Genomic DNA, 72,089 nt, shown 5'->3' on the forward strand with positions numbered 1-72,089 from the left:
AGTTTGCAAAATGGTGATGCTTATAACTACTACTCTTTTATGTTTATCACTTGACATTTTATTATAAAGAGCTTTATTTTTACCCTCTTTGTGGATACATGGATCCATCTATCTACCTACCTACCTACCTACTTAATTGCTTATCTATTCATCTAACCATGTATGGTCTCAGTGTGAATTCATGGATTCTTTTTTTTTAATTCAGTTGTTATAAACCATTAATGTTGCCATTTTGATGACCAAATTGTCCCGATTTTGTCAGTAGGAGCTCATTAAATCTGTTTCCAGTGTATTTTTCATTTTTTGAATGTTGCATGATTTTATTGCCTCCCAGAATATTTCAGGTTCATCTTGTACTTGACCTTCCCTAGCCTTGGATCAGCAATTTCTCCCAGTGTTCCTGGTTACTTTTAGTGGGACCTATAAGTGCCAATTTTGTAAATTTATGAAAAGGGATGTCAGTAAAACAATATTTGCAGAGTTGTTTTGAGGATTAAGCAAGAAAGATTGAGAAAAAAGTTTACACAGTATCTGGCACATAGTACAAGCTCAATAAATTAATTTTTTGCCATCTATTTCCAAGTCAATGTAAATAATAACAGCATGGCTGGATATTTCAGGGCAAAAATAGGAAGGACAGTAGATGAATTCAGAAAATGTGAATTATAATGTCCTCTGAAGGAAAGCAAAAGGTTAACAGATTTTCATACTAGGCCCATAAATATATACTTTGCCTCTTGACGCATAGATGAGAAACAGTTTGCCATTACATGTGGCATCTTAGCATACGCAGTTACCAATCTTGTGCTTAAGTCCTTATGCAAATAACGTAGAAGATAAGTCATACTCTCAAGTAAATGAATTCTTAGTTTTGATGATGTGGAAAGAGATTTTACATAAGACTTTAAATCCTAAAACATTTCATTTGAAATTACTTGCAAAAATGTCTTTAAGAAGGGGGCTTCATGTGGAGAGGGATTGGTTGCATTTAGACTCCAATAGAGAACGAAGTGGTATGATAACATAAGAGTAGAGTCTTAGAGTGAAGAGGAGTTTGTGTTGCTTTGCCATTTCTAATTTGCCTCACCATGAACAATCTTACTTTGTTGGGAAGCTTGGTCTTCATGTGTGGTAACATTTTTTAACAAATTACCTTTAATTTTTCTTTAATGTAGTACATGATCCTTGTAGACACATGAGAAAATACAAATAAACAGAAAAAAAATACTATCATCTCACAACCAAAAGATAATTAACATGCTAGCCAATATGTTATGTTTTTCTATAATATACATTTACACGCGTACATATTATTAACATAAAATAGGAATGTGTTGATGCCATATTGCATATAAGTGCCTTTTAATAAAATACCAAAAACATCATTTTATGTCAATATATATTCAGTAACTTCATTTTCATGGATCCAAAGTAGTTAAATATTGGTATAAAAAAGTACTTAAGCAACACGATGTTGCTGAGCATTGTTGTAATATTTCCCTACAAGACACAATATCTCTTGGCAATTGAAGGAGTTACAATTCCCTTTTGTGTCTTCCATTACATACAGGGCTACTTGAAGACCTGAGATGTAACTTGTTTAAGTATCCCTAGCACCTAGTAATATGCCTGGATCTATTTGGCATTCAATAATTATTTCTTAAAAGCATGCATGGCATACAGATATCTCGAATTCATTCTTGTCTTTAGGGTTTGGTGTTTGTGGTGGGATACTAGGTAAGAGAGAATCTAAAAATAATTCTAGCAAAAGAAACTACAAATTGCTTGTCCAAGGTAAATAAAAGACTCTGGGAATTGAGATTCTTTGAATCTCTCTTGAACCCCTAAGTGACATTATAGGTATACACATAGAAGTTAGATAGGCACTTGAGATTTTTATGAACTAATAAATGTTGCCTCTTAGGATACTCCTAGGTATACATAGTTGTTCACTTTTGGGGGTCAGGGGAGAACATATTTACATAAACACAAGGAGCTCCATGGGAGTAAAGGCATCGGAATGCTTTCCACTTGGTCAGTGAGGCTGAAAGTTATTAGAACCTCTTTGATCAGATGGTGATACCTTGATTCTACTGGAAGAAAAAGTTTTGAAGAGAAGCTCATGTAGAGAAAACAGGGAAGAGCCTTTCTTTTACTTCTAGTCTGGAAAGTATTAGGAGAGGCCTGGTTCTCACCCAGCTTGTGCTTGAGGCTTTGATGCCCTCTCAACCTAGCTGCTTTGACCCAACAGTTGTGCTTTGAAGATGGGGAGACATAAGTAGACATTTTGAAAAGGCAGTAATGTCGAGAGTGCCAGGGATGTGATACTTTTGAGTCCTGCACAAACAATTGAGCTAGTGTGGCTATCACTGTGGTAGTGGAGAAGGAAAGCCATCTCTGTGGGATGAATTTTCACAGCAGTGTCATGTAAATAGTGATGAGGGCAAAGGAAGCTGGAAACTGGGGGCTTTCTGCAGGGCTGGGAAAATTTTCGTTCTTTATTGGTCTACTTTGGGTTGAGTTAGTGACTACAGTTACTGTACAAATGAGGAGGGTGGTGCTTTTTCGGAGGAAACACCAGAATTTCTACTAATAAAGATGAATGGAGTAGTGGATAATTAAATAAAAAATATGAAATATTCAAAGCTGGCAAAGCATGTTCTATTAAAAACAAGGACCATCTTACTGTTTTACCTTTTACCTGTTCAACCTGTAACCCATCTCCAAGTGGATCGATCAGCTATTGTTAGGTAATAAAACTCAGTGGCTAAAAAAAAAAAAAATTTGTCATGTGTCTGCAATTAGCTTAATCTAGGCTGAGCTCAGCTGGATAGCTGTACTTGAAACTGCAAGACCAGATGAATTTAGCTCTTTGCAGAAAGTTGGGCTTAGCTCTGCTCCATCTGTGTTCCTTCTGGGGCCCAGGATGAGGAAGCATCATTTACCTGGGTGATGCTCTTCTCACAGGGAGGACAGAGTGTAAAGGGGAGCGCCCAGCACAGGAGCACATTGCAGACTTTTGCTTGCTAATATTTTATTGGTCGAAGCAAGTCACAAGATGATTCCCAAAATCAAGGTGCAGGGGAAATACTGTCTTTGATGGAGGAATGGCTAAGTCCTATCTCAAAGCTTGTGGATAGAGGTTGGGGTGAAGAATAGAGCCAATAAGTAATCGATCATGTCTAAGGTTTATATTAACCTCTTCTCTTTGGGTTTTTCATTGTGTGTTTCTGTTTTCACTTAATTTTCCATCTTCAGAACTCCTCCAGAAGTACCATTATCTTAGGATTTAGTTGAATTTGGTCTTGGGTTGTTTGTGTTTCTTACTCTTTTTTCTTCAGTTACATTATAGGCAACTTAACATGGAGATCCTAGATTATTTTTCCAAGTATTTTTTGCACGTCCTACAACAGTGGTGAGCATATACTAGGTACCAGCAAAAACCTAAGCAATGTATTTGTAGAAGTCACATGAGAAAGATTTCTGTGGAGAAAAACAGATCTTCTAATGGCTAAGGTCTTCATAGAAGATTCTCATAAAAGGTAGGCTATAAGCATACAACACTTTCTTACAGAACTTGACATAGGGGCACCTGGGTGGCTCAGTCGGTTGAGCGTCCGACTTCAGCTCAGGTCATGATCTGAAGGTTCGTGTGTTCGAGCCCCGTGTCAGGCTCTGTGCTGGCAGCTCAGACCCTGGAGCCTGCTTCAGATTTTGTGTCTCCCTCTCTCTTTTGGCCCTTCCCCTGCTCAGGCTCGTGCGCTCGCTCGCGCTCTCTCTCTCTCTCTCTCTCTCTCTCTCTCTCTCTCAAATATATATAAAAAAAAATTGGCGTAAACTAGACTTCCTAAATCTTTAAAAAAAAATACAAATTGGAAAGCAGAAGGAGTTGTATGTTTCTGGGCTGCCTACTGCTGTAATATTAACTATTTCTGGTATAATGGCAGGCTGTCTCTTCTATAATCAAAGGAAAATGTGTAGATTGACATTTCTGCCAACTATTGAAATGTCTCTTAAAAATGAAATTGGTGATAAGTAACAGGCATTTTGTATGTGCTGGTTATTTTGACCTGATGGATTTGCAAATTTCTCGGGAGCATGGAAAATAAAAACTGCAGCTTATTTTTAAGTACAAATGTTATGTGTAGCAAATGAAGTCACATTTTTATTTATTCATTTATTTGTTGGTGCTGTTAGAAAACCACTTTGCAGCGAGTGTGAGGGAGAATACTTATTAGGCTAATAACAGCAGAATCCTAGAAATGCAGCATGTAGACAAATCTTCCTCTAGAAAATAACGTGGAGTTATAGAAGGTTAAGAATTGGTAAAGATTGGTGGAAGCCAAGAGCTAAAAATAGATGAGCAGAATGGAGGAAAAAAGTGAGAAGAAAAGGAAAACACGAAGAAACCACGAATAGTGTTTAGGATGGCTATTTTGTCTTTGTTCCCTGTTGAAAGTTCCTAAAAATGCATTAAGAGACCTTTAGAAATTCTTGGAAAAGGATAATTTTTATTATGCACAATGTCTAAACTCGTGTGGGTATGTTGCTTTTTCATTTTAACGGGCATGCTCACACACCCTCTAGCACACACAGTCTTGTATGTGTGCACATACATACACATACATGCTTTTGACTTACGTAATGAAACATACTGTCCCATTATGAATATAATTCAGTAAAATGTTTAAAACATTTTAAACAAAAGATGGAGATGTAATAAAGATGTGCTAAAAGATGCAGATGTTTGTAATGAGTAAAGCTGATTCTTAAATACAATGCTCTCTATATCCAACTGGAAAATTTATAACTATTAATACTGAAACGTCTTCATACAACTTGCAAGATAATGCCTCATGCTTTCTTTGACAGAAAGATGTTTCTATGAGCGTTCTGTTTCTGATTTCCTCTCAGTTTTCAATGGAATATCAGGAAAAGTTTGCCCTTTCTGAAGGCATCTGTTTGATGTGGAATAGGAACACTGTGGTGCATAAGACCAGGCGGTTTGATTTGCCTACAGACCTTTCCATGTTTTATCCCTCCAGTCCCTGAAATCCCAAAGGACTCTGAGAATTCATGCTCAGTGTTGTAGAAAAATAGATGAAAGTTCCAAGAAAGCTGTCCTTTTTGTCTTTCTAGGCCTCTGGTGTTGATAATATTTTTGGCTTCAACCTGTTACTTACACCCCATTTTGAAAGTTGATAAGAACTATTAAAACCTGGTATTTTCCTGTTAGTTTAGCTTTTCCTGCCATTTACCTATTGTTATTTTGGAGTTCCTTTCTTATCCTTGCCATATCCAAGGTTAAATAATTCCAGTCTCTGACTTGTGATCTTTGGGAACTTGGATGCAGACTGGGATCTGTAGGGCACACAGGGGTAGTCAGTTGGGGCTGCTATATCAAAGTGCCACACACTGGGTTGCTTAAAGAACAGAAATGGAATTTCGCACAGTTATAGAGGCTAGAAATTGGAGATCCAGGTGCTGACATGATGGATTGCTTCTGAGGCCTCTCACCTTGGTTTGTAGATGGCCATCTTCTCCCTGGGTCTTTACTTGGTCTTCCCACTCTGTGTAGCTGTGTCCTGTCCTCTTAGAAGTACACTTTAATATTTGATCTCGTTTTACCTTAATTGCCTCTTTAAATGCTCTGTCACCAGATAGAATCACATTCCTAGGTATTGAAGGGTCAGGACTTGAGAGTTTGGGGGGAGCATACTTCAGCCCGTAACACCTGTCTTTCACCAACATGGTGTAAGAATCTTAAGGCTGCTGTATCTGTACAGAATAATCTGTTTCAAGTCATTTTTCTTGACCACATCTATGCAAATACTTGTGGTTCAGCATATGATGGGCAAGCCAGAAGTGCCTCATGGGTTTAAATAACTGTTTTTGATATTCCAACACATTTGATAGGTAATCCAATCCTATTAGATAGACTGCCAGGATTTCACATCTACACCCATGTTGAATAAAAGGTAGATATGGAATAGTTTTCTCCCTGCCGCCCCCTCCCCAAGTTGCACCCTGTTCTGACCAAGTGATAGGGAATTGCTTGGAAAAAAGACAATGAGTGGGAGAATTAGGGAGAAATTATAGATTCTCTCCTAAAACCCTTCCAGGCTTTCATCTAAAACATGATACATTTCCAGAGATGTATTTTTATTTTTTATTTTTGGGACAGAGAGAGACAGAGCATGAATGGGGGAAGGGCAGAGAGAGAGGGAGACACAGAATCGGAAACAGGCTCCAGGCTCTGAGCCATCAGCCCAGAGCCCGACGCGGGGCTCGAACTCACGGACCGCGAGATCGTGACCTGGCTGAAGTCGGATGCTTAACCGACTGCGCCACCCAGGCGCCCCTCCAGAGATGTATTATCACAGTGACAATGGCATAACATCTATCATGTAACATCTCTTCTAGGTGCATTGCTATAAATGTCTGAAATGTGACATTTCCTCCTCCCTTCCTCTCCTCCTTTATACCTCCTTCTTTCCCCCTCCCGTCTCTAGTTCCCTTGACTCTCTAATTCTCTAATTCACACGTACAAGGAAGAGGGGTCAAGTAAACTGATTGCTAATGTGATTCATTTACCTACCAATCATCACTCTGTGATGGCTCAGAGTCATCTGATGAGGACAATGAAGTTAATGAGGATGTGGAAATGAAGGGAAGCAGGGAGGAATGATAAGAAGTAAACAGTTGCAGGGCTGAGAAGCCTGGGGAAAGGGGGCAGGCTGTGACCTCAGTCAGGGGCGTGCTGGAACCCAGAAGGGAAGAGAAGTGGTGGAGGCTTCTCCCTGTGACCCTCAGTGCATTCGGATACAGCTGATCGTGCTGTCCAATTGGATTTTCTGACAAAGTCTCAGTTGAAGCAAAAATGTTATTCTGCAGATATGTGTATAGGAATGGTTATATGGCTTTGGTATATTATTTCCTTGCTGTAGAGCAGAATATATTATTTATTTATAGAAGTAGCACAAGCCTCACACAGTTTGCCCCGGTATGAGGGATAATTTACACACAAAATATTAGAATCTACCAATGTAGAAAGCATCAAGGTTGTAATGGGGAAGATGTGTTTTGGTTTTGAGCAGGAGGAGTGCCAGCTGTCACTGGGGAGAACTGAGTAGCTGCTCGCAGGCCATGCTGCTCCGTAAACTGGTCCAAGGCTATTAGGAAGGAATTACAGAAAGCACATTTGTTGTTCTGCTTCATGGCCAGAAGTAATTTTAATAGATTCCTGAATTTTCTCTTTAGGTAAGCCAGGAACATACAGAAATCAGTTTGAGTTAATAATTTTGTTGCCGATGGGAATTGTAAAGAGGATTTGTTTTAATCATTTTAGGGCTTAATAAAGGAACTGCTGATGAGTGGGAGCCCAGGGGTTTGGTTAGTTTAGGTGAGTTCAGGGCAGGCCCATGTGAAGCTGGGCTTCTCTCTGTAGGAAATAACATCCCCACTCCGATTGTTCCAATGGCTTAGGTATTAAATGAAAGTGGGACCCCAGGAAAGTGAGGAGGCAAAGCCCGGCTTTCAATAAATAAAACCTCTTTCATGGCTTAAGATGTTTTCTCAGCCAAGTAAAACATGCTAAAACAGTGAAGGTCTTGGGTTTGGCATAGGCAGTTTTGAATTCCATGGTCCTGGGCAAGTGACTTCATTTTTCTCTGCCTCGGTGTTTTTATCGCCGAGAATGGTGATAACAGCGGCAACTGCCCGTCTACCTTAGCCCTTGGAAGACCAAATAGGGTGGTGTATGTGAGTCTTAAAGCATCGAGCCTGACAGAGTGAGTGCTCAGTAAATTGTAGTTAGTCTTACTAATACTGTTGTTGTCATGCTTAAAATTTGTGTCGGCTTCATTATACATGTTAGACAAACTCAAACTTGAAGAATATCGAGAGGAGCCTAGGCCTAGAATGTTGACAGTTTATATGTCCCCAAATCATTGGACTATAATTTGGAAAACAGAACTCACAACATTTATCTGCATAGAAAAATGCCTGGTGTTATTATTGTCTCCAGCTCCTTTAACTATCTAGATATCAAGTCACGAACTACTGTCATGCTCGGTTTTATTTTGTTTGTACCTTTGCTACTTGAAACTATTGTTCCTATCTAATTAAGGGCTTGTGGTATTTTCTACAGTTATTTTTAAAATGTAAAGTTTATAGGATCAGATTGAGTCTTTTTTTTACTTTTATCCAGTCTAACCGTTTCCTAAAATTAAATCTCCGTAACCTTTCCTGTGAATAAGCAGGGTTCATGGGGTGTAATTATAAAGCAACTTTATTTTTGTCTCCCAGTGTCTGTTCATTTATTCTGAAGGCCTGGTTCTTTGGGAGGCTTTTGATGACCTTTAAGGGAGGTCCCATGATTTGGATGGTCACTTTTTGGTAATAAAACAACCTTTACTCAGTAATGTGTCCTGTCAAAATAGTAAATTTCATTTGAAGGTAAAGCTTCTCCCCTCTAGTCCGCCTACTGCAGGCTGGCTGCCAGCGGGTGGGTAGAGATGGTGTTCTTTTGGTTCTTGTTTTCCCTTCAGCCCGGTAATGGTAATCCCTCTTCCCCCAAAGCAATTTCAGGCCACTCTAGGTTCAGAGCTGAGGAAGGCAAAGGGTAGAGAGAACAAGAATATTCTTGCTTGCCTGCCAGTGTTTGGTGATGCTCTCTTGATACAGAAGTGTCAAGCTGAGCTTTGGTAGGGCATTTTTAGGGAATGCTTTGCCTTTCCATCTCATTGCTGGGATTTGGGTTCTTGGTGTCCCTTTTAGTTCCTTCCATAAAGACCCCTGTGTTTCTGAATGCCCTCGGCTGCCTGGTTACTAATGTCTTCCTTAGCATCTAGTTATCTGGCACTTTCAGCCTCTGGGTGTTTCTTCAGCAGAACAGACATGGGATGAAGCTGCACTAACTCTCATGTGTTTGTCCCATGGCCCCCCAGTGAAGTGATCTTTATTTCAACTTTGTTTCAAAGCACACTAGCTGGATTCTAGACCCTTCCGTTACTTAGGGATGAATCTGACTCTTATTCAGTGTATTTGTCAGCCTCTGAGAAATCTATGAAATTTTTCAGGTGGTGTCATTATACTCCTTAGGTTTAGAAACTGCAGTCACCACAAGTCCATTTATTTTTCCAAAATTGCTGTTCTAATATCCACGTACCTTTAATCCTTTTATATGCTCAATTTGGGTATTAGGTAGAGAGTAGAATAACAGGGTTTTTTTTTCCTAAATAAGGGGTAACATTCTATACTGGAAAATACCATTATTATATGGGTATACCATAAGACAAGATGATTTGTTCTCGACCTCTCTATAAGCACCAAGTCCCCTTCTTTATTTCCTGTACGTTGTCTCATAGAGGGAAATAAGGATATATTTGTGGTAAAAAACTGATAACATAAATGTACTCTCCTAACCATTTTTAAAGGTAAAGTTGAGTAGCATCAACTATATTCATATTGTTGTGAAATGTGAACCACATTAAAAAAAATCTCATTGTATACTGAAAAAATCCAGCTTTCTCTGAGATTAAGGTTTTTAAAAGCACGATGATTATGATAGTGGTTGGTAGATGCTTACTCAAGTTTGTTCATCTAAGGGGAACTGGTTTCAAACTATAGGTGGCCAACAAGGAGACTCTCTGGAAAACTGAGTACTATGGCTATAAGGAAAGGTAGCAACAGAAAGTGTTCTTGAAACCTTAGCTTAATGAGTCTCCATCCCGTAGCTATCCTCTTAATAAAATTTGAGTTTTCCTAGGCAGCCTGCTTCCTTTTGAACCAATAACTGTCCACTTAGGTTACCTCTGCCTTATGTATCATTTCTTGGTACATCATAATTTTGGTTTTTTCATAGTTTCTGAATCATCATAATTTCTCTTGACTGCCTGTGTCTCTGACAAACTGGTAATAACTTCAGCTCATCTTCACACAGTGACATCCCCCCCTTTTTTTGGTATTGGTATTTCCTAACTTAAATTTTCAAAAATGGCAAGTGGACTGTCTTCTCTTTTCATCTTATGTGGGCACTGCCAGCCAAGGATTGGCTACCCTCGAGTCAAAATGTGGCTACTCACAGCTGCCTTTGAAGCAGAGGCTGGGGGGAGGTGGTTCCTGAGAAAAGAACCCAAAGCATAGCAGGTGACATGATAGATTTTGTGCACTTAGTAAAAAGATCTTGTGTGTACAGGTAAGCAGTAAGTCTTTTTATGTTCGGTTTTTGTGGACTTTGGCAAAGAACAGAAACCCTTTGAGGAGAAGGATGCGAGTAAAGTCCCCTTGAGAACAATGAATTGAAAAGGGACTTCTGAATTTCCAATCATAGTGGATTTTTTTGAGTGAGGGGCTGTTTTCTTGCTTTTGGTTTTCCCTAGCACCTGATCCTGGAACAAAGATGCTATTGCACATAGTTAATTAGGAAGGCCTAACAGGAAACACTGTTGAAGGAAGTGAAGAAATGAGACGGCGCAAGGAATGCAGCCAACAAAAAGTACATTAGGTGGCTACTACTGTGGCTTATTCCACTGGTTAATTGTGGAATATGTGCAATGCATCTCAAAGTTCTCTCAAACGAGTACTCAGGAACCTGGATATTTATCTACCAACTTCCAATGTATCATGGGCTGAGGGCTGCTTTTCTGGGCCATTAATTCTGGCACTTTTGGCTTGTCCCATGCACAGCTTACAGCTTCATGCTCAGTAAAAAGCCCTCAAGCCAGGAGTCACAGGGTTTGCAGTCAGCAAGCCTTGAATGTGTAGGGTCGTAAGTAGAGTAACTGTGAGCAGGACACTGACAGCATCTCCTCCTTATCCCCCCTTTGCACTGTCTGCTTTCATGAAAGAAGCCTGATTTTATGCAGGTATTCATCTCTTAGGGAAGGTGACCTTACCTGAAGCTCAAGGGTGCATCTGGGTTAACGTTAACCACTCATGGAGATTCCATTCCTTGTGCTTGCCTTTTGGCATGTGTATGGATACATGGTGCCAGGGGGCCTCTGGGAAAGCTGTCTTCATTTTTATAAAACAGAACCTTCTTCTAGAAAAAGGCAGTACTGTATTTTGCACTAGAAATGTTACATACTCATGTACTACTTGGAAACGTGAGACTCTCCATGGTACCATGAGCCCTAAAATAACCAACCTTAAAGATGCTCTACCTTGGGATTTCTCATTTTGAGAGTTGACAACTTTTCCTGATAACCTAAATCATTTTGAGTAAGGTTTATTATTAACTACAAAGGCATCTTAATGGGGAAGAAGTTTACCAGATGACAAAGCTCATTTTTTGAAGTTTACAGAAAGTTTTACTAAGAGATTATAGGGTGATGCCCATATGTTGTAACAATTCCAACCCCATTTGTACAACACTTAGACCCCTCCTGTAGTACAAACAATATGGAGTGACTTTTGCTGATGATTGATGGTGCGTTCTAGAGCAGCAGTTTATTTGATCTCCATGCTTGGTTGCATGTCTCTTGAATATACTGTGATTCAGTAGGATATATTCACAGAATAGGTTTTCTACTTACCAAGGTAACATGGTTGGCTTAGGAACAGCACAGGTGCAACTCGTTGAGCTGCCTGCTGAACTAACAAATTTTCCCCCTGAAAATTGTTCTTACTTGTAATAGTAACATGAAAAACAAAACCAGAAACAAAAACAAAAAAACAATAGATACCAAGACTTGGGTATGTGGCAGTTCCCCATGAGTGAATGATGTGAACTTAAAGGAAAATGATTGACAATATATGTTGCCAGTGATAAAATTTGAGCTTTTAGGTGTAGTTTTGACTTTTCAAAAACTTTTATGCACCATAGACACTCTTGATACGATTAGTGGTGATAGTAAGAGATGTAATTTTTAAAAACTGTACAGTGAGATGTGTCAATGTTTGGGACATCTGGGTAACTGAAGCAATGGCTTTCAAACAAGTGATGCATCGTGTTACAAAATCATGCATAGGTAAACTGTCCACTCCAAGTGCAAGACAGTTGAATGGATTTTAATGTGACAAAGTTAAACTAAGTTTATTAACATGGTTTTAGGTTCCATATTGTAACTCACTTTTAAGAACCTACCATTTGTTGAGTTTTGATACAGTGTTAAAGAATATCCACAGTGATCTGAAAAGATGCTTAAAATATGCCTCCCTTTTCTAGCCATATATCTGGGTGAGGCCGGATTTTCTTCATATACTTCAACTAAAATAGCATATCACAACAGATTGAATGCAGAAGCAGATATAAGACTCCAGCTGTCTTCTATTAAGCCAAGCCCTAAAGAGGCTTGCAAAGATGTAAAATAATGCCACTCTTCTATTTTTTTTGTTTCAGAAACATTAAATTTTTTTTGTAAAAGAAATTTATGTTAACATGTAATGGGTCTATTATTTTTTGGTGAATTAATAAATACTTTACAATTTCCTTTAAAGTTTGAACACAGTAAAGATGAGTAAACATAACTCATGTAAACAAAAGCTCCTTGGAGATCCTCAATTATTTTTAGTAGTTTACAGGGTCCTGTGACAAAAAACTTTGACCCTTGTAAAAGAGCGCACGGAGGAGAGGGTTCAGAGCTTTGAAGCTAAATGTGGGTTGGTAGTTGGCAAAAACAGAAGTAGAAGGTATTGTGGAATTACAGTTAATGATCTTGAAATAGTGATGGAGAAGCAGTGGAAATTTCTAGGGGCATGGAAGTCCTGAGCTCCCTTTGGACCCGTTTGGATGGAGGACTGGAGGTCCATGGAAGGGGAGGATAGATCTGGGGTGATATATTAACGCATCTTACATTGTCATGGTTCTTTTTGTTAAACCAGCAATAAACAAAAATTAAACATTTAGCTTTAAAATGGCTTTCTTCAGAAATGAGTACATTCAGTACTTAAATTTTTTTCACATTTGTTTATTTTTGAGAGAGAGAAACAGACTGTGTGGGGGAGGGGCAGAGAGAGAGAGGGAGACATAGAATCCAAAGCAGACTCCAGGTTCTGAGCTGTCAGCACAGAACCTGACATGGGACTTGAACTCCTGAACTGTGAGATCATGACCTGAGATGAAGTCAGAAACTCAACCGAGTGAGCCACCCAGGTACCCCAGTTCATGCAATATTTCTAAATTCAGAAGGTGCAGACTTGATGAAGTTTTTGCTCTGCAGCAAGTAAGTGAGCTTTACTGGAAAACCAGGGAACATACTGGCAGGTTAGGATGACTGAATATCAGATTGTTGGGGGGAGGGGAATCCTGTCCAGTGTGCTAAATATCAGTGAATGTTCCAGACATGTTTCAGCTGTCCAGACTGCACATAAAAATTGAATGATGGGGATCTTCAGAATGAGTAACAGCATTTACTGAAACTGAAAATTTTAAGACTTCTGGATTCAGAATCCACAATGTCCAGCCTCAGCCTTGATATTGAACCTATTTTACTGTACGATACATCACCCTTACTCCTTAGATGACAAGTCTTGTGTATTTGACATTTAAGCTTCAAAGTGTAGGCCACTCGTTGAAGAAATCTTGTTAATTATTTGCTGGTAGAAAAAGAATGATGGTTTTAAGTAAATACATGCTACCCAGCCACCAATAATTATTAATGCCACTATGTACAAGGAATTGTCCATGTTTACCTGCTTTGAATGAACTAGACAAACTACAGAAAAACTTGGAAAAGTTTTGTAATAGTCACATTCCATAATTACATAACATCTATCTGAGACACAGAGGTGGGTAAAAACCACTACCGAAACCAGATCCAAAACCAAACCAAAAGTGATGCTTGAATGAACTCTGAGCAGTAATTTTTATTCTAAAACTAGTTGGGAAAAGGAGGAAAGGCTATTACTTTGCTCTTGAGGGAGGGAGGGAGGTTGACATAGGACCTAACACCTGTGGATGCCTCCTCTGTCCCAGACCCTCCATATCCTTTAACAACTTCAGAAGTGTTGTTGGCCTTGCGTTTCACAGATCAAGACACTAAGGCTCAAGTTGAAGGAAAATTCTACCAGATGAAAGATCTAGAAGATTGCCCAACTGAGGTTCAAGCCCCAGATACCTCTTTGAAGGCCTTTCTTCTTAAGGCTCCCTGGAAATTCCCACCTCCCATTCAATAGAGAGCATGCCTATTAAGGGTAGAGGAACATGAGAGGAGAGCATGTTACTACAAATCTTGTTTCCATTTTCTATCACCTCGTTTATTTAAAAAAAAAAAAAACCTTAATCTCCATGACTTTTATTCATTGAAATGGCTCAGGAGTAAGTAAGGAAGTATTCTTTAGGAAAAGACACCCAGCTTTGGGAGATTGTAGAGGAAGACTCAATCAGCAGACCTGCCGCTACTTGCTCCTTTGTCCATTGAGCCAGATCTTTGACCCAGGGTCAGAAAACCTAATTTTTCCTGCCTAAAAGTAGATGAATTCTCTACTTTACGTTTCTCACTGTTAAGTGCACCACCATGCTCAAAGCATCATACACAAGATACATGGTTCTGTAGTGTGGGCTTCAGAGAAGAGCTACCTTTCATGGACTTTGAGCTCTGTGGAATAAGAGCCCAAACCTAATTTTTCATTGTTAGTTTAATATTTGCCATGCTATCATCCCAAGCGTACAGTAGTCACCGGCACCCATCTCTGTGGCCCTTGATCGATAGGAGGATCTCTGTCTAGCCTGTCTAGATCCCTTTGTAGCCTCAAAGAACAGTCAAAAAGGGGGCAAATGGTATACCTTAAAATGATTTTGCCATGTTAGGGCCATGACTATCATACCTTAAAGTGCTGTGGGGGTAGGTCTGAATTTTTAAATGCTGTGCTAATTTGTTGTCAACATTTTAGCAGCCTCCTCTTGTGTTCTCAGAAGTACCTGTTGAGGTTTGAACTTACTCTTCTTTTTTCGTCCTTGTGAAGTTGCCAACAGTGTCCTTAATTAGTGCCGTTGTGTTGGACATGACTTGACATAAATTAGATAACTTCGTTAATTTCAGTTTCTGAAAACTAGGAATAAAAAAAATAACTCCTACCCTTGTCAGAAGTAAATAAGGTAATACTTGTGAAGTTGTCAGTCCAATGCCTGACTTAGTAAATGCCAGCCATTATCACTGTTAGTAATATTCGATGAATGTTATAAAACAAATCCAAATTTAACCAATCTAAAGTTTATTTTGTCAAAGTATTGACTTTTCAAAGAAAAATTTATACTGAACTTGGAAAAATTTGAAAAGATTGACCATTGAAGGCATACTAAAAATAAAACTTCATAGGGGGCACCTGGGTGGCTCTTTTGGTTGAGTGTCCAGCTCTTGATCTTGGCTCTGGTCATGTTCTCACAGTTGGTGGGATCAAGCCCCATGTTGGGCATTATAGGGACAGCATGGAGCTTGCCTGGGATTCTCTCTCCCTCTGTCTCTAACCCCTCCCCTGCTAGCTAACTCTGTCTCAAAATTAAAAAATAAAAATAAAAAAAATAGTTTGCAAAAGTTGAAAAAAATAAGGCTTAATGATGGTAGTAAAAATCAAAAGTCTGACAAAGTGAATTGCCTCAGAAGCGTAAGGCCACAGTGGTTTCTCCCTATAGATACTTGAATCCCTTTTTTTGTCACAGGAATTCTGGGAATGGTTGATGAAGTCAACATTGTTCCAAGTATAGTACCGTCTGCTCAGCTGCATCCTTTTTTTTTTTTTTTTTCCTAATTTCCACTTGGCTGTCTTCTTCCTTGGGTCTCATTTCTCCTGTTCAGTCCAAACCTTTGCTCTTGGGCCTCCAAACACCATTTTATGTTATCCTTGATCTCTCAGATAGTTCCTTATTGTTGGGATGGGCAGTCTTCAGCATGCAGTCTTTTGACACTAACTGGGCTGCCTAAGAATGGGCCATGGGCGTGGAACATTGGCTTATCGAGGATGGAGTCCTCACACATTGTGATGGGCTTATCACTTTGTATGGGAAAATACTTCTCTTTTGCAGACTACTTTGTTCTGCTCAAGTGGGTGTAGCAGGTGGCACTTGGCCAAGCTCAGTATTCTCTCACCTGTGGGGAGGGGATGGAGCCCTTCATACCATGGTACAAGAACATGCTTGCAGGCTGGGAGGGATCTGCTGGCCTTGAGAGACAGATGACTGCTACTGAAACTGATCTTGCTGACTCTTTATGTGAGAGAGGCATTGTTCCATCCAGTGCTGGACCATATTATTTTCCTTGCTGACAGGGATACCAAAATACAGTGGGCAGACGCGTTGACATTTCTACTCCTGGTAAAAGGCAACAAATGGCATTTGCTGGACACTTGCACCTTGCCCTAGCTAAATCCTTTAAAGGCACTGCTTTCCTTGCAGCTCTACCCGTGGGGTGCATCCTTGCTAACCAGCCACGCGGTTAATTGTTGGGATTGACTTGCTCAGTGGATTGTCCTTTTCATTGCTATACTTCTGCATCATTTTGTGCCTATTTCTCTGGATCTTTTGTCATCTTGCTGCCTTACCCAATGCCTTTCTTCTTGGTGTCCTTGGACTTACTGTCCATGTCATCAGTGAATACTTGATACCTGGCCAGCAGCATTATTTTCTACCCTCCCATCATTGTGGGTAAAGTTAATAAGACCTGTGCAACAAATCTCTTCTTACCTTGAGCTCCAATACTTCAGTGAACTTCATTTTTGTCTCATTCAGCCACCTACTCCCACTTAGAATTGTTTTTCCCTCTGAAATCTTAATGTGCACAACTCTTCACCACACCCTATAGTTAAGTTCTCTGTTTTCATTTGCCCATTGTCCCTTTTCTTGGAAGTCCTGGGACCAAAGGTCCCAGGAGCCCCCTCTAGTTTATTTTTCTTAGACCGCTTACGATCTAGCTCCTTATCCATAGACCGTCAGTTTGTCTAGTCTCTTGCTAATGTCTTTAATCCTGTTGAGCCATTGTCATTGTATTGCCTTCACCAGGAAGAAGCAAATGCAGTAGGTAAAAGCTCAACAATCATCTCTGTATGCCATTGGTACTTTAGATATGGGCCTCTGTGTACCCCTAGAGATTGTTTCATTCTCTTTGCTTGCTGCTGCTACAAATTCGTGGTTTCCATCCTCAGCTGTCTGTCAGCATTGATACTTTTTCATTCACTGCATCATTTCTGTACATCCCCATTTGGCTCCAACTTAATCTATCATTTTGTTTGAAAACTTCTGGCCTGTTGGAGTGGAAGGTAGACTCTCTTGAAGTGAAAACTAATGTTTTCGTGCATACTCTGGATGTCCGTGACTCCTGACTTAGGAATTAGATTTTCTAATTTTGGTCTGCTCTCCTGTGCTCCATTCTATAAACCAAACCCCCAAACCCTTTCTTGGCAGCTTATTCCTTTTGAGTCACTGGACTCTGTCCTTCCTTTCATAGCCCAACTTCATGATGGTATTACTTACATCTAGTTCCTTCACTTCCTTAGATCCTGTTCTCTCCTCCACCTACCAAGACATTTAAAGTGGTTCCTAGGGTTCATTCTGAGCTTCTAGATAATGGAAGAAGGACAGTGGAAGGTAAGGACACTGTTTTCAATGACTTGAAATACCTGTTGAGGGGCCCTTGGTGGCTCAGTCAGTTGAGTGTCCAGCTTTGACTCAGGTCATGATCTCACAGTTTGTGGGTTTGAGCCCCACATCGGGTTCCGTGCTGACAGCTTAGAGCCTGGAGCCTGCTTCGGATTCTGTCTCTCCCTCTCTCTCTGCTCCTCCCCCGCTCATGTTCTCTCTCTCTCTCTCTCCTTCAAAAATAAAAAAAAACATTAAAAAAAATTTTTTTTAAACAAGAAAAAGAAATACCTGTTCAACAAGAAAGAAAAAGGTCATGTCTATAAATTTCTAAAGGAAGTGATTGACTTGAAACTTGATAATAGAGACATTGATCCATATTACAGGTGTAATTTTATGGTTCTGCATTTATATCCATTGCTTCAACTAGCAACTGAACAACATTGAGTGTAAAATTGAGCTCTCTGGTGAGTACCCTCCTAACAACCACTTTGTACTTGGAGAGGAAAGCTGTACATAACTTCTATGATCAGATCTGCAAGCAGGAAATTTTAATTTTGAAAACTGAAATGTCATTATACATTATATATATATATATATATATATATATATATACACACACACACATATGTATATACTGTATGTGTGTGTATATATATGCACAAATACGTATATATTACAAATATGTATACATGTATATGTGTATATATATGGAATCCTGTCCCCCCTCCCTTAATTGGGTAAAGGGTCACAGTACCAACAGAAGATGAACTTCTTCAATAAAACAAGAAACTTTAAATTTGTAAAAGTTCATTATTATATGGGAAAGATACTGGAGAAAAATTAACATCAGGAGTTAACAGTTGCCTGCAGCTTAATTTCTAATAATAGTTAGTGATTCTGTGTGTGTGTGATAGAGGATAAAAGTACGAATTTAAGAATCTTCAATATTTATCTTTTTTCAACAATAATAGTACATGGTTTGTGATATTTCAAATCTTAAAGTTATAAAGATTGAAATTTGTAGGTGCAAGTGGCAAAATGTCTAGGAGGAAAGCTTGGCTGGGGCTAGCCATGACCTTGCTCGGGAATATTTCTTGGGGAAATGCACACAGGATGCAGACAGGCATCAGGACGCCAGGATCAAGGTCCCATGAGACGTAATGGTCCGGAGCACTAGAACCCTCAGTGTCTGCAGCACTGCATCCTCATCTGTTGTCAGTCCATTCAACAATCCAGTTTGCTTTGCTAGGTAAGAGACAAAGCTCAAGATGATGTCATGCAAGGTCCCTTAGCTAAAATAGACGAGCAAACCTTCCTATACAGTAGCTGATTGCTGCTTTACTACTGGGAATCAGGATATTTGTGGCTTCTTGGCAGTTTCTTGGACAGAGCTGTGTACCCATTGTTGATATCTGCTGTCTATTCATCATTTCTACATATGCTTCATTGTATTTGTTTGCACAGGTACCAGAGAATGTTGGAGGGTTGGCAAACTGACATATTCCTCCTTTGCCTGGGGTGGTCGTTCTCAATGCTGGCTGCACATCAGAATTACCTGGGAGGCTTTTAAATATATCAATTTAATCAATTAAATCAAAACCCTTGGGCCTGGGGCTTAGACATTGGCAAGTTTAAAAAATTCCCCAGGTAATTCTAATGTGTAGCCAGAGCTGGAAACCCTGGGTCAGACTACTGGGAAAGCCTGCTTATTTAACTTTTTAAATCTCTTTTTTTCCTCCTGGGTTAACTAAGTTACACCTCTATGTAGTAACCTTCTGTGTTTATTTTCACATGGCAATATGTTTACATATTTCCAAGTTGTCAGGGATTTCTCTTTGTAGCCTCAAAGAACAGTCAATAAATGGGCAAATGGTATACTTTAAAATGATTTTGCCATGTTAGGGCTTTTTATTGCTCTTTCTCAATATTTGAATGTGCATGTGTTTCCTAACCTTGACTGCATTTGTCTGCAATTGATTGCAGCTGGGAAACTTTTAAACTACTGATGCCCTAGTAGGGTCCCATCCCCAGACATTGTAATGATATTGGTCTGGGGTGCAGCCTGGACATTGGGATTTGCATTAAAAAAAACTCCCAGGCAATATTATAATACACGATTAGCAGAAAATTCTTGTAAATATTTTCAAGATTGGTAAATTGCCTGTTAGGTAAATGATGTGCCTAATCCATCGTCAAACTGAGGCTGAAAACCCAGCAATTCCACTGGCAGCCAGTCACCCCTGACAGCAGAAGGGAATGGCTTAGAATCACAGAGCTTTAAGAGATAATGATGCCTGTGCCCAGCCCTAGCAATTATGATGTAATTCGAAGTGTAGCCTGGATTTCAGGACTCTGAAAAGGTTCCTTGGTGATTCTGATACCCAGCAAAGTTTGAGAAACACAATTTAGCCTTACCTACCAAACACATACCTGTTCAGTCCCTTTCAATAGTTGGTCATATTAAGGATGTTTTTTAAGTGTACCTGCATGTGAATTTGATCTAATGGAGCCCTCAGTGACTTAACAGATAGTATATTCTTGGTTCCTCTCACCCAAGCCCGACACATGTATTAGAGAATGAGAGGACTCAACTGTGAAAACTGAATATGGTACAGTACCTCACTTCATTATTTTGAGTTTGTCTTCAGACTTGTGTTACCAAATGTTTGCTTCCTTTGATCTGATTTCTTTTGTTGGGTTGAATGGCAAGTTTCTAGAGGGCATGCCTAGTCTTGTCAACTTGTTTTGACTATTTAACACACATCTATATCTTTTCAGGTTTCATTCAGGTTGTTACCTTTCCACATTTTACTTAGACTTCACTTAGACTTCAAGACGTAGCTGCGGATTAATTTCCCCCAAGACTGACACTCAGAACCCAGTGAGCCCACAAAGGTGGATGCAAACCCAGCTTGGTATAAAGCCTCTTCTTGCCTCCCTCTCAGGGTAAAGTGCTGTTAGACGAGTACTGGTCAGGCCTTCCAGAAACAGCTTTTTCACTTTGCAGAGTCTCTTTGGAAAGGAAAACTCGTGTGTTTAACAAGTGACAATAAAGTAGAGGAGAGGGTCATGACTTTTTGGAACCAGCATACCATTAGTTTTATTACAGTTCAACAAGATTGCCAATACCCTTCTTAAGGAAAGCATTTTAATAAAATTGACATCCTTGGCAGAGAAACCCAGCCAGTTATTCATTTGCAAACATGTGCCACTAGGGGTCACCATTACAATTGCTAAGCTTTGCCTGTGGCTGTCGAGCTGTGGTTGCAGCTTGCCTGAGGTGAGGAGGAACGTGGGGAGATGCAGATCTTTTAACCAAGTTTTTTTCCTCAGTTTTGCAGAAATAACCGTGCTCAAATACAAAGATAAATATTTTGTGTGTTGTGGGTAGGATACTTACCTGTGGTTAGAAGGGATCCAATAAATTGTCTTGTCTAATACATGAAACAATTCTTCGTGGTTACAGCTAGTCTCTGAGGGCTGTGCCATCCCTCAGACAGGGGGACCAACATGCACTTCTCTGCCCTTTGGCAGTTTTCAAAAAATGAATGAGGATTTTCTGAAGGCATGTTTTTAAATCATTCAGCCTTGTTTTTGTTTTTTTCTTTTATTGGACCAGCCCTTACTATTTTACCTTATTAGTCAATACATCATTTCTGCCTAGAAAATTCCTTCAGCTTTTGGCTTCTTTAACATATTAATTCGCTGCCATTGTCATTGCATGAGGGAAATCTAATAACCAAACTGAAGTCAGAGTCCCCTGGAATGGGAGTCAACATAGGACAAACAGGCCCTTTGGACTCTGTGAGGATTTGTATGAGCAAATTGTGCAGTCCCAACACTGGAGGTAGGCAGCCTGGGCAGCAGAGGGAGTATGACAGCAGATGGCACTCCTGACTGTGTCTTAGGCCATGTTAACTATAGGGTGGACTCCACTCCTGTTAAACTTTGGCCAAGTAAATCTCCACTTTCCATATAAACCTCCTGACCTCTATTGTTTACTCAGTACATCTAATAAACACTTACCAAATGTTTCCATGATGGAAGCCATGGTGAAAACAGTGCAGGGGACAGAATTAGTGCCCTCAAGGCCATCTTCCTGGGTTGTGACCTGTGCACATAAGGCCCTCAGCTCAGACGTCCCTCCACACCCCCGGTCCCTGTGTTGAAATCCAGATACTTAGGAAAAGGGGGCCCTGCATTTTGATTTTGCTTTGGGCCTGGCAAGTTGTATAGCTGGTCCTGACCACCATGGAGGGGCTCACGCTGTGGGGGTAAGACAGAAGAAATAAAATACAGTTGGTAATAAAATGCTGAGATTGGACAAACACTGTTAGCTATATGAACAAAATATTATGCAAAGCGTATTATTTCTGCAGGGAAGTAGAGCAAATTTAGGTGGGTTTTATTCATGATTCACATATTACCAAGTACTTACTATGTGCAAGGCGCTGTGCTAAATGGTTCAGAGGATTCAAAAAGGAATTAGCCGTGAATGCTGCCATCCTTCTCAAGTTAAGCCAGTGTATGAAAAGCATATATACAACAGAATGGATTTGATATGATTAAGCAGGACATGAGACTGGAATGGAATATTTATGTGAGTGATCCATCTTGGCTACCTTCATGCTTTTTTTCCCCCTAATGTGTTCTGGCCAAGTCTGCTGAACCAATCTTCTAATAGGCTCCTTTGGTAACTCCCCTATTCAGAAATACTATTAGGATCCTCATTGTCTCTTGACTACAAATCCAGACCCCTTAGCATGGTATTCAAGATCCCCTACAATAAACCTTGGGTTGTCATTTTTAACCTAATGCTTTATTGTTCTTCTGTGTGATTCCTTCCTCTTTGACCAAATTGGGCTGCCTGAAGTCCTAATGTATTAGTTATATTTTGCTTTATAATAGATTATCCCCCCAGATGTAGCAGATTGAAACAAAAATAATTGTTACCTCATACTTTCTGTCCATTAGGAATCTGGGAGCAGCTTAGCTGGGTGGTTCTGTGCTTGATAGTAACAAAAGTAAAAAAAGGAGAGAGAACCTGACCATATAAAAAGAAGCAGAAACAGTATCTGATAGGTAAATGGGGTAGCATCTCGAGGGAAAGAGGTGCTCCCATATTCTCTGACCTCTTAGTTGAGTTGAATTACCCTGCTTGGTAACATGTCCTGTCCCCTGCCCTTCCCCTGCAGTGGCTGAAGACGAGGGGATTCACTGAATGAGTTAGGGAGAAATTAGAGTTTTAGAGTTAATTTTCTTAGTTACCATTGGAATCTTTGGATTTTAGTAGCTGTTACTAGCTTAATACTCCTCTAGCTTTTATTCAGTCTTACATGCAGGGTGTGTTCATTATGGTAAAATTCCATCATTTAGTGCATGGATGTAGGATTATGAGGACTACCACCTGGATTGGTTAATGACAGAATTCAGGGAGAAATGGACATCCCTGACTGTCATGGATCCTGAAACCGACAAACAACTTTTACAGTGGTTCTCAAAGCCCCTCTCTTGGATGACTGACATCCATGTTATACAGGAAAGCAGAGAACATGTTTGTAGTTGTTCAAAACATTGTTTGAATATATTGGTTGGAGCTCACATTTATGCTTGTATTCCTCAGAAGAAGACTCTTCTGGCCAGCAAGCAGATGCTGAAATGTACTAGGTACATACTTCTGCCATTTTATGTGTGTGTGTGTGTATGTGTGTGTGTGTGTGTATATATATGTGTGTGTGTGTGTGTATATATATATATATATATATATATATATATATATATATAAATCAGATCTAGAAATGACAGACATGTCATTGGAGACTTTATGTTGACAGGATGCATTATTCAAGCACCCATTAATTCAACCTTTAAACCTACGTAAATACATCAGTAAGCTCTGATTCTTCCATCTAAGCCATAAGGATATTATGATACTGGTCGGGCACACCCAGAGGTAGAATGAAAGAAAAGGACAAGGGAGAGGGGGTGCCCTCATTGATAAAGGGGCCTCTGGGATTGTGGGCTCTCTGTCCTTGATCCTGGGTATCTGTGTCTCTTATTTGAATTTAAATGGTTGTCCAGGGACACGGGGACAAGCTTGTCACCATGGGGCTAGAAGTGAAGGTATATTTTCTAAGGAGGAGGTAGCTGTCACATAATGACCTGAAACTATTGCACAGTGTTCAGTGTTAAATCTCCTGTGGCCCTGCCCTAGTTGGAAGTAATCTGAAAGGGTGTCTTGTATAAACCATGTCTGGATTTCCTCGGTTCCATAGTTAAGTGTGCACATGTACAAGGTGCTCCGTAGAGTTAACTTTTACTGTACACAAGTACCACCATGTATAGAACTGGATTCTATCTTCCTATAACTTCTTTGATTGGTCTTTTGGGGTAATAATGAGAAAACTGAATCACAAAACAGTTCTTTAAATTTTTTACACAGCATGATTCCTAAACATAAGTTAGCTAGCATATCTGTGCTTTCTTTTTTTTTTTTAAAAATTTTTTTTTTTTTCAACGTTTATTTATTTTTGGGACAGAGAGAGACAGAGCATGAACGGGGGAGGGGCAGAGAGAGAGGGAGACACAGAATCGGAAACAGGCTCCAGGCTCTGAGCCACCAGCCCAGAGCCCGACGCGGGGCTCGAACTCACGGACCGCGAGATCGTGACCTGGCTGAAGTCGGACGCTTAACCGACTGCGCCACCCAGGCGCCCCTGTGCTTTCTTGATGAAATGGGGAAAAGATCCGAAGGTTTTAACTGTTAAACCTAACCCTGCATGAGATGTGACTCTATGTAACTTAGACTCCCAGCTTCCATTCTTGCCTCCTACAGTCTGGTTTCAACCCAGTTGTTACAGTTAGATTTTTTAATGTATAATTTAGTTTTTACCAGTGTTAAGTTTTTTAAAAATTATTTTTATTTTTTCCTTTTTTTACATGGAAGTACAAACCACATACTGTATAAGGAGGTCAAAAGAGAAAAATTTCCAATTGTTAGTGTTCATGGAAAAAACTGAGGTCTAATCATGTTGTTCATTGGCTAAAAACCTGTTAATGGCTCTGCATTTCACCCACAAAGCAGTATACAGTCCTCATAATAGTCCACAATTCCCTATATGATGTGTCCCCAATTACCTAGTTGACCTTTGCTGCTACTGTGTCCCCCTTTACCAGCCCTGCTCCATCCACACTGACCACTTTGCCATTCCTGGATCACACCTCCACATTAGGGGGATTCTTCTAGCTGTTTGTCACATTCTTCTCCCATGAACATTTCCTTGGCTTACCATCTTCATTTTCTCTGATCTCACCCTTTCAATGCAGCCCACTCTTTCTATACAGTTTAATATTGTGAACCGCAGCACTGTCCTGTTAAGTTCTTTACTTCTCTTTATCCACCCCCACCCAGCAGACCCATCCCTTTTAACTCTTGACTATTTAATTAATGTATTCAGTATGTCTGTTGCTTATTCCCACTACCCCCGCCCCTTCCTGAATGTGAGCTGTGTGTGGACTGGAATCTTCACCTGTTCTGTTCACTGTTGACTTTCTCATCTTCCTTTCCCATCTCCCCAATACTGCATTTGTTTGTTTAAGGCCTGGAGACAAAAGTTGATTTCAAGTGGCTTTTATTTCTTATTTGGCCTTCGGTTTCAATGAAATTTGTTCTATTCTTGGCAATTGGATAATGGTGTTTTCTTGATGGAAAGATTGGAAGTAACATAGGAATTGAGAAATATTCCTGTTTTATATTGCATGTGAAGTCTCTTCTAAACACTTAGCTTAAACTTTTCTTAACATTTTTCTCCTGCCTCAGTCCTTGCAGAGTTGTTTTTGGGGTTCTGGTGTTCATGGGTCCATTCTATTTGTGGTGATTCCCAGTGGCTGCATGCTTCTCTTTCACTATGCAATGTGTGAACTTGTCAAATCCGAATTAATCAGGGGATAGCCTTCACAAAGTTAAATAACACATCTCCTTTAAACCCAAGTATGAGAAGAGAACATTTTAAGACAGATTACTAATGGGAATACAATTCTGATGTAAGGGCTTATTAATCACAGAATTTATTCCTCCTCTCCCTCCTGCCCTGAGATACCTGTTCTAATATAAAGAAATAAGAGGCTTTAGTATTGCCTGTGGAATATCCTAGGAAGTTCTCTTCCCTCGGGTACTTGATCCAACACAAGAGATACTGCCCAAGTCCCCTTAGCATGGGGAGATGCTCTGAGCTCCATTAGCATATTTGTTAGTTCGTGGTTTTGAAGATTGTGGAATTCATCTGCACTGTTATAATCTCTTCAATTCTGTTTCACAAACACTTAAAGAACACCTACTCTGTGCCAATCACTGTGTAGCTAGCATAACAGAGATGTGCATGAACCCCCTTCTTGGGGGCCTTAGGGGAGATAGACATATAAAGGAAACAAGTACACTGTACTGTAGTATCACATGGACACAAGGTACAGACATAGCAGGCAGGGAACAGGGAGGGTGTAGGCTAAGTGGGGAGCAGAGATGGGCAGGGAAGTCTTCACAAGGGAAGCCTCATTTTTTTTTTCTTTGTAAAGAATGAGAGGAAGGCTTATTTCCATGAGAGGGCATTGTAGCTGAGGAGACCACGAGTACTAGAATTCTGCCTTCACTTACCACTGGATAATTGCTTCCTCTGTGAGGTTCCTAAAGAAACTGTTCACAAAAACAAAAGAGAACAGACTGTTCCCTGTCCTGTGTCTTGGAGTAGTGTGCCAGAAAGAGATGGGAGAGAGCAAGAAGCCTGGAATCAGATCATCTTAGCCCCTTAGATGCAGGAAGTAGAAAAGAAGATTGCCTTAAGATAAGTGACCGGTTAACTTGCAGTAGATTGTTTGCCAAGTTCATGACAGTGCTTCCCTAAGCAACATGCCTTTGCCACTCATTGAATCAAGAAAGGGTGGAGTGTGTTTCTCCACCTCTTGAGTCTGGGCCACCTTAGTGACTTGATTTGGTCAATACAATGTGGCCAAAGTGTGTCATAGATCCGTGTGAAGAAGCCAGGTTAGTGTTTTTGTGGATAGGCCATGTGGAGGAGAGAGAGGCCCAGCTGACTGTCAGTTGGACCTACCGGACATGGGAATGAGGCCATAATGGGCCATCGAGTCCATACTGAGCAGCAAGACCAGCAAAATATCTGCCCAGCTGAGTCTGGAACAAGTGGTTCATGCACAGAATCTTGTGTGGCATTTAAGCTGCTGTGTACTGGTGTGGTTTGCTTTGCAGTTGCTAGATAACCAGCGTGTGCATCTGATGATGGCTAGTTAATGGGCTGGAATCTGACCAGTTGGATTTGAAACCCCTTTTCTTGGAAAGGCTCTAGGGCAAAAACTGCATGAAGGGGATAAAGCCTCCTCTGTATGGGTATAAGGAGGTTTGTTGTCCAGACAACTTTCTAAAAGTTTCATTCCGTAGGTTTTTTATAAATGTTCTTAGGCAGGTTGGAGACTTGGATGGTAGGAAATAATTCAAAGCCTTTAACAGCTCTTTTGCTCAGAGTTGGCAGTATTAAAGGCCAAAGAACTCTGCAAACTGTTGCTTCAAGGATCTTTTTTTACTTGCTCATTCTCTGTTGAGATCTCAATTTTCTATTAGTATTAATATTGTTAATGAACTTGATGTTTCAGGTGCTGCCTTGTTCTTTTCAGCAATCTCAGTACCCTTTCTCATGTGCCTCTTGTCCCCACCTTGGGCTTTGATTTGATCATGTTTATTAGTTCCACAATGGATCACCTCTCCATTCAACTTTGGATTCTAGGACAATCCCTAGCCTGGGCTGTTACTTCTCCTCATGAGGGAAAGGAGATCAGACACAGTTAGTTCTCTACACTTGGGATCATCACTTTTTTCCTCAGCATCTCCTGCATTGTTAATTATATAGTTACTTTATATTGCTGGGATAATATACGATCTTGGTTAAATTAGTTAAAAAACAAGAGAAAATTCAACTGACTTCCTTGCCCCACCTCTTTCTGTCTATAAGAATTTTTGATTTTGTACAGCTCTTTGGAGTGCCTTTCCATCAGCTGTAAGGTATGCCACCAATTAATGAATCATTGAATAAAACCAGTAAGATATTTAACATTTACTCAGTTGAACATTCCAGTCTTCAGGGGATCATTTTCTTGCATTTAGCAGCTGCAAACATACATTTAAAGCTTTTGAGAGAAGACCGTGTGCCAGGTTGGTACATGACTATTAGAAACAAGATAATTCTCCATGTTTGAAGTGCACTTTGTAGCCATGGTTCCCAAGAACCAAACCAGTTAAAATCAAATAGGTCAAAGAAAGACTCCATTAAAGGAATCACTTTCTTAAGTCAAGTGGCTTGTTTAGTGATACTGTGTAGGTGAGTTTCAACTTTCCCAGAAAGGTTAATCCAGGTGTAGCAAGTGGTGTTAAACACAGCACAGACACCTCCTCATTCAGCTAAAAGATAATCAAGGGCTCTCTCAGTACCAAGAAGAAGCTTGATCAGATAGTCTAAGGATTTTTGTAGGGTAACTATTGCTTTTACAGCAGACTGTGCAATATTTTCAAAAGTTAAGGAAAAGTTTCTGATCATAACCTCATTTGTACTCTTAACCAGGAAAGTGGGGACCTGCCAAAGGAAGGGAATCTTGAATCATGAATACCTCCTGGGAGGTCCTTTTTAAATCAGCACTGGAGATTTAGGAGACTTGACCAAAGAGGTATCTCAGTTTGTGAATCGTTAAGGGCCCAGTTAGATATACTAACAGGCTTTGCATAGTTGTGTGCCAGCCATCTAGGCACCATAGGCCCAAGGAGAATGATAATCACCAGAGTCACGGCTCTGTTAATGGATTCATTTGCAGGGATTGTTGCAGTTGCCAATCCAAACTAGGAGTCAATCAGGTTTTCATGGCATCTGGGAAGTAAATCTGCTAGCTTGAATTAAAAAGTTGTTTTGAATTCCTTGCAAAGATGGGTGCTTCTGATGAGATATTTTTATGTTTGGGCATGGATCTGATTTAGATTCTCATGAGAACATGGCAGTATGGGTATACTATGATTTGCATAGGTATTTGTATTTACCTACAGTTAGAATTGGAGAAAGCTAAAAATAAGGCACTGAATGTTCGAGCCATCTAAGTTGGACTCTGTTAATGACTTGTATGGGGAGGGTCAATTGTATTTTATACTGAAACTGGGAATAGAAGAAAAATTAGTCACAGGGAGGGTTGGGGATTTCTAGCATCATGGATAGATAGGAGGTTTTTTTTTTTTTTGGATACATGAAATTTATTGTCAAATTGGTTTCCATACAACACCCAGTGTTCATCCCAAAAGATGCCCTCTTCAATGCCCATCACCTACCCTCCCCTCCCTCCCCCTCCCCCATCAACCCTCAGTTTGTTCTCAGTTTTTAAGAGTCTCTTACTGGGAGTTTTTTATGACAAATCCAGCAGTGTGAAAGGTAACTTTACACCCTGTTGGTAGTAGTCTGGGAGATAGGGACACGGGTGTTACCTTTCCAGGCCAATGCCAGAGTAAAAAAAAGAAAACAGAGGTTTTCATGTTCACTTAAAGTATGAAATCTCGATCTGGCATCTTAAGTGGGAGTAGTCTATGTTGATGACACCTATTTTTCTTCCTCATCAGTTGGCATTTGAAGTCTCCATAGTCTGCATAGGACCAGATGTCAGGTGGAACCTCCTTTAGCTGTGAGGTGTGTATCCAAGGCTCAGTGCTTTCTAATTTTGCAGCAGTGTCAGTGGTCAGGAGGCTTGGTAAGGTCTCTTGCAATGGGGTTCCAGGAATGTCTTCCTCTGATGATGATTTGAGAATATCCACCCGACAGGCCCCAGACTGTGAACAATAAGATCCTTTTAATTGGGATCCAGGAAACCTTCTTTAACCTCTTGATGATAGGTTTTATCGTAAGACATTAAAGACTTCCATAGCTGGTCATATTAGCATGAGACAACAAGGGATCAACAGAAAGTTGTATACCAGTAGACACTGGTATGCTGGTGACCATCTTGTATGGCGTGACTTTGTTTCCCAAATCAGGTACCATGAACAGTCAGTAAGTGCAAAGGCAGTACCTTAGGCTGAGAAATTCCAGTATTTTCGGTTAATTGGGAGAATTTAAGTTTGAGGATGCCATTAGTTGTCTCCACCGTACCCATTGATGGAGGGTGATAGAGACAGTGATAATTGCAAGAAATTTGCAAGGTTTTCATTGAGGCATGTACACTCTTCCCAGTGCAGTGAGTGCCTCAGTCACTGCAGAGTCTGGAAGACATAACCCAGGTGGGAAACATGTTTCCTAAAAACTGCATTGCCACTGTGAGGGGGTCAGCCTTAGGCCAGGGGGAAGGCTTCACCCCATCAGGAAAACATACATGAAACAACAAGAACATATCAAGGACCCATATTAAATGGTAACTGAATCAAGCCCAGCTGCAGGTGCTCAAGGCAGAGGATGTTTGATGCTTCTGGGAACTACAGTAGTTTTTCTGGGATTATGGACCTGACAGGTCAGGCATTGGTGATAAACTGCTTGTGCATTTTTACAGAAGTCTCCCCACAATGTTTGTTGACAATTGAATCATCTGAAGTGTACCATGTATTTGAAGGAATGTAAAAACTGAAAAATGATGTTTTCTGGGGAACTGGGAAGAACCAGGTAGCCATCTTGGGTTTACCATAGTCCCAGCTGTTCAGTGGATTTGCATTCATTGTTTGCCCATTGCGATTTCTCTAACTCAAAACGGACTGTTTCTGTCTTCCAAAGACATCAGGATGGCAAAATCTGGCAAAAAGAGGTAATTTTTTTGCAGAAGCAGAATGGACTTCATCCACATGAGTCACAACCCTTACACAGTCTGTCGTTGCTACCTTTGCAGGAGAGTCAGCCAGGGCATTTCTCTGTACTCAGGTTCAGGCTTTTTAGTGTGAACCTTAATTTTGATACCAGCAATTGTAGAAGGTAAGAGAATAGAAGCAGGAAGGCCATTTATTTGTTGTCCATTCTTGATTGGGGTCCCCATGGACATAATAAAACCCTTTTGTTCCATAATATCCCCAAATTATGGGTGATCCCAAAGGCAAATGGGCTGTCAGTACAAATATTAATAATTTGTCCTGATAATTGGTATACTCTGGTAAGGGCATGGAGCTCTGCTTACATGGGCTGATGTAGCTTGTGGGAGACTTACCCTCTCAAGTGGTTCGAGTGGGGTGGTGACAACATAGCCAGTTTGCATTTTACCTTTTTCAACTTTATGGTACGACCCATCAACAAACAAAATTAGAAAAGGTTTAGTCCAAGGGGCATCTCATAAATCAGAACTTGTGTCATGAAATGGATTGCCTCACTAGTGCTGAACAAGTAATTCCAGACTGACTGGTTAGGAATGAACTCCTGGGAGAGGTCGGAACTGCAATAAGGATCAGTATTCAGTGTTGATATGGTGGTGTGGACTTAGCACAAGTGACTCCATTTTGAGCCTATTGTCTCTTTTTTAATGTGTCTTAACGCAGTCTAGATACTGCCTATTTTGAGAAAAATAGGTTCAAATTTGGGGCAAGTCCCATTTCTATTTCAGGGTCTTTGAACCTAGTTGTTTCCTTATTTCTCACCTCTTGCCACGGATTTTGCACTTAAGTCATGTATCTGTTCAAATGTCACCTCTGCAAAGAACCCTTCCTTGACCATCTAACTTCCTTGCCAATCTCGAGCCTCTTAAGCTGGTTAATTTTTTTCGTAAGTATCACTACCTGACCCCTTGATTATATTTTTATTTCTCTACCACAGGGTGGCATTTTTGTCTTGTTTTCTTCTGTATCTAGGACCTAGATACATGCTCAGTATAATAGGTACTCAGTAAATATTTGTTAATAAAAATAAGTGAGTATTTACTGAATCTCTTAGGTTTGTATCATCAATGATTTTCCTAGAGATTCCTTCTCTAATTTAATTCAAGTCATAAGTAATATTGTAAGACTACCTTCTCCACTGAATGAAAATAATCAAGGCTTCAAGGCTTTATTTAAATAACTTTACATTTCCCTAACAAGAATATCATCCAGGGTTGTTGAGTATTTTACCCACAAGACCAACACATGACAGTGACCAGCTTGTTTTGGTTTTCCTGGGATCTTGCTGGTTTTAAAACAGAAAGTGTATGTTAGAGATCCCCCCTTAATCCTGGGTGTCAAACCAGGACAGTTGGTATCACCCTAACATGGGATACTTGACTGAATGCTACATACATAATGCTCATGTCAATTTTAGGAGACAGTACTTTGGTTTTCTACCAAAAACAGGTTAACTTGCCATGCTTGGTTAATAAACTTGTGTTGACACTTAAGATCTAAATGTTTATAGCTCATCTTTACTAATCCTTTCTGCTACTTTTTCATGGATTAATACCAAGCTAGCTCTTCTGTCCCTCCCAATAGCCATGATACACATTTGTCAGTACTGAGATGTTTGAAATTCGAGTACTCTGGTATATCCCCCCTCCCCTGACCCCTCTTTGAAAATTTTCAAATATGAAAGACTGTGGTGCCATCTGCTTTATCCTTAAGACACCTGGAGGCAATATATGCTGGAAGGCATTTGTTGTCAAAGAAACCCAGAGGTATTAGGAAGCTCATCTTTTGGGATTTGTGGGTCTATTCCTAAGCAGGATGGCAGCTGATGGTATGACCAGGGAAACCCATTCTGATTCTATTAGGCTCTCACTTAGAATCTTTTGATTAGGCTGTTATGAATTAGTCTGCATACAGCATCTTCTGGAATTTTTTGGAAATTTTTTATTTTAAATCTCACAATATATATTTCTCATTTATAGGCCAATTTATGCTTGCCTAAATTTATAGACTGTAAAGTCTTAGAAAGTGTGTAGGGAGCTTTGTTTTTAATATGGTTGAAGTACTTAAAATCATAAATGTTTTCTAAATGTTACTCTTTCTAGATTTCATCAAGTCTGAATGATTTCATACTTTGTATACTGCCTCTTAAATAATTGGTGCTTCCTGATGCTCTGTGTTTCTTGTATTTATCACCTCATACAGTAGCATCTTGTTTTACCCATGGTTTTGACTGCTTCCCATAAACCACTGTCTATCAAATCTTTATACCTCTGGCCCTTACTTTTCCCCCTGAGCTTCTTACTTAAATAGTGAAGTGTCTCCACTGAGAATTGTATCCAACAACTCTCCATTCTACCTTTGTTCTGATTTGTTCCTCCAATGTTTCTTACCTTACATATTAAGAGTATAATCTAGATGCCCAGCTCCAGTTCCAGGTAAGAACAATATGGTTATCAGGGGAATAAACCTAAAAGAATCCCTAAGGATGACCTTGGAAGGCCAGGTGTAGATCAAGGACAGATAGAAACCTGAAAGACTTCAAATATTTGGATATAAAGTACAAAAAAAAAATAGGAAAGGATTTTGGAGGAATGAAGAGGAAAAAAAAATGTCATGAGCAGCAACATAAAGGTCTAATCCAGTCAGAGGGCACCTGAGGAAGGATTTTACCACGTTAAGGTTCTAGCTCTAGCATTCATCTCTTGTGTGGTGTACTTGGTGTTTAGCTCCTTTTACTTAGTAGATAAAATACCACCATGCTGGGAAAAATGGTGCATAGACCAACCTGAATTGTATATTATACGTCATTCCCAATTTTACCAGTTGCATATGAACTCATTCATCCATAAAGGAACATGGAATGGAATAGGTGATCATTTACCTAGTATCTTAGTAATCTTTTTTATCCCAATGATGCTTTGTCCTTTTGGGCTGCTACAACAAAATACCTTAGACTAGGTATCTTAGAAACAACAGAAATTGACTTCTCACAGTTAAAGGAGGGTAAAAGTCCAAGATCAAGATGCCAGCAGGTTTTGAGTCTGATGAGGACTCACTTCCTGGTTCATAGATGGCTCTGTTTTTGCTGTGTCCTCACAGGTTGGAAGGGGACAGGCATCTCTCTGGGGTCTCTCTTAAAAGGGTACTAATCCCATTCAGGAGGGCTTCACCCTCATGACCTAATAGTCTCCTAAAGGCCCCACCTACAGATAACCTGACACTGGGGATAAGGGTTCAACATGGGAATTTTGGCAGAATACATTCATTCCATAACAACGTATCATTCTTTTTTTTTCCTGAAGAGAAAACTGAGAACTACAAAGAAATAACATGTCTTGTCCAAAGACCTATAATTCAAATATTTATGAAGATAGGATAGGCTATTATATGGGAAGAATTAACACTGGAATATAAGTAGGTTAACATAATAAAAGTTTATTGTGCTTATTGTGTTGTCACTGCATATTACATAGCCAGTGTGGGTTAGCTGAGGGCTCTGCTCCATACAATTACTAAGAGACCCAAGATAATGGAGGCTGTGCCCTCTTGTATCTATATAATCTGGAACAGGTTTCCATGAAAGAAAAGGTGGAAGTAACAAACTAGACACACTTTTGTAAAATGTTTCCCTTTTGGCCAGAACTTGTCATGTGACAACAGTCTGACTGGATGAGGGGCTGGGAGTTTGAGGTTGCAAATAGAATATTTGGTGGGCACTGCCTTTACTAAACCTGTTAGTGTTGGGGCAGAGATGTAAACTCAGGTCTGTTTAGTTTCAAATCCTGTACTGATTTCACACCTAACCTTTTGCCACAAGGTTCCTTCTTTTTAAAGTTTATTTTGAAAGAGACAGAGACAGCACAAGTGGGGAAGGGGCAGAGAACAAGGGTGAGTGAGAGGATCCCAAGCAAGCCCTGCACCGCCAGTGTAGAGCCCGATGTGGGGCTCAAACCCACAAAGGCATGAGATCATGACTTGAGCTGAAACCAAGAGTTGGATGCTTAACTGAGTTAGCTACCTGGGCACCCCTGACACAAGTTTCTTACAGAGCAGGGTCTCTGGAATCAAAGGTGTCAGGGAGAGTCAGGGATACTGCATTTCACTCAACAGGGCTGCTTATTGGCATAGACCACTAAGTGTCTTTTTTTTAATTTTTAATTTTTTAAAATTTACATCTAAATTAGCATATAGTGCAACAGTGATTTCAGGAGTAAATTCCTTAATGCCCCTTACCCATTTAGCCCATCCCCCCTCCCACAACCCCTCCAGTAACCCTCAGTTTGTTCTCCATATTTATGAGTCTCTTCTGTTTTGTCCCCCTCCCTGTTTTTATATTATTTTTGTCTTCCTTCCCTTATGTTCATCTGTTTTGTCTCTTAAAGTCCTCATATGAGTGAAGTCATATGATTTTTGTCTTTCTCTGACTCATTTCACTTAGTAATACCCTCCAGTTCCATCCACGTAGTTGCAAGTGGCAAGATTTCATTCTTTTTGATGGCCGAGGAATACTCCATTTTGTATATATATACCACATTTTCTTTATCCAGTCATCTGTCGATGGACATTTGGGCTCTTTCCATACTTTGGCTATTGTTGATAGTGCTGCTATAAACATGGGGGTGCATGTGTCCCTTTGAAACAGCACACCTGTATCCCTTGGATAAATGCCTAGTAGTGCCATTGCTGGGTCGTAGGGTAATTCTATTTTTAGTTTTTTGAGGAACCTCCATACTGTTCTCCAGAGTGGCTGCACCTGCTCGCATTCCCATCAACAATGCAAAAGAGATCCTCTTTCTCTGCATCCTCACCAACATCTGTTGTTGCCTGAGTTGTAAATGTTAGCCATTCTGACAGGTGTAAGGTGGTATCTCATTGTGGTTTTGATTTGTATTTCCCTGATGATGAGTGATGTTGAGCATTTTTTCATGTGTCGGTTGGCCATCTGGATGTTGTCTTTGGAGAAGTGTCTATTCATGAGACCACTAAGTGTCTTAACAGGACCAAATTGAATAGATAAAGTAGAAGCAGTCATGCCTAGAACAAGAACACCACCATGAAATAAGAGGCGTCACTAGAAGGAAGACATCAAGCAGCAATCGATACAGAGCAAGCCAAGATGGATTGAAGAGTGGGTAGATGAAAGGTAGTTTAAGAACCATCTGGGCAGGTATCCCGCTTAGACTGACAGGAGGCTGTAGGGTCCTCTCAGTGGGCAAACTGGCAAAACCTGTGCAGGGAGGAAGTGTCATTGATGTATGAAGATACTGTTTAAAAATCCATTGGTGACTCCCCATTTCTTTACCAGCTTAACCAGGCCCATACTTTGATGCATACCAGCCTCGATACTGCCGTAAATTATTCACAGATTTTCAAGTATGTTATACTTTCCCACACCTCCATGCCCTTTACCATTGGGATCCCTTTCCTAGGATGTTTTTTGCCCCTTCACCATCCAGCTAAAATTTTCTCACTATCGTTGTAGCAGTAGGTACCAAAGAAAGTGATGCAAGCATACAAAATATTTCCTTTGTTCCCATGGCAACCTGGGCCTATTTCTATTGCTGTGCTTGTCACATGGTCTTTTATCTATTGGTGTTTTTGGAGGTAAGCACTCTGTATCCCCATCACATAATGTAGAGCTTGGCCCATGGAGGGTGCTCTATAAATATTGGTTGAAGGAACAGAGCTGCAGATTAATGTGTCATTTGATGGCCTTTAGTGCCACGTAGTGTCTATGCATTAATTTAAAAATGAATGTAAACATTAAAATCAACCTGTAGAAGCTCAAATGTACCTGATGATATCTGGCATAAGGTAATACCATGAGCGTTGTTGATTTCTTCAGAAAATAAAAGTATCTTGGTTAAATATTTATTGTTTTTTGAAATTATTTTTTACCTATCAGCTTATTAGTGAGAGTTGATGTTTTCTCTTTATTTAATACCCAGTATACTAGAGTAGTAAAGAAAGGTTTATCAGTGAAGGTCCATTCAGAAGATCACCAGATGTTTTAACTGAAAGAATTTAATAAAAAGAATTGGTAACCAGGTATTAGAGAACCAAAAAGGCAAAGAGAGGACATGGAGGTGCATCATGGGTAGTAATAGTGGGAAACTGTTAACACTACCAGCACTGTAGGAACAAAGGAAAGGGGTTGGGATTATTAAAACCTAGACCTTGGAGGGGGAGTCTTAAGGAAGTGGGTTCAGACCTGTGAAGATGGGGTGTGGGCCATCTGTACAGGCGTAGCTCACAGATACTACAGGTCTGGTTCAGACCACCACAATAAAGCGACTGACACAATCAAGTGACTGTCACAATAAAGCAAGTCATAGGAATTTTTTTATTTCCCCATGCATATTATGTTTATCCTATACTGTAGTCCATCAAGTGTGCAATAGAATCAAGTCCAAAAAATGTACATACCTTGATTGAAAAAATACTGGATAGCTAAAAAATGCCAACCATCATCTGAGCTTTTAGTGAGTTGTAATATTTTTGCTGGTGAAGGGTCCTGTCTCAATGTTGAGGGCTGCTGACCCATCAGGGTGGTGACTGCTGAAGGTTGGGGTTGCTGTGGCAGTTTTGTAACATAAGATAACAGTGAAGTCTGCTGCATCAGTTGACTCTTCCTTTCATGCATGACTTCTTGGTGGCATGTGATACCGTTTGATAGCCTTTTACCCAGAGTAGACCTTTTTTCAGAAATTGGAGTCAGTCCTCTAAAATCCTGCCACTGTTTGATCAACTAAATTTATGAAGCATTCTAAGTCCTTGGTTGTTATTTTAAGTCTTCACAGCATCTTCAACAGAAGTAGATTCTGTCTCAAGAAAGCGCTTGCTTAGCTCACCCATAGGAAACAACCCTTCATCCTTTAAGATGTCATGAGATGGCAGCAATTCACTCAGACCTTTAGGCTCCACTTGTAATTCTGGTTCTCTTGCTATTTCTGCCACATCTGCAGTTAATTGTGCACTGAAGTCTTGAACCCCTCAAAGTCCTCAACCTCAAAAATTTGAAATATTGGAAGAATGACCAAAAGGTGACTTGGGGATGTGAAGTGAGCAAATGCTGCTGTGAAAATGGTGCTAATAGGTTTGCTTGGCAAAGGGTTACCAGGGACCCTAAGTCTGTTGAAAAACAAAAAAGAGGAGGAGGTGGTGGCAACATTATCAGCAAAGCACAACAAAATGGGTTTGTGAGGAAATGTCACGAGGCTGGTTCTGGGTACGTGAAAAACTGCAAACCAGAATGAAGAGCTGCTGCTGCCAGGGTGAGGAGCCTTGCTTGAGATGACTCAGAACAGGAAACAAAGCAAATCCTTTTGTCTTCCTCCAGCCTCATGGTCTTCCTCTATCGCCCCCCCCCCCCATTGGTAGAGCCTTGCGAGTAGTGGCTGGACCAGCAGAAATGGGATTCCCAGAGTCCCAGCCCTAGGATAACAGAGCCATATAGAAGGGTCGGTTTGGGACTCAGAGTTAAGGTCTTAATAACCAGTAGATAAAACAACGCCACCAACAACCACAAAGCATCTTTCTATTTTTGCAGCTTCACTTCCACATGAATTCATCTTTACATAGTTTCAGCATTATTCTGTATTTGATACAAAATCATAATTGTTTCCATATTTCTACCTTCATAGTCTTTGTTAATAATATGCACTGTTGTGCGATACCATAATTTATTGTTCCCCTAAAGTTGGGCATTTGTTTAGTTTCTAATTGATGGTTACTAAAGATAAAACTTGAACATCTTTGTGTACATACTTTTCCCCTTCTATTTAACATTCCTGGGAGTGGAATTAGTATTTTAAAAGATAAGAGCATTTTATGTGCTGCTTTATTGCTTTTCAAAAGCAGTTGATGCTACCATCAGCAATAAATGAATATACCTGTTTAGCCAGTAAATACTGATTTTTAAGCATCCCATTGAAATCATGGGAGAAACAAAGACACATATTTTAGGGGCACTGGCAAAATCAATTACGGGGGAGAGGGCATTTAAAACTTACCTTTCAAAATCTGTGCTTTTGCTCTTTAAACGAGAGATATAGCTACAATGTTAAGCTGACAGATTTCTTAGCTTAGTCTTCCTTAGGCTAGAATTTTCCTATGAATTATTTAAGACACTGGTTCTCAAAGTGCGGTCCTTGACCCAGCAGCATTGGCATCATTTGAGAACTTGTGAGAAAAGGAAATTTTGGGTGCTCCTGGTTGGCTCAGTGACGTTAGATTCCACCTTTGGCACAGGTCATCATCTCATGGTTTGTGAGTTGAAGCCCCACGTCAGGCTCTATGCTGACAGCACAGAGCCTAGAGCCTTCTTTGATTCGGTCTCCCCTCACCCCTCTATCTGCCCCTCCCCTGCTTGTGTGTGCATGTTTGTGCACGTGCGTGCTCTCTCTTGCTCTCTTTCTCAAAACTAAACTTAAAATATAAAAAAAAAAACCCAGTAAATTCTTGGCCTCCTCCACAATTAGATCTACCCTAGATAGGTCTACTGATTCCAAAATTCTAAGCAGGGAGCCCACAGCCTGTGTTTTATGAAGCCTTCCAGGAGATTCTGACACATGCTAAAATGGAAGAACCACTAACATAAGAAGAATTCTACAGAAATGGCTTGTCACTTTAATTCCATTATTGACTTGAAACACATTTCAAAAACTATTCACTTTTGTTGAGAAATAATAAAGTAAAAATTTTTTTAACATAAGTCTATTTTAAAATTGAAAACATGTTTTTCCTGCAGCTTGAACTTTACAAGTGTTACAAGAATATTTTAAAAAGTGAAAGTACAGGGGTGCATGGGTGGCTTAGTCAGTTGAGCGTCTGCCTTTTGATTTTGGCTCAGGTCATGATCCCAGGGTCATGGATCAAGCCCTGTTTAAGGCTCCATGCTGAGCCTGGATCCTGCTTAAGACTGATTCACTCTCTCTCTCTCTCTGTCTCGCTCTCCCCCTCCCCCTTTCCCTCTCACCCCCTCATGCACATGTTCTGTCTCTCTCCAAAATAAAAAAAAAAGTTAATGGGGTGCCTGGCTGGCTCACCTGGTAATGGTCCAACTCTTAATTTCAGCTCAGTTCATGATCTCACAGTTCCTGAGTTCTAGCTACATGTTGGGCTCTGTGCTGACAGTGCAGAGCCTGCTTAGGATTCATTCATTCTCTCCCTCCCTCCCTCCCTCCCTCCCTCCCTCCCTCTCCCTCTCTCTGTCCCTCTCCTGCTCACATGTATTCTCCCTCTCTCTTTCTCTCTGTCAAGATAAACATTTTAAAAAATTAAAAAAATCAAAAATATTAACAAGTGAAAGTAGGGAGGTTACAACATTGGTTCAGTTTATAAGCTGTGTTTCCAAGTAGATATTTTTTAGTTCTTGTAGTTTTTGCAATCATTCTTGTGGTGCTGAGGCAAAAAAATTAAATTGTATTTAGAGGAGAAATGCAAGGTTTGTAGATGCTATTCCAAATATATTAAAGTTTTAAAATTTTGAAATATTAGAAAAGGAATGAACATATAATTCACTAATTCCACTTTTAGGTATTTATGGGAAGAAAACAAATGCATAATTCAAAAAGATACGTGGACTCCCATGTTCATTGCAGCATTATTTATAATAGCCAAGATATGGGAACAAACTTAAGTGTCCATACACAGATGAATACATAAAGAAGGTGTGTGTGTGTGTGTGCACGCGCACATGTGCACACACACTAGAATGTTACTCAGCCATGAAAAAGATGGACTTGTGCCATTTGTGACAACATGGTTGGACCTTGAAGGCATTATGCTAAGTAAAGTAAATCAGAGAAAGACAAATACTGTATGATCTCATGTGGAGGTGGAACCTAAAAGAATAAAGAACGCTGAGCTCTCAGAGAACAGATGGATGGTTGGCAGAGGTGGAGGGATGTGATCCAAATGGGTGAAGGGGGTCAAAAGGTTCAAACATCAAATCATGTAGTAAATAAATCATGGGGATGTAACATACAGTATGATGACTATAGTTAATAATACTGTTTTACATATTTAAAAGTTGCTAAGACAGAAGATCTTAAAAAATCTAAGCACAAGAAAAAAATTTTTTAACTATGTATTGTGATGGATGCTACCTAGAATTATTGTGGTGATAGGTTTGCATTACATGCAAATAGTGAATCATTACATTGTACACCTGAAACTAATGTGTCAGTTGCATTTCAAGAAAAAAGTTCATGTATGTAAAGCCATAAGCACAGTGCCTGGACCAGTTAATGTCAGCGGGCATTAGTATTACTCATGTTAGGGTTGTCAATATTATTTGGCCCAAAGTCCCTAACATATTATCGGAAACCTAAAGGACCATTGATAAATACATTTTGACTATTTTCAGATCATTGAGTCAGTTAAATCACATTTACAGGAAGTAAGTTAAACTATTCAAATAATTCGAGGCAAAATACGTTCCACTTTACATGTCAAAATTTATGAGGAATGTGTTCTGACCCTTGAGCCTTGATTTAACTAATTGTACTTGTTCATGATTTCTTTATACATAGAGAATAACTGCATTGACTGTAGCTTAGAAGATTTAGAATGGACAAATATCTGAAGAATAAAGTCAGAATATAAAAAATTGCAGAAGGTTTAGGACAGCCAGATATTACCATTCAAGGATATTACACAATATTAAGTGTGATAAGGTCATGATCAGAATAATAATAGTAATAATAACTGGCCATATACAGTATTGTATTTCCTCACCGTAGACAAATCTAGTAAGTGATCTGATAAATCTGGATACTTTGCCCCTTCATTTTATAGATCAGTAAGCTGAGTCTCTACTATGTAATTAGAACACAGGAGAATTTTCCAGGAGACATACAGTGTTGTTTTCAGCTAAGAATACAGTATTAGGTGTTAAAAGATAAACTGGGGGATATTAAAAGTTTGGAGCTTGAGCAGAAATTGATTCAAAACAGGCAGGGGATTCCAGATGTTTATCAGGCAGCTTACCTAACTAGTACTGACCAGGTGATTCCTGACTGGTTTAAGATTTCATTTCTGGGAAAGCCAACACTGTAATTAAGTCTTGGTTTTGTGACAGGGGGCTTGGCATAAGCAGCTCCATTTTGGGCATTTTTTTTTTTTAAGACAGGATGCTAAATCGAACTTGGACAGTTACTGTTCACTGTAAGGCATTTTTACCAGCTACACTTCATAGCTTTAGAGGTTTAAGTAATTTGCCTCAGATAATCCAGCAATTCATCAGCAGAGTTGGAACTAAAATTAGGTATTCTGACTCACAGATCGGTGTGCTTTTCATTATAAAATTCTCTGGTTTTGTATCCAGCACGTTCTATTACTCGGTGAATTAACTTGTCCTTCCGGGTCTATTTCTGCTGCAGTTGTGTGAACTTTTCTGCCTTGGCTGGGTAAACCCTATGTCAGCTCCTCTCCCTTTTCCCTTGACTTACCCAGCCCCCTCTCAGTCTCAGGCAGATTAAAGGGCAGCACTTTCTAGCCTCCTCTTGTGCTTGGTGAACACATTGATCATAGCAAGTACCTTGTTTACTTCTACTTGTTTGTTGGCATGTATGTCTCCCCACCAGAATATAAGTATGGTTAAGGCAGAACCCCGTTTTCCCTACTTGTATACGTAGACCCATCTAATGTGAATCACACAGTAAGACCCTGATCTATAGTTGAATGGTTAAATTGTCAGAGACTGTTGATTTACTCATTTCACAAATCTCTATGGAACACCTCTCCTGAAAGACATTTGAGGGGATAATTGAAAATAAGAGACTCTGGCCTCAAGGGATTTACTGTCTTAACAGAAGAGACAAGTCGTGGGTCATAAATAACTGTAATACAAGGTAGAAATTTAGACCTAGAGTAAAAGCAATCCTGCCTAGAATGAAAACCTTCCCTATTCTCATTGTGGGAATGCAACTCATGCCTGCCCCTCTGAAATAGAATTCTGTTGAAATGAATAAGACAGAATGGAAATTTCATTCATTATCCAGTGCCACTACTTAAATGAACCTCCGATCACTAGGTTGTTGTTTCTGTTAATGTTAGTCGATTTACCTTTGGAAGTAGACTTTTGTGGTAACATAACAAATCCACTTTATGAAAATAATAGATACCTTGCTGGGTCGATAGTACCTTACTGGGTTGTGGTAAGAATTAAATATGTCAACACATTTTACGTAATAAGTATCCAAAATGTTTTTCTTGGCACTGGGCATAATGAAATAAGCTTGGAGCATTCCACATGGAAAGAAAGAGTATCCATAAAAACACATAGCTGACAAAATGAATTGTTACATTAAAGAATATCTTTGTTAGGCTACAAGCATGCACTTCTGAGCCTGTTCACAGAAATGACCTGGTACTCCACTGGATCTTACCTATCATCCCAGACTTGTTTGAAACCAGACTTTCTTGCATCAGTAATGTGAAATCTGAAAGTGACAACTCCAGCAATTGATTACAGTATGCCTGGTAAGACAAGCCGATGATGAGATCCAGAATATTATTTTATTTGGAGTTCTTTCTCCTGAAGAGCAGCAGTATATAACACCCCCAATATATGCCTCTTTGGCATTAAGATTATCTTCAGCTGTTTTCTTTTAAAAGAATAGCAGACATAGGAAAACCTCTGAAAACACAATAGAAATTACTCTTTTGTAAGACACAGTTACTTTTATAAGGGAAAGGTTCATTTGTAAGGGTGTCTCCTTCTCTCTGTACCCAGAAATGGAGTATGACTCAATCCCTAGGAACACTTACGAATGGAGAAAGCAAGGACGTAAATCTGCAAAACAACCTTCCATTCCCCTTGTTTACTTGGTTTTGCCTGGTAACCTCCCATAACTAGCCTCCTTTGTCCCTAGATCTCCTTTGTCTTTAACTGAAGGTGGTATTCGAGGTGGTGGCTTGGGTCTTTGCAGAGAGTGACTTAGTTTTCCTGGGTGTCTCTCATGTACACAGGAGATATACATGTTATTAAACTTGGGTTTGTTTTTCTTCTGTTAACCTGTTTTTTATTACAGGGAGTCTCAGTTGAGAACCTGGAAGGGGAGAGGAAAAATTATTTCCCCCCACTACACTGCCTTTTCCTAAATATTTATCTCAAAAATTTCTTCTTAAAGAGACCTGCTGAATGCATCCCTAAGGGACATGGCTCTCCCTTGCAAGGCAAGCAAATAAATTGAGATTTGTTTCTTATTTAACACCTGTCCTCTGACTCCTCTAAGTTTGGAAGAGGTGCATGTCTGTCTGTGTCTTAGCTGAAAAGAAATCAATATATTGGGGAAATCCATTGTAGAATAGAAAATCCTCCCAGTCTAATAAAGGGCTCAAGAGGATGATGATAATAAATTTTTATGGACTGTGAAATAATAGTATTTCCTCCTAAAAGAATAGCAAAGCTTTGAAATATTTTAGAAGTGAGAAGGGTGCCATTTATAAGTGTGAAAATTAAACCAAGAATTTCATTTGTTAAGGTATGTTCTATATTTTGTTAAAATTTTGTTTGTTAGTTTGTCCTTCCTCTACCTTGTCAGTTTGCACACATTGGAGCACTCTGTTTTTTTTTTTTAATTTTTAAATTTATTTATTTATGAGAGAAAGACAGCATGAGTGGGGGAGGGGCAGAAAGAGAAGGAGACACAGAACCCGAAGGAGGCTCCAGGCTCTGAGCTGTCAGCACAGAGCTTGATGCGGGGCTTGTACTCATGAACGGTGAGATCATGATCTGAGCCAAAGTTGGATGCTTAACTGACTGAGCCACCCAGGCGCCCCTGGAGCACTCTGTTTTAAAATTAATTTACAGTGAGCAAGTGCGTGAGTGAGGGGGCAGAGGGAGAGAGAGAAAATCTTAAGCAGACTCCATGCTCAGCCTGGAGCCTGAAAAGGGGCTTGATCCCCCAGCCCTGGTGTCATAACCTGAGCCAAAACCAAGAGTTTTACCTCAACTAAATGAGCCACCCAGGTGCCCCTGGAGCATTCTTAAAGAGAGTTTGGGTCAATGATACTGTAGACTTCTGTTTCCTCTTTTATTTACCTTTTTCCGGGTAAGATTATGTTGCAAAGAACATGAAGGGGTTTTAAAACAGGAAATGGGTCTTAAAATAGACAACTTGAAAGGTAGGGGTAGAAATTATAAATATGGAATGAAGGAGAGACCTTCCCATCGATTTAACTTTCTTTCATCAGGTTAAGGTGGAAATAGTTAAGGACTGGTAGGCATATAAGGCTTCCCTCAAAGCTGCATAATTGGTAGTCTCCTTTCCAAGGACCAAAAGACATTAAAAATGTGATTCTAGGAAGGTAGTTGAACTGTTATCTTACCTGCCTACCTACCACCTAACAAATGTATCCTTTTCAATGTCTTCTTCTTCCATTTATTCCATTCTCCATCCATCCCTTGCCCCCCACCTCCCCCCCCCAACTCCTATACTGTATTCATTACTGCTGTAGGGTAGGAAAATTATTTTCCTCCCCTTTAGGTTCTTCCAGCTAGTCTAAGAATTAAGTGGACAGGAGATAGATGAATAGTATAAAAAAATCAAAATTCTCTTATGTGTGCATGGAGACCCAATAATGAAAGGTAGACATAAAGAAATGATCAAGGCAGGCAGTTTCTATATTTGTTAAACAGGGAGAAAACAAATTTGTGAGTAATTGGCAGGACAAAGAAAACTTAGGTTTAGGAGCTTAAGTCAGTAAGGAATGGTAAACAAAATTTGGGCTGGGGTGGTAAATTAGTAGAAGTAACAAGGGTTGTATATACAGCCCTTTTGGCTCTGAATCCCCTATCTTTGGTGATGAGGATGTCTCTTGACTCTCTGGTACAGGTAGGGTATCATTCATGGGAGACTGATTTCATGTTTTCTGGAGACAAAGAGGGGTTAGTGTGTTACACTGGCTGTTTCTTTTTCTTTTTCTTTTTCTTTTCTTTTCTTCTCTTTTCTTTTTTTTTTTTTTGATAGTGTGAGAGAAAGCAAGCAGGGCAGGAGCAGAGAGAGAGAGAGAGAGAGAGAGAGAGAGAGAGAGAGAGAGAGAATCCTAAGCAGGCTGTACACGGTCAGTGCAGAGTCCGATGCAGGGCTCAAACTCAATGTGTGAGATCATAACCTGAGCTGAAATCAAGAGTCGGACTCTTGACTGACTGAGCCACCCAGGCACCCGACCCTAGCTGTTTCTTAAGAAACTTCTGTTTGCAAAAATCAGTATGCCCTAGTGGCACATTTTGTGGCAGCCTGCCCTTGGCCACTTCACCACCCTTTAGCCTGTGTCTTCTTCCTGAGGCTTCTCTCTTTAACATTGCTTATTGAAACACTGACTCAGAGAGCAACTGCTCTGTAAGTCTGGAGAGAAATGGATTAATTGATTTTTAATTTTTCAAGAGGGAGTGGGGCAAATTTGACCAAATACTTAGAAATTAGAATATGAAAAACAAGAATTGCCCATTTCGTGTCAGTAGGGATGATGACTGCAGTATGCTGGGATTGATGAATGTCTTGCCTGTTGCAGATGAAGGCAGATATTTTGTTGTGTGGATGATGTAGACAGATGTAATGTGTGTGTAACTCCAAAGGAGGTGGGCTCTTGTGGTTGACTGGTGTCTTTAAAAATTGGAGTAACAATTCCCCTTTTGTGCTTGCTTCTTTTAAGGCAGTTTTAAGAGCCTCAGCACCTTGACTGCCAAAACATGGAAGATTTCCTGGAAGACTGAGGGAAAAGGTTCTTAAACTTCCACCTTGCTTTCTGTCCTTGAAGGGGTTATGTGACATGCTGATGAAGGAAATGAAAGAGACAGCAAAATTCGGCATAGCAAAATAACAAATAGTGCCTGGCTTTTGTGATCACAACCAAAGCCGTTCAGGCATACCAGAAGCTTTCAGAAAGTCAATAGTTGAAAAAATGTATTGATTGTTACCAGAACCCTTAGAGAATGGGTTAGAATTTTCCAGTTGATCACAGGTGACATTCTAAGAAAAATGAACTTTTCTAGATGGCAAATAATCTCTAGAGATGTTAAAATTACATAAAAATGTTGGGTGCTATCATTGGGTTAAAAAAATGGAAGCATGATCAAAATTAGCATATGTGCTCGCAACCACAAAATGATTTTCCTACTCCTCAAGTGAATTTGTTTACCACTAAAATTGACTGAATACAAGCAATATAGGAGAAAGGCTAATTTGAAAATTCTAAAATGGAATTCCATCTACTAATTAACAATGCTTGATTTTGAGTGCTTGATAATGTAAAAAAACAAAAACAAAACAGAAACAATAACCTTGGGTTTTGTCTGGGGTTGGACAAGGGTGAGTTTAAAGCTCTCTGGGCCAGTTATTAGTATTAAACCCTTAGAAAACTCACCCTCTTCCAACCTGTTTTCTTTTCTATGAAATGGAGGTAATACCTGCCATAATATTTCCTAAATGCTTAATGAAAGTTGTACCCTATCCCTTTACTTTTCCTGAGCATTTCATTATTACGTGTTGGAAGAATTAGCAATCTTACTGTTTGTTGTGAACAGCAAACCCTAAAGGCATTTCACTTTTGAGAAAACATCTGCCATATTCACTTTATCTGCGATGCTCTGGTTGGGTTTTGAATGGAAAGCGAAAGGATAGACTGGATGCCGTGTCAGGGCTTTGTGGGAGTAGAGTAACTTAGTCACTGCAAACAACTTAAACATTCATTTCTTAATGCCTGTGCAGAGCGACGCCACACCTCCCTTTTCCTCTTGGCGTTTCTGCTTTGGCTTCTCTTTCATGGTCTATCACTGCTTTAACTGAGCCACCACCTGGTTAATGTGTTCAATGTGTTTGCTGCTGTGCACGCTCAGGAACTTATTGATGTGTCACTTTGGATTACAGTACGCTTCATTGCTAGATGAGGTACACATGTAGTAGGAACTTTGACTTGAATACCCGTTACTCAACAGTATTCATGTACACTATTATCACCACGCAACTAAATTTGAAAAAAGCACAAGAGAATTATTTGTTGATGTTAAGGAGCATCTGAGATCTGGATTTATGTATGACATCATGGCGATCCTGAGAGACGGGTTCGTGTAGCCCACTGCGTTGTATGTTCTACACACACAAAACGGAAGGAAGTATTTGCCCTTTTCCAAATTGGACTAATAATGAGGACTAACCTAATAGACGGTAAACAAAAGTTACTAATTATGTAAAATAAAACTAGGGCATTAAACTCGTATTTGGAGCTTTATTTCTCAATTTATACATTTCAACTGGGGCACCAGAAGATCAGGAAACCATTACCTACACTGTAGGATATTTTTTTTTGAACTTTTACTTAAATTCAAGCAGTGAGTGAACATACAGTGCAGTATTGGTTTACAGAGTAGAATTCAGTGACTTATCACCTGCATACCGCAAACACCCAGTGCTTAACATGGGTGCCCTCCTTAATACCCATCACTCATCTAGCCCATCCCCCATCCCCTTCGCTGCTTCAACCCTCAGTTCTCTATCTTTAATAGTTTCTTACGCTTTGTTTCCCCCACTTCTCTTTTCCCCTCCCATCTCTTACCCCCTCCCATATTTTCATGTGTTTTTTTCTTAAATTCCACTTAGGAATGAAATCCTAACTTTACCTGACTTATTTCACTTAGCTCCATACAAATAATTGCAAATGGTAAGATTTAACTCTTTTTGATGGCTGAATAATATTTCAGTGTGTGTGTGTGTGTGTGTGTGTGTGTGTGTGTGTGTACACCACATCTTCTTTATCCATTCATCAGTTGATGGACATTTGGCCTCTCTCCATAGTTTGGCCATTGTTGATAATGGTGCTGTAAATATAACTGTTGGATATTTTAGAGTGTGAAAATTTGCACTGTCTTTATTACTTTTTAAAAAAATTTTTTTGATGTTTATTTTTGAGAGAGAAACGGAGTGTGAGCAGGGAGTGGCAGAGAGAGAGAGAGAGAGAGAGACAGACAGACAGACAGACAGAATGTGAAGCAGACTCCAGGCTCTGAGCTGTCAGACAGAGCCTGACGTGGGTCTCAAACCCATGGACTGTGAGATCATGACCTGAGCCAAAGTCGGACACTTAACCGACTAAGCCACCTGGGTGCTTGTCTTTACTAATTACAGCTCATTTATTTTGAGGGGAAAAAAGTGTGAACGGGAGAAAACAGTTTAGCCATATGCAGATTGTTGAAGTTAACATTCTTTGAGAATGGAGTCCCAAGCTTAATGGTATCATTTCATTAAATAGGGAGGGAGCATCTCATCAGGCATTTGGCAAACTGGGTTTGATTTCATAGCTATTTTGGTTTCTAGTAATTTGCATGAGAACATGCATATACAGATGCTGGAAGTATGTCCATGTTTCTTTGTGAAAGTCTTCTTTCTAAGGGGCAAAGCATACATTAAAGATTTGATTCTAGGAAAGTCATTTGACCTGGGTTTGTTCATACCAGAACTCACATGGAGAAGGATAGAATATTAAGTGTTGAGTCTGAGCAAGAACTAGTTACTGCTCTGGACAGTGGGAAATAATGCTTTCATTTGAGAGAGTGCTCTTGAAAGCTTTGGGAAGAAAATAAAGAGACTAAAATTTATTAAGCTTCACTCTTAAAGGCTCTGAACATCCTTATTTTCATGTCATGTTGTTTATTCCAACAGGGTGTATTCTATCACTATAGGCAAGCTACACATGAAGCCAAGTTAAGATCACAGGGTTCTTGGGTGAGTGTGGAATCAGACAGAGTTGATTGTACAACAGGAATGTTTACTGTGTATGACAACCTCTCCGGTAAATATATGCCTGTACACATAGATCAGAGATCTTGTGTTGTTGGGTGTGATTTATCTCGCTTTTCGATGGTTCTTGGATAGGGACGTTTGCCATTCAGACTTTGTCTTTTTTTGTTGTTGTTGTTTCTGCAGCTGGCCACCCGTTTCTGATAGACCCTGGCCTGGGGGAGATTGTTTCTTTAAGATTATTGAATTAGATAGTTTTTACTCCAAAACATCCAACTTTGAAAATCTCAGGGATGACAGCATCAAAAATTTATTTTCAAGGGGCGCCTGGGTGGCGCAGTCGGTTAAGCGTCCGACTTCAGCCAGGTCACGATCTCGCGGTCCGTGAGTTCAAGCCCCGCGTCAGGCTCTGGGCTGATGGCTCGGAGCCTGGAGCCTGTTTCCGATTCTGTGTCTCCCTCTCTCTCTGCCCCTCCCCCGTTCATGCTCTGTCTCTCTCTGTCCCAAAAATAAATAAACGTTGAAAAAAAAAATTAAAAAAAAAAATTTATTTTCAAGCTCCTGGGTCTTGAGGTCAACCATGATTCAGCTGATCTAGGCTGAACTTAGCTGTGTTAGGATGGACCCAAGGCTTCTGGTCAGGTTTGTCTCTGTTATTCCTGTCTTCTGGGGCTGGGGCTGTCTGCAGTATATTTTTCTAATGACAAATCACAGGAGCACAGAAGGCAAGCAGAAATATGTGATAGTTCTTAAGGACTCACCTTGTAGCTGTCACACTGTCACTTCCCTCATTCCCTGTTAAGTAAATAAAATCCCAGAATAAACACAGCATCAATACAGTGGGAGAATTATACTCTTCTCAAAGGAAGAATTAATCTGAAAAGAGCATAGATGTAACTCTGCAAGAAAAGAGAAGGAGGAGTCAAGGGTTGGGAACAGTGATCCCATCTGCCAGAGTAACTTTGAAGATATGACTCTAATCCATTATGGGTTGATATCATAGCTCTCAGAGGACTAGTTGCTTTAGATTCGTGGGTGTGACACAGGAGTGCAACATCTTATTTTGGCCTTTTCTCATCTGCGGGGAAGGGTCAAGATTGGATATTAGTCTTTGCCTTTGAGCATTTGCTCTGTAAACCAGATTGACTCTTAGCTCTGCCACCAGGTATATTAATGATGTAAAGAATTGGGTAGGAGGTCAAAAACCTGAGGGATATCAGGTTTTTGTGACTTGATGTCAAGATAGATGACAAATTCTATTAAATCATAGCCTTTTCCCTTGGTGGCAAATCAGGCTCATCGCTTTTTGCTAAAGTTAATTTATGAACCATCCCAAGGCATTGGTGATATTTGGACACCTGTGTTTCTGCTATATTAGTTGCTCTTGAAAATTGCTCACCTGTTTCACAAATATAAAGATGACTGTTTTCATATGGGAAAATTATGTAAAACACAGGAGAGTATATAGAACATATGTATAGATCAAGGCTAATTATAAAGCAATAGAGTATTTAGAGCCATAGAGTATTGTAATTAGTGAATGTATCATAATTTGTTGATCTATTCTTAAGAACATTTGAATTTTTTCCTGCTGGGGACTATTTTGAACAATGTTTCTATGAATGTTCTTGTATATATCTTCCGCGGGCATTTGTGTTTATCTTGGGTGTTTTCCTAGGATAGAAAACCAGGAGTAGACTTGGTGAGTCAACGAATAGAAACACTGACTCAGTTATCTGTTTCAAGCCGTTACAAAAATAGTGACTTAAACCAGTATTGTACTCATCAATTCTGTGGGTCAACAATTGTGACTGGGTTCAGGTGGACTGTCCTTTTGCTGGTCTCTCCTGCACTCAATTATGTGACAGTAGTCCTCTGACAGCTCAACTAAAATGAGATAGCTCTTGGGGCGCCTGGCTGAATGAGTCCATACAGCATCTGATTCTTAATCTCAGGGCTGTGAACCCAAGCCCCATGTTGGGTGTGGAGCCTAGTTAAAAAAAAAATGAGGTGGCCCAAGATTGCCTCATTAATATGTTTGGCAGTTGGTAGTGGCTTTTGACCAGATTGTTTCTTGTTGTGGTGTCTCTTCCTCAAGGACTCTCCTGGTTTCTTTGCTTGGTAGCCTCATGTCTGCAAAGGAGGCAAGGGTGGAAGCTGCCGGGCTTGTTGAGGTGTGGACTAAGTATTCTCACACCATCACATCCACCTCACTCTACTAGTTAAAGCCATCTTGGGTAAAGAGCATAGAGAAATACTCAATTGTTGACAGGAGCGGCAAAGTCACCTTAAAAAGGGGGCTTGTCCACAGGAGTAGGTGGAATTTGTGGTCATGTGTTTGCACAAGACACATCCCTAAGTTTCCTAGGGAATGATGGACCACTTTTCAATGTGTTTGTACTTGAAAATTTATGTACTCCAGTAGTGAATGAGAGTTTCCATTGCTCCATTTCCTTAACAACTCTCGGTGATGTTAGACTTCTGAGTTTTGCTGATTTGCAGAGGATTTAATACCATCTTACTATGGTTTCAATTTGCTTTTTTCTAATTGGTAACAAAGTTGAACATCTTATGTTTATTTGCCATTTAGATTTTCTGTTGTATAAAGTATCTATGTCTTTAGGTCATTTTGCCTTTTTTTTTTAAAAGAAGTTTTATTTATTTTTAAAGTTTATTAATTTTGAGAGAGAGAGCAAATGGGGAAGGGGCAGAGAGTGAGAGAGAGAATCTCAAGCAGGCTCTGCACTGTCAGCAGAGAGCCCAATGCAGGGCTTGAACCTATAAACAGTGAGATCAGGACCTGAGCCAAAATCAGGAGTCTGGATGCTTAACTGAATGAGGCACCCAGGCACCTCCCATGTCCCCACCCCCTCTTTTTTTTTTTTTCTTTTAACTCCTGGAACTTTTCTTTCTATGTGTATTCTGGATGTTAGTCCTTTGTTAATGATGACATTTGTGGATTATCTTTAACCTCTTTTCATGGTATCTTATGATGAACCAAAGTTCTTAATGCAATCGAATTAAATGCTGTTTATGATTTTATAAATTTATTCCCAAAATACTGCCTTACCCTGATGGTATGAAGGTATTCTCCTTTATTACCATCTAAATGTTTTTTTGTCTTTCATGGCTAGAGTTTTTTTTAAAACATATATATAATATATACTATGTTATGTAATATATATATATTATATATGTGTATATATGTAATATAATTATATGTGTATTAAATATATATTATATATAAAATATATATCTGTAATATATATTACATATCTAATATGTTACATATATATGTAATATATATTACATATATATAACATATCTAATATGTTACATATATATGTAATATATATTACATATATATATAACATATCTAATATGTTACATATATATGTAATATATATTACATATATATAATTGGAACCAAGTTTTATATATATAATATATAATATATACATATATACGTTATATATGTATTATATGCATTATATATAATATATAAAAATTAAATATATATGCATATATGTGTGTGTATTATGTATATATATATATGCCTATATATATGTATGTATATATATATACACATACACACACACAATTGGAGCCAAGTTTTGTTGTAGTAGTTGTAGCTGACTTCTGATTGAATGAAAAATCTTGTTCTTATTGAGGTGTGAGCAAGTTATTATCAGCTTCTTTTCAAACTGAAAGATAGGTTAAGGAGTCAGATATATGGAAGTAACAAATACCTGCTTAAATTTCAAAAAAAAAAAAAAAAGGTTACATTTACGTGTATCCTGAGAGCAGGAACTTTTGAAAGAAGCAAGCCCACAAGAACCAAGGCCCACATGCTCCTCTCAGTCCTGTTACTTTGGTAGGAACCTTTTCCTTCCTCCTTTGGGAGGCATGGCTGAGAGAGTAAGGAGGAGGAAGCTCCATGGATTTGTTTCTTTCCCATTGTGGAATAGAGTGAGAATTCTTTTCCCTTAGGAGAAATTGAGGGACTGGGGAATACTCTGCAGCTTTTTGCATATATTTCTCTTCACAATAAAGGATGGAGTTAAACAGAAATGGTATCTAAGCTTACTTTGCTCATATGAAGGAATTCCTTTCAAAATTCCTGAGCCAGGCAAGTAGGTAAATAATTGCACTGACTAGAGTGCCTCATAAAGGAAGCTGAACTTTGTAAAAATGAGGAGTTTTGGATTCTGGATCCTGCTGCCATTGATGATATCCAGGAAGAAGTCACCTTCATTCTCAGGGCTTAAAATTCATCACCTACAAAATAAGAGAGTTTACCCAAATTATCTTTAAGGTCCCTTCCATCTCTAGCAATCTTTGTTTTCTTTATGCTCTTCAGTTGAGTTGTTAAGGGACTGCATATTCAGCAGTTGTCTACAGTGGCTAATATAGTAAAACCTTCCCCTAGCATGGATGGTCCATGTGGCATGACTGGCTGTACTGGTAGTATCTAAAAATGAATTTTAATAGCAACTTGTATGCAGTGCAGTTAGATGTTTTTTACGTGTGAATACAAAAATTTACAGAACGCTTAACCACCCGCCCCCCCGAATAAAGGGCCTTTTTGTTAAATCATATTTTTTAGATTCTAATAAAATACCAACCTGTTATTGTTGTGAAATAAACAATGCTTTTTTTTTTGAAGTATGATAATGGTTGTAACACATTGCCTCTCTCACCTCTTTGCATGTATCAGGAAGATGATTTATGAGTTCTCGCCTATGGATAAGACTTTGCTGGTAAGCTCTCTGAAGAGGCCTTTGGGACTATAGAGTCTCTTTCCTCTAGTAGAGTGGAAAGGCTATAGAATTTGATGAGTGGATACAGATTGTTTTGCTTCATCTGATGATTCAAGTAAGTGAGATTTGTGTGCCCATTGAAAGCTCAGGCAGTATTTACCATTTACTCTGTGGAATATTTGACTACAATGGAAATAAAGTCCTGTTTAGTAGTTATTATTTTTAAACACTGGTGTTAGATTATTTTGATGCCATTTTATGTATGCAATCTGTAAGACACATGGTTTAGAATAGAGGCTTAATTCCAATTTTCTTAGTCATTTGGTACTTCCAGCCTTTTGGAAATCCAAATTTACATCAACAGAAGCAATATGAACTTCTTATATCTTAGTAATTTCTACAGCTGGAGTCACTTTGGGAAGACTTAAAATTTTTTTTAATTTTTTTATTTTTTAATGTTTATTTTTGAGAGAGAGCGTGAACAGGAGAGGGGCAGAGAGAGATGGAGACACAGAATCTGAAGCAGGCTCCAGGCTCTGAGCTGTCAGCACAGAGCCCCATGTGGGGCTTGAACTCACAAATGGTAAGATGACCTGAGCTGAAGTCGGTCGCTTAACCGATTGAGCCACCCAGGCGCCCCAAGACTTAAATTTTTAAAAAATCATTTTTTTAAAAATTTTTTTTTTTTTTAACGTTTATTTTATTTTTGAGACAGAGACGGAGCATGAACGGGGGAGGGGCAGAGAGAGAGGGAGACACAGAATCGGAAGCAGGCTCCAGGCTCTGAGCCATCAGCCCAGAGCCTGACGCGGGGCTCGAACTCACGGACCGCGAGATCGTGACCTGGCTGAAGTCGGACGCTTAACCTACTGAGCCACCCAGGCGCCCCAAAAAATCATTTTTTTAAATGAAAATTTTTCCTTAGAATCTTAAAATGAAAAATTGAGGTTTACCACATTAGACATTATATAGAAGGGTCTATTAATAGATCAAGGAAAGAGTATGATGTCATAGTGGGAGAATAGCTTTTGGTCTCACATTGACCTACTCTGTTAGTAACAAGTTATTTAACTTTGGTTAATTTATTCAAACGCTAATGTAGTGATAGCAAAATTTAGTGTGTATGTGAATCCCTCGGAGGGCTTATTAAAACAAATGGCAGAGCTCCCTTCCAGGAATTTCTGATCCACCAGGTTTAGAATGGGGCCCCCAAATCTGCATTTCTTTTTTTTTTTTAGTGTTTATTTATTGAGAGAGAATGAGAACAAGAACAAGAATGTATGCAGGGAAGAGGCAGAGAGAGAGAGAGAGAGAGAGAGAGAGAGAGAGAAAGAGAATCCCAAGCAGTCTCTGCACCATCAGTGCAGACCCTAACACAGGGCTCAAACTCAAGAAGTGTGAGATCATGACCTGAGCTGAAACCAAGAGTTGGACACTTAACTGAACCATTCAGGCAGCCCCCAAATCTGTATTTGTAACAAATTCCCGGTTGATGCCAATGTTGCTGGTTCTGCCACCATTCTTTGAAGTCATTACCCTCAGTTAGTTTAATAACTGTTCATCCTAGAATGGTTGTATTAAGTTGCTCTCTCCAAGGCAAATCCCAAGCTGTTGGACAAAGAGGAAACTTTAATATTCGTTGCCTTTTTCCTCAGTCTTGCTTCTTTGTCCAGTAGGTACTAACAAGATGCTCTGTGGGATACGATAGGGGGTACATGATGTATTAGGGTAAGAACCCTGTATTTGTGTATCTTTTCATTAAGAAAAAATGAGTGCATGAGACTATTAATAAAAATAAGGAGATCATTAGGTAATGAAATACTAAATTACTTCCTATGGTATGAATGTGTATGCCAAAATTTACATGTTGAAACCAAACCCCCAAGGTAAGATTAATGCCTTTAAAAAAGAGGCCCCAGAAAGCTCCCTTGCCCCCTTCCACCATGTGAGGACACAACCAGAAGTCTGCAACCCAGAAGTGGGCCTTCACCCTAACATGCTGATACTCTGATCTTGGGCTACAAGTCCCCAGAACTGTGAGAAATAAATTTGTTGCTTAAGACATTACTTTTTATATTTACTTCTTGACCTTGGAGGATTCAAGAAGAGGGAGAGATTATGAGTGTGGAGATGGAGGAGTAGTTACTGGTCAGGAAAAGCCTCAGTGAATGGGTAAAGTTTAATTAGTTCTAGAGCAGGAAGTTCTGTATTACCTGCAGGCTGGTAGCCGATTAGGAAGAAGCCTGGCATCTAGGGAGAGGGATTTGGATTGGAAATGGTTAGCATTAGGACAGACACATATTTTAGAAAGTACTCTTTAAGCAGAGGAAAAATGAGACAGGTGCTTCTTGGGAAGGGCAAGCCTGAACACAGTGTTCAGGTAGTGAGAATGTGGAAATGTGATAATGTGTGCTCCTTCTGAAGAGGCTGTTAGAATGGTGGACATAGCATCCTGGCTTACACTGGGGAGCAGTTGGAGCCAAGACGTGACCAACCATTTAGTAGAAAGGGCTTTTGATATCTCTTTCTTGTATTATATAGTTGTTTCCATCTGCTTCCACACCAAAGCATGGGGTCTAGTCCTTGGATCCTCTTAGACTTTTCACAGATGGATGGGTGTGCAGTACATGTGGACTGTAGGAAATGAAAGGAGGCTTGAAAAGTCTTGGTAATGACTGATTATGGGGGAAGAAGGAGAAATGAGGATGAGGAAAATGATAGCTCTAATGAGCATGGTTTCAAGGTTAATGTTAATATTGAGTGTAAACAGAGAGATTTGGACAGGCAGCCGTTTGGGTCTATAATTTGATGGTTGTGGCATTGATTTAATGTCCAGGCATGCAAATAGAAATGTTCAGAGATTGCAGCCCTTGGAAAGTATCAGAATGGGAGGATGTGGCTGTCGTTGAAAGTGGGAATTAGAGCTTAGGAAGGACTCTGGTATATTCCAGTTGCTTACCTAATAAAGGAATTGGCTCTGTCCCCTTCTTACTAGAAGTGTGGTTTTCAGAACATCAGCCTTAACATCATGTGGGAGCATGGGAATTGTGTAGACATTAAAGATAAAGAAGCACTTGCTATATACCATTCTTGATTTGTGTCTGCTGTTTCCTTACTTCTAGTAAAGGACTGCTTATTAGCTCCTAAGTTAACCCATTCTTTTTGGACACTTCTAATGGTAATAGTTTTGGCCTAGGTGCAATCTGGTTCTCAATGTTGGCTACACGTTGGAAACACCTGAAAAGCTTTAAAAAATAAATACTGATGCCTACACTCCACACACGGTAGAATAAGTAAAATTACAAAGGCCGACAATAGCAAACGTTGGTAAAGATGTGGAGTCACGGGAACTCTTATAAGTCATTGGTGAAACTGTGCTGTGAAACAACCCACTTTGGAAAGCTCTTCAGTTTCTTATAAAATTAAATACATATTTATCATGTGCCCCAGTACTTCAATTCCTGGGTGTTTATCCAAGGAAAATGCAAGTGTATGTCTATAGAAAAAGATGTGTCCAAGAATGTTCAAAGCCCCTTGCAGAGGAGCAAAATATACCACCCAAAAATATGCTTCTTTGCATAAGGATTATTTTAGGCTGATCATTTTTAAGAAAAAGCACACACAGGCAAAGCTCTGAAAACCAAGTAGAAGTTACCCTTTTGTAAGAGACATTTACATTTATAAGGGAAATCTCCGTTTGAAAGGGTCTCTCTCTCTCTCTCTCTCTCTCTCTCTCTCTCTCTTTCTCTCTCTCTCTCTTTGTCTCTCTTTCTCTACCAGGAAGAGGAAGATGACCAAATCTCTGGAGAAGGCAGCAACTTAAATCTGTGTAACAACTTTTCCCTAAATGTTCTGAGTAACCCTCCCCACATAACTGGCTCCCCACCCCCAGTATCTTCTTTTGTCTGTAGCTGGAGATGATATTTAAGGTGGTTTCAGGGAGTTACTCATTTTTTCCCTGGGTCCCTCCCATGTATACAAGAGGCATAATAATATGTTATTAAACTTTCCTTCATTTTTTTATGTGTTAATCTACTTTTTTATTACAGGGGTGTTTCAACCAAGAGCACAGAAGGGTAAAGATAAATTTTCTCCTCCATAGTCCTTTTTTATAATCCCAAACTGGAAGCAACTCAGAAGTCTAACAACAGAATAAAGACTTTTTAAAAATGAAGCTATATTCATACAAGGGATGACCACTCAGCAATATAAAGAAACAAACTGCTAATACATGGTGTATGATAGATGGAACTTGAAAACATGAAGTTAAGTGAGGGAAACCAGACAAAAAGTTGTGTATTATATGATTCAATTCATAGGAAGCTCTAGAATAGGCAGAACTAATCCATGTTGGTAAAAATCAAAATATTGGTTACTTTGGAGGGGTGGTAGGGTGACCACTGATTGTACAGGAACTGGAGAGAACTTGCTAGGGTGCCAGAAATGTTACCTATTGTGGTAAGGAGCTGGGTTACACAGGTCTGTGTATTTGCCTAATGATAGCAAAGATTTGTACATTACATGGCATGTAAGCTATAATTTGATGAAAAAGAGGGAAAAAAAACCACACCAAATTTCAGTGTCCGTGTCCCACCTCAGAGATTGTGATTTAACTGATTTAGGGTGTACTGTGAGCATCAGAATCTTAAAATCTCACCAAGTGATACTAAGTGGCAGCCACATTTGAACCACTGGTGTAGGGCCTTTGGAGAGGGACAGTGCAAGGCCCTAGGGGTAGGGGAAGGAAGGCCAAGGGCACAAAGGAGGTAGGGAAAGAAGAATAAGAAAACACTAAGAAAACCAAGGGCGGGGGTGGGGGGGGGGTGGGGGTGGGGGGGTGGGGCGGAATTTCACGTTAAGATTCAACAAAGTGTCAATCAGAATAAAAAAGATGCAAAAAGTCTACTCTCAGGTGATTTGAATAGAAAAGTGTAGAGAGAAAGCATACTATAGTGTAAATGAAGAAATGTGTAGTAAGGAAAAGATAGTATCAGGTTTAACATAAACTGGAGTGATTTTAAATATTCGTACCTGTAAAAATCAAATCTGCCTTACTTTCATCCTTACATGAGTGACAAAATAGTCCTATGAAATTCTAATGTTCTAACAGTGTTCATTTGTCTGACCTTGATTTTTGAGGGACATTTTTTTTTTCCTGGGAGAAGTCTCAGCAGAGAGACTCCCTGTATGGATGGTTTTAGGTGTTAAAGACCAAAATTTCAACTAGGTAAAGTTGAAGATCTAATTGGCTTTATTAACTATTTTGTGAACTGAGGTCCTGTCTAGCAAGTAGAGAGGGCCTCCTGGAAGTTGTACAAAATGCAAGGTTTTTATGGGAAAGAATGTAGGACAAGAAGTTGTTAGCAAAGGAAAAGAAAGGATTATTTGAGGCAAGATCACTTTCCCTTAGGGAAAAAGTGGAGACTCGTGTCATGGAGATTTCCTCATCATCCTTTTGCAAGGATGGAGAGGAGGACCTCTGTGATAGATTACATCCTTGGTGCTGACCAGGAAGTTCCTGCCTGACTGGTTAAAACTACATTTCTGTGGGAGGTTGAAAGTACATTTAGTTTAAGTATAAAGACCCATAGTAACTTGGCCTAAATGGCTCCATTTTGGGCCTCTGGCTTTATATTTAACATCGGGGAAGTTTTGAATACATTGCTACTATTATCCAAGCACTGAATGTCTTTGTTGTAAGGCAGTTTCCAACTGTAAGCTGATCCCATAGCAAGGACCTTTGGGAAGAGAGTTGTTATAAAGGTTTTGGAAGGTTTTATAACTAACTGTCCTATCATTTCTAAGTAACATTGTAAATACTGGCTTCTGTCAACCTTTAACTGCACACTCTTACATCATGTGTCAGAGTTAAGTATTATTTTACCCATAGCCTTTCAGGAAATCTTGTCTGGCTTCTGTTTTGTGGTGAAAAACTCTGAAATTGAAACAAGAGCTAGAGAATTGCATAGCACCAAGAAAAATAGGCATGAGAGGAAGAGCTTGGAACTGTAGGGGAGCAAGAATTCATGCCCCCTCAAAGGTCCTTCTAGGTGGACTAAGAATCAAACTGACATGAGACCAATGAACAGGAGAAAATCAAATTCAGTTGGCATATGTATGGGGAATCCATGTAGACCTGGGAATTCCAGAGACAGGCAACATGAGGTTTATATGTCATTCTGAACTAAGGAGAAGTGAGGGAGGGGGTCTGGGACTTCAGAGGAAAGGAATGCGTTAACAGGGTAATAAGAGCAGATGTTTGCTAATTAGATGCTTGCCCTGCCATACACATGGGTCACTCAGATAAAATTTATTAATGACCCTTATTCTGGAAGAGACCCTGCCCCTTAATATAGTTTCTTCAGTGTGGTTAAGGGAGGGGCAAAATTTCTCTTGAGCCTTCAGGCTCTCAAGTGCCTTCAGCTCAAAATAGTCCACATGTCAAAGTGGAACATTTTGGGGAGCCTTTCCTGAACCCCTTCAGAGCCTTAAGCTTTTTTTCCAGTGTAGGGTTGGGTAAGTCTTCTCTTCTTTCCTTCTAGGTTTTTTGGCTAGTGTAATGATTAAATTGACTTAAGAAAGATCAACAGGAAAAAAAGTTTAACAAGCATACTTCTTAACATATATGGGAGAGACCCACAGAAACTGAGTAAGTCTTGGAAATGGTACAAGCTACCACCTTAAGTATCATCCTTAGGTAAAGATACTGGAGGTGGGGAGTCAGTTATGCACAGTAAAGAAGGGTAAGATTGGTGGCTCGATTTGGGGGTACTTGGGTGACTCAGTTGCTTAAGTGTCTGACTCCCCATTTCAGCTTAGGTCAAGATCTCACGGTTTTGTGAGTTTGAGCCCTGAGCTGGGCTCTGTGCTCATGGTGCAGAGCCTGCTTGGGATTCTTCTCTATCTCTCTTTCTCTCTGCCCTTCCCCTGCTCACATTATTTGTCTCAAGATAAATAAACTTAAAAAAATTAAAAAAAAAGATGTTGGGGATGAAGAGGCCGTTGTTATGGGAGGCTACCAGAGAAAGCACAGGAAACAAGGGTAAGATTGGTAGGCAGATTTAAGTCCTCATCTTCTCCAGTGATGAGTTTCTAGAGATTTTGTCATCTTTCTCTACTCGGTATAGAGAGGGAGATGCCCTTACAAATGGAGATTTCCCTTTAGAAAGGTAAAGGTGACTTATAGAAGGGTCACTTCAATTTGGGTTTCAGAACTTTGCTGATGTCTGCTTATTACAAATAATCAGCCTAAAGTAATCCTTTTGCCAAAGAGACAAATTTTGGGGTGGCAACTTTTGCTACCCCAATAACACTTACCTCTTAGCTAAGCCAGAGTCCCTTAAACTAGGTGCAGGTGAAGGGCCCTGAAAACCTCAAGTGGGATTTTCTACAGAGGTCCTTTGACCTCACCATGAGGCATATCTCCGTGTATACTTGTGGAGAGAAATCCTCTCTGCTCATACTTCACTTCTCTCTGTGCACTGAGATTGATTTGGGTCCTTTAATAGTAAGGAGAATCAAGCAGTTCATACATTATGAATCAGTCTTTAAAATTCAGTGTTCACCGTCAGAGAAGCATATCTGCTCATCAGTGTCTTCTCCTGAGGACATCACAGCAAAGGCTACAGAAACATTTGGACAGACTGTGCCCTATCAAATATTTTTACCTGAGCTACATCACTCTTGCTGGGACAGTTAACACAGCAGGCGGTTCAGAGTAATGAGCTCTGTTTGATGTCCCTGAAGTTGATCTCCAGCACACTAGTTACATTAGCAAGCTGGTGTGTCCAGAGACAGAAGAACAGAACAATAATAAGCAGACCTTAAAGAAATTTGTTTGCTTGACAGTGACAAATTAAGGTATTGCCACCTTTGGCAGAAAGATGGGCCTTGAAGCAATATTAGCTTGAAAGCTTTGGCTTTCAGAATTTTGTCAAGTGGAGTTCTCTTCTCTGTCAGGGTTTTCATATAGGGAGGAGATACTCTGCTCCATAACATCCCAGATTGGTATATTTCTGTCCTCTTGAACCGTCCTCCCTGACCCACTCTGCCTGCCTCTCCCTGTCCCTACAGCCATGAGGAGAGGTTGGGAAATTTGCTTTATGGCTTATCTCTTACTTAATTCACAACCGTAGCATTTCAGTAAATAAGAATATGCTTGAAATGCAGAAATATTGAAAGGCGATGTAAATATCGAAGACTTAGATGTTTTACAAATGATAAGAAAGAAGGGAAAAGCTGTAACTGGAAAATTTTAGATTTTGCTTTATTATTTTTTTCAAATGTGGAAAGGGAATTTCAGGATATTTGATGCCTTTTAAATTCTAATATTGATACAAATTACAAATTGTGTTCAGGGTTTTTGTTGGTATACTCTTGTTCATTTATTAGATTCTACTTCTTAAAGGCAGGAAATAAGTTATCCCTGCTTTTATGGAATCAAAACTATGGCAGAGAGAGACACTAGGAGAAAAGTAACAGGATTGAACTTAGGTGACCTTGAGAAAGTCATGTACATTGACATGAAACAGATTGATAGGAATAAAAAAAAACCCTAATTTCATATGTATGGGAACCACAAAGACAGGAGGCTCCCCAGCAGCCAGGTTGTTGAGGCTTATATGCTATATGATGAGCTAAGGAGAAAGGGATATGGGTTTGGGACTTAAAACAGGAAGAAAACAATTCACAGGAACATGTAAATGTGGCACATTCTGGGGCAACTTGTCCTGAATCCATCACCAGAAGGAGTTGAGAGTTTCATTGATGAACAAAGGAAGAACATTGGAAGGTCTGTACCGGACCTATAAATTGTTGAATTCTTGAGATGATGGTGTCCTGAATAATGAACGAATTTTGTGGCAAAGTGGGTTCTTTGATTTTAGTTTTTGTTTCTTCTACCTTATGACATTATTCACCAATCTAATACATATTATGTGCCATCAACATGGTGGAATTGCATTGAGTTTTATGGAAACTGTGGAGATAAGGAAATAGGGCCATGTTTGGCCTTTTTTTTTTTTTTGCTCTCTTTAGCTTATAAATGGTCTTAATATTACTATCAAGATTAAAAAACTCTATGGAAGATAAGGAAATACTATTTTACAATATAAAGTAAAGAACCTTGTTAGCTTAAAATACTTAGTTAAGGATGAAATGACACCTGCTTTCTTGGGCATGTTAACATAAAGGTACATAAGATGTTGGATAGGCTTTTGAGCTTTGTCTAATTTCCCCTAATTAGTAGTGCTGCTACAGTTTTGGCATTTCCGATGCTCTAATTACTTTTGGGGTAGTCTTTGTTTATATGCAGTGATGTCATTGCTAAAAAACTTGCCTTTAGCCCTTCATTGTCGTCTCTTCTATCTTTTTTCTCAAAGTGAAAATATTTTCTCAGGATAGTTTTAAACATAGTATCACTTATTACTGCCACTCCAGAATTTAGTGCTTAAAACAGGTCATTTCTTATTGCCTTTGAGTCTGTGGTTCAGATCAAAGGTTGGCTGGTCTGGGCTGAGATTCACTGAGTGGTTCTACTTGTCTCTTCTTGGTTCTCTCATGTGTCCATGAGTGGGACTTGGCCAATCCAGAGTGAGCTTGTCTGATGGTACTCTGATCCATTTGTCCTTGTTCTTTTCTTTTTTTAATTTTTTTTCCAACGTTTTTATTTATTTTTGGGACAGAGAGAGACAGAGCATGAACGGGGGAGGGGCAGAGAGAGAGGGAGACCCAGAATCGGAAACAGGCTCCAGGCTCTGAGCCATCAGCCCAGAGCCCGACGCGGGGCTCGAACTCACGGACCGCGAGATCGTGACCTGGCTGAAGTCGGACGCTTAACCGACTGCGCCACCCAGGCGCCCCTGTCCTTGTTCTTTTCATTGTGACAGTGTGGTGGTTGGCACACTGGGGGGTTCGTGGCACTCCAGCCAGAATGTGCCATTTTGCCATATGTATTATTTTGAGGTTAAGACAATCAAGGCCCAGCAGACCTCCCCACTAACTGCCTACAAGAATTTACATAGGAAGTCTGTGCCAGGAAGAGAGCTATTACCAGAGATAACTTTCTATACCAGGAAGATTTCTCTGCATGGCATGACAAACAACATTTTATCAAGCATTTGTTCCTCTCCTCTTCCTATGAGGTGTCTTTCCCCCTTTGAAGCCCCAGCCCTTGGTCCCCATTTTTCTTAGCTTGGGATGGTATATAAGCCTCATTTGCCTGATTGCAGGGAAGTCTCATGTGTTTGTGGGATCCCATCCATACGTATGTATGTACATACATATACACACATAATTATATTTGTTTTTTTCCTGTTGTTCTAATTTTAATGTAATCTGGAAGGGAAGAAGGGAAAACTTTTCATCCCCAACATCTTTTCCTTGTCAGTGCTAAAAGATGAAGAAGAGCAAACCTACTTCCCAAGCACTTTTCCAAGTGTCTGCTTACGTCACATCTGCAAACATCCTAATGAAAACAAATCAGATGCCTAAACCAATAATCAAAAGGCAGGGAAATATTCTCCACCTCTTACTGGGAGGAACTCCAAAATCACATAGCAAAAGGTGTGGATACAGGCAGGGATGAAGAATTAGCATCCAAGATTAAATCTATTAGAGTAGCTAGCCTTCTGATTTTCCTTCTATCCAAGTATGTTACTCATTTGTTTTTCTTAAGATAAATTCCAAATTTTGTTCATAGATTGGTTTTTGCCTCAATAACCTTCCTTAAGGTTATTTTTTTCCCCAAGACTTATACCTTGTTAATTGGCGTCCCAGAAGATAGTCTGTAAACCTCTCTGGAAATCAGTTATGATCCAGTGCACATGACAGTCCATGCAGGTCAGCTGCAAGGTTGGCTTAGATTCTTGCTATTGCTCATTCCCACCAACACAAGGAGAATGATAATTGCTTCTGCAACTGTGATGGTTGATGGAGTGAATCCTGCTGCTAGTTGGCTGTCATTTAGCTGGAACCACAGGCTTAGATCACAACAGCTAACCCAACTCCTAAAGGTCCTGGTGCTTCTTCCAGTTATCAGTGCTGTGCTGACATGATAGAGTTAGAGCCAGGGCTTGGTAAATCATAGTATTACCATATTCTGGCCTCTGCTTACACTTAGGCAAGGACTGAGGCTTCCCTAATCTGGCTCAGAATTTGGCATCTAGCCTTGTTAGATTTTTATGGGCTTCCCTAAGATGAATGGGCAGTTGGAGAGCTGCACATGTGCTACTGATCCTTCCTTTGATTTGTTCCCCAATACACTGATCCAATATATTTGGTGTTGGTATTGCTCGGCCATTTGTACATCATTCTTAGTCTCCATTTTATTTTGTGTTAAGACAAAACTCATGTAATTTTCTATTTGGACTCTATTCTTTTTATTTGTTTATTTTGAGAGAGAGAAAGTGTGTGCACAGAAGCAGGGGAGGGGCGGAGAGAGAGAATTCCAAGCAGGCTCTGCACTGTTAGCACTGAGCCTGAAACGGGGCTCTACCCCACAAACCATGAGATCATGACCTGAGCTGAGATGAAGAGTAGGACGCTTAACCAACCGAGCCACCCAGGTGCCCTTCTCTTTGGACACTCATTGTTGATGAATCATTTGGTCCCTATGCTACTGTGACACATGATACATTTTTACTTGATCTGTATCTCTTTTCCTGGCTCTGATAGCTTCTAAATCCCTATGGAGTTTCCCCATAAGAGTAATGGGAGAATCTTTTATTATAATATTTGGTCTTCGGGCACCTGGGTGGGTCAGCCGCTTGAGCGGCTGGCTCTTGATTTCAGCTCAGGTCAGGATCCCAGGAGTGTGGGATCCACCACTGAATTGGGCTCTGTGCTGAGCATGGAGCCTGCTAAAAGATAATCTTTCTCTCTCCCTCTGGCCCTCTCCCCCACTCAAACTTGCTCACTCCCTCTAAAATGAAAAAAATATGTACATAGATAATATTTGGTCTTTTGTCCTCAAATAGTTCCAGTTCATAAAATAGCCTCAGAATAATAAAGGTGAAAAGAGTGCCTGCTTATTCATAACAAGCCTCTTTCAACCTTACCCAAATTTACGTTAATGATGTGACTTTCAGAAATCCCCTAAGGATGGCAGCCTGGTTGCCAGAAGACCCACTCATGTGACTAGAGGGTTGGAAATTGTAGTCCCACCCCTGATCCCCAGAGACGGGAGAGGGTCTGGAAGTTGAATCAGGCATCAGCGGCAAATTATTTAATCAAACACGTGTATATAGTGAAACCTCTATAAAAAGTCAAATAGACATGGTGTGAAGAGTTGCCAGGTCGGTGAACAAGAGGGCATTTGTACCCTGGAATGGTAGTATACCCCAGTCTCCACGGGGGCAGAAGCTCCTGGGCTTGGGACCCTATGTAATAAACACTGGTAAGCCAGTACATGGACTACTTTTTTCCGTTCTCATAGCTTCTCTAGCGAATGAATCCCATGAGGCTGTCGTGGTTACCTCTGATTTCTAGCTCTCTGGTCCGGGAACACCTGGACTGGTGGTTGGTGTCTGAAATGAAGGAGGTGGTGTGGGCACTCTTGTCGGAATGAACACTTGTGGGATTTGATGCTCTCTCCAGGTAGATGGTGAAAGAATGGAGTTAAGTTGTAGGACACCGAGGCTCGTGTGGGAGAATTGCTTGATGTGTGGAGAAACCTGCACATCCAGTGTCAGAAGTGAAGTAGTTTGGAGTACTGAGAGTAGAGGAGACACACAAGAGTGTATTTTCACTTAGTATTACTTCATCCAAACTCCCAGTCTTGCAGATTTACCACCTAGAGTGCCACCATCCATGATAATTGGGGTTTGGAGTTCCATCTATAACAACTCTTAATCACATTTCTCATTCTCACAGACCTCATGAAATATCATGTCTAATAAAGAGCCTTGCATGAGTGAGTTTCGAGGTAAAGCATGTGACAAAGAAATGAACTTTTGTATTCTGTGGTAAGCAACACTTAACCTGAATCTAATGTCAACAATTCTCACCCGTATCCTCTTGTGTGATAGTTAAATACTCGAAGACAACGTATTAAGTATGTATCTCTAGAGGAAATGGACAGTATATGTGGCAATGACTTCCCTCAGTATGCATTTGAATCATCATTCAAAGAAATTGAGCGCAATTTGTGGCAGACTCTGAGTTTCAGACCTTCGCTTCTGCCTTTACCTGGTTAGGTTGTGTGATTTATTTTTATTTCAATAGGAATGATGTGGAGTAGGAGTAGGAAGTAACACTGAGCAACTGCTCTTGATAAATGAAGATACTTTTTCTACAAGCAATAAAATCTTAGGAATTCTGACAAGACTGTACTGGAATTGAAGCCGCCTTTTCCCAACCACGTGATGCTGGTTCTGTCCACCTTTACTGTACTCAGGTGCTTGATGATTTAGTGCCCTCCCTCTCGTGTACCATGCTCCAGCTACAGAGCACCCAGGTGCCTGTCAAAAGAGCCTCATGCCTCACTGATGGCCTGCATGGTTACCTTGCCCAAGTCCATCCTCTCGAGGGCAGATGATGACACCAGCATGCACACTAGGCCCAAGGAGTAGTGGAAAGGTGACTGGGGGCATTGGGGAGCAGACATGAGGTATGCAGGCTGGGGTGTCCACACATGTGTGCCAATTTGCCACATGGAGTGAAGCCAGAAGAAAGAAAATAAGAGGATGGGCTGCAGGCTTTATCATGAGGCCTCATTCTTACTTGAGGACTCCCAGAATGCTAAGTTCAAACCTGGGCTTCCAGGTTAAAGACATGTGATAGGTAAGTGTCTATGTGTACCCTTGCCCCAATCTCGCCCATGTTATGAAAGGATGTGTCAGCAATCATCTGCCAATTCTGCCTATTTTTTCTTCGATCTGCCTGTGTTTTTCTTCTTGTTAAATGGTGATAACAAACACTCCTTCTGGAAAGTAATGGGATTACAGGCTTTCCTTCAGTGAGATGTATAAATGCCCAGGGTTTCTGTAAAGTCATGTTTAGACAAATCATCTATTTACTTCAGGAGATCTCATGAAAATAATGAACACTAACATGGCTTCCGGTGGTGATCTGATCATTTATGAATGCTGATCGAGAAAAACAAATGATTTCTTCCATTAAACTATTTTTAGACTTTTAGGCAGTTGAAGTTTAGTGACACTTCTGGCGTGTGTTAAAGTTTTTAGCAATGCGTAAGAGAAACCTTACTTTACCCGTGATGTGTAAAAAGATCAAAGAAATGATCGCTCAAACATAAAGAAAAAGCAGAAGACAAAGCAGGAGGTGCCATTTAGTGAAAATGACTTCACCACAAAGCTGTCTGCTAACCTTGAGTGGAAAGCACTATGAAAAATGTCACAGTTCTCAGATTAGGTCCAGCCATACATAAGCAATTATGTTGCTGCCCTGACTGTTCTGTAGTCATTACGAAGTTAGTCTCACTCAATTGAATTTTTATTATTATTTTGTCCCTGTCCTCAACTTTTAGAGAGGAATTTTTTCCCTTCCTTCCATCAAATCAATTTTCCCCTAGCACGTTTTGTTCTAGGCAGATGTTGGATGGCATTATCGCTGGGTTCTTTGGCTCCGAGGTGGAAAGCATTGCAGTTGATTCATCTTCTTTGTCTTGTCAAACACTTCAACTCATCTCGACATTTGCAGAATGCGTCAAAGGTGTGTCTTCTATTAGGAATATTACATTGTGCTTGTTCTTAAGATTTTCAATAGAGTTTGAATAGGATGCACAAAATTACTAGAATATTTGATTTTGGCATTTGTTAGCTGAATGATGAATTGTCAACAGCCTTGGCTTTATGTTCTGCTCAATGGAGGGAGAAAAGCACTCTGAAAATAATACCAGTTAAATTCTTTAGAACAGTCACGAGTTGACAGTATATATAGTGTTGGCTTTTGATTATTCTATATCTCTGAAGTTTTCATGCTAGGCCTGTGCACCAAGTGGTTTATGCATCCCTTGACCCTTCATGTACACTTTCGCTTGTACCTACTCATAAAAATAGTACTTAAATTAGAACAGCAGCCTAAAGAAATGTTTTTTAGGGGCGCCTGGGTGGCTCAGTAGGTTAAGCTTCCAACTTTGGCTCACGTCATGATAATGTGGTTCATGGTTTTGAGTCCTGTGTCGGGCTCTGTGCTGGCAGCTTGGAGCCTGCTTTAGATTCTTTGTGTCTCTCTCTGCCCCTCCCCTGCTTATGTGCTCACTTGCTCTGTCTCTGTCTCTTTCTCTGAAAAATAAACAAACATTAAAAAAAGAAGTTTTTGTTAACTGTATAAAATAACCATGGCAATGTTAACCTTAAGCCTGTTGTTTTACCAGCAAAATAGGTTTATTCAGAAAGAACACAGGAATTGCACTTTGGGACATGGAAAGTATAGGAAACCACAGGCAAGGCTGGAGATCAAAGGAGAGGAATGTTAATTTATAGAGAACAGGAGGAAGTTGGGAGGGGCTGCTTTGAAATGAAAGTCCATTGGAGGAAAGCAAGAATTCTGGGTGGTGATGGTTTCTATTGGCTGACTTTGTTTTCTTGTTGGTTGAGCTTGTTGCCGGGCAAGGAGAAATTCTTTTCCCTGCTGGAATAGTAAAGTAGGCTTTTTCTTTCTGGGGTGTGTAATCCATGAGAAGTGGTAGGGTGTAGGAGCTGTCCCTTCTCATCTCTTGCCTCTGTTTTAAATAAAATGTCCTTTATTCATTTTTTCAGCAGTATTATTTTAACAAAAAATTGGGAAGAACCTACAAAACCATTAGTAGGAAAGAAACATGATATAGTCACACAACACAATACTGAACATCAATGAGAAGGACTAAGTAAACCTACACAGATTAACACAGACAACTCTCAAAAGAACATTGAGCAAAAAGAAAGTTGCAAAGGGGAGGCACACACTGTGTGTGACTAGCATTGCTCCTGTTGTGCAATATCTAGCTCTTTTTTATGTGGAACACACGGAGATTTCATTCTCCTGTTCCCTTGAGGGTAAGTGTGGTCACGTGACATGCTTTGGGTAATAAAATGTGAGCAGCAGTGATGTCGATCACTTTGTGGAAGCACTTTGTGCTGCTTGTGTAGGACTCTTTTTTCCCCCTGGGCTGGTGACTGGAGGCACCTGCTGGGGAACAGCTTTCCTAAAGAGTCATTTGGACCTGCAGTAGAGGTGGAATTAGTGAGAAATAGACCTTTGTTTTAAGCCACTGAAATTGTTCTACTGAGGGTTGGAGAAGCTGGACATTGAATGACCAAGTTGAATTCTTCAGTGGTTGAAGATGTTAACGTCTTGGTGCTTCTAAGCTGCCCAGACTCCATCACCAGATAGGCTTGCAGGCATGAAACCAGAGGAGCTTGGGTGGTTTGAGAATCTGTCAGTGTATGTAAGAATTGGTGGTTGAAGCTCTGCATTGAGTCAGAAGTGGACCCAGGGAACACGGAGTAATCTGTGCTCTGGGAGCACATAGTCTACTATACACATGTGCTACTTTCTGGAAGCTACAGACATTTTGTTAACATTTGGTGGGGGGCAGAGAGGCATTACTATATTTTGGAAGGGTCAAGAAAGAATGTCAGGTGAACATGAAGAAACGAAGTTGCATAGGAGAAAGAGAAGAGAGAACAGGACAAAAACGACAGAGAGGACTTGAGACTCTGGTGATGGGAGAAGAGAGTGGACAGTGGGAAGGTGTTGGTTCCCATTTCCTGCTTAGTTTCTCTAACCTTCAGTTGAGAGATGAGCTGTTTCTTGGGCACTTTCCCAGCATTTGTGTGTTGATGACTTCAGGAGATTTAGAACTAGTTCTGTATGGTCTCTAGCATCAGAGGAATTGTTGTAGACTGAATACTGAAGCAAAAACATATCAGCATTCCTTTCAATTAAGTTAAACTTTATCACAAATCATTGGAACGTGATACCTCTTGGATTTCATAATTTTGAGGGTTTTGAAAAACAATATGGTTCAGATGTATTACCTAACAATCCAGGACAGTCTGGGATCATACCATGTGATCAGATGCATTTATGCAATAAAATACAGGAAAGTTGACACTAACTAGGTTAAATAGAGAATGTAATTAGCCTCTTCTATGCCATATTTTTGCCGACAGATGAGTTCAGGTTGGCTAAAGTTTGACTGGTAATAGAGTTTTAAGAAAACATTTGTTCTCAGGGCCTAATGGATTTTGCAATTGAATGAGGAAAAGTAGACTTAGATTAAACTACTCCTTAAAGTTGATACAGGGAATAAATGAACTGGGAAATAAAGTGTGGTGGCTAGCCTCTAAGAAAGCCCTAATGACTCTCATTTGCACACTGAATAAGGTTGATCTGTCTATCCAAAGCAGTATGGAAGGAATGACTGAGTGTGACTGCTAAGGCTAAGTCATAAAAGACACACATGACTTCTACCTTGCCCCTTCTCAGATCACTGGGTCTGGGGAAGCCATCTTCTCTATCATAAGGACACTCAAACTATCAGGCATGTGAATTAGCAGTTTTGGAAGTAGAGCTTCTAGGCCTTCTAACGACTGCAGCCCTGGCCAACATCCAAATGAAAGACCTTGAGCCAGAACCACCTAGCTGAGCTGTGCCCAAATTTCTGACCCACAGAAACTAGAGAATAATAAAATACATTGTTTTAAACTCTTAAAAGTTTTTTTTTATACATACAGCAATAGATAACTCATACAGATTGTGATATCTGGTTGTGGGGTGCTGCCATATCAAAATCCTAAAATGGGGGAGTGGCTTTAGAACTGGGCAAGGGGTAAAGAAGCTGGTCGGACATTGATGGAGTGTTTGTGACATCCAGGCATGTGAGTAAAGTACTTTAGAAGCAGATCGTTCCAGCCCCAGTCAAGCCTTTAGATGACTCTTGCTCCAGCTGACATCCTTACTGCAACCAACCTTGTGAGAGACTTGGAGGCCAAATCACCAGCTAAGACAGTTCTGAATTCCTGACCCACAGATACAATGTGCCATAGCACAGGCGTACCTCACACATTGCAGGTTCAGCTCTAAATTGCTGCAAAAAAGCAAATATTGGGGGAGGGGGCGCCTGGGTGGCTCAGTCGGTTGGGTGACTGACTTCAGCTCAGGTCATGATCTCAGAGTTTGTGAGATGGAGCCCGCGTTGGGCTCTGTGCTGACAGCTCGGAGCCTGGAGCCTGCTTCAGATTCTGTGT

This window comes from Prionailurus viverrinus, chromosome X (genome assembly GCF_022837055.1).
Source record: "Prionailurus viverrinus isolate Anna chromosome X, UM_Priviv_1.0, whole genome shotgun sequence".
NCBI lineage: Eukaryota > Metazoa > Chordata > Mammalia > Carnivora > Felidae > Prionailurus > Prionailurus viverrinus.